Raw genomic sequence first — 72,089 nt, 5'->3', positions numbered from 1 at the left:
TTGTCCTGAATTTTTACACTCACGGTCCTGAATTTGCACCCATGCCAGTTTGTCACCCTAAATCTGGTGCATGTGCGGGACTACTGGCATAGCTGCCCAGGTTTCAGATTGCCAGTAGAACCTGAGATGCCAGGTCACCTAGGGTAGCCTGGCCTAGGGGTAAGACATGCAATTTCTAGAGGCACAGTGTGAAGGTTGCAGACCACCCAAGAGTAAATCTATGCAATAGCACACAAAAACAACACTACACCAAAGTATAGGAAAATAAGTACTGCTTTATAAAAATAATATATCTTGGCTCTTTTGTTTTCAGAATACACCACTTAGTACATTTCAGGTTGTCTTGAAATTAGCAAGTACTTTCTTTAAACTGCGAAGCAATTTATCAGCCAGTTTCAACAATACAGTACAATTGTCATTAAATCAGTAATAACACTCTCAGGTTTGTTAACTTGAATCAATAATCAATATCGATAGTATATTTCCTCAGACTCCAGTATTAATTAGATTATACTCCAGTGAGGTGCTCTAGACTTTACTTCCTCACACCACTACTCATTAACAGGGTGCACATTCAATGAGAGGTTTCAGTTAACCCAGATGTCAACAAATGTCTCAGCCGCCTTAATTAGAGGCTTATACCTCTTTTAATTGACCAGAACTCTCAGCACCACTTTGGCACGTGCTCCTTCTCTCAGGCCCTATTACAATAGCTTTCTTTTCCCTGAGCCAGCACTTACTAGGGGTGGCTTCCTCAATTACAGGTGAGGAAGACAGTCAGGGTGTTGGATCTGTTTACCCCGGCTCTAGCGCCCCTCCTCTCTCTCACAGACAGTTCTCTCAGGGACCCTTCTTTATGGAAATGACTGGAGGAGATTAGGCCCTACCGGCTCACTCTCCCCCCCTGCCCCACACACTCCTTACTGCACCAGGGAGGCGTTACTCCCCAAGTCTCCACGTGACAGGCTCAATCAGGCGGCTCCACCGCAGTCCAGGCTGGCAAATACCGAAGGGGACCTCTCCCTCACAATCGGCTTTCTGTCCTCGAGGCTAGCGCAGGAAGGTTCGAGGACGGGATCTCTTTCACCCGGCACCCGCTGTCAAAGCCTTAAGACTCGCGTCCACTCTTCCTGGGGTCAGCGCTGAGGGGACGGACTGGCGCAGATGAGCGCCACTGCCTTTTCCTCCGTCGATCCGGCTCCGCCTCACAAAGCCCGGCGGCTCCACTGGGCATGCGCGGGAAGCGAGTGTCTCACCGTCTGAGACCGCGCTGTTTGAACGGCGCTGCTCTCCTTCTCCGCCCACTTGGAAGTCGACAGGGGTTTCTCCTGGCCCACTCCTCACCTCAGGGCTTAACTGCAGATCTCCAAATCAGCGCCGCTCGCTCAGACTCAGAAGCAGAACAGCTCGTTGTCCCGCTGTCTCCGCTCCCCCAGCCCTCAGTGTCACAGGTAGGAGGAGGGACACGGGGGGTTATGGCACCAGGGAGGGCGCGATTCCAGCAGTCGGGCAGCCCTTGAATTACGAGCTGAACAAGGGGGGGGGGGGGGCACCAGGATAGGCCCCTTTCCGTGGGAGATTCCTACTGCAACAGTCTCTCTGGAATCTTTATTCTGGGCAGAGGACTGCACACCGCAGCACTGCAGTCTCCTTCTCCTGAAGGCTTCCCCTGTATAATTTAGACAAGGGGCAAGCTAGGTGCCCAGGGTCTCCAGTAACCCTCAGCAGCGGGGCCAGGACAAGTAACCAAAAGGGGAGTAGTGGGGTGGATCAATAAGGCAGCTTCCCAGTCCAGGAGGTCAACCCTAAGTCTAACCTCTTCCCACCCTTAGCTACAGCCTGTCCTCCAGCTGACTTCCACAGGTAGACAAAATGGCTGCCCCGCATTCCGCCTTTTATAGGCTGCCCCTCAGTGGTCCAGGATGGACCAGAAGGTTCTGGAATGCCCTATGCTGGTCTATGGGTAAGTTCTGGACTTGGCAGTTAGGGCAGTTGGTAGCCACCATTTTGTGGCTCCAACTTTCTCTGTCAGAACAGGCCTCTGGGCCTGAGGTAAAAGGTTATGGGGGGAAAAAGAACACCTATCCCCTTGACCAACACCTGTAAAAAATAGTAGACACAAAAATTATCAAGGGTATGAGGGGCAAAAAGGGGACAAAATAAATAATAATGAGGAGGGACTACGCAAAAAAATCCAGACAGGTCTAACACGCGTCCCCCCCAGCTGAAAGTGGGGAGAACTACCCAACCCCTTGGGAGTCCTCATCACTAAGGCGGAAATACCTGGAGAGACCGTCTGCATTGGCGTGGTCCACTCCAGGCCGATGTACCACCTCAACAGCTTGGGATTTTCCCCCTTCATTTGCATCAGCCAACGAAGGGGGCGGTGGTCAGTCTGAACCAGGAAGTGTGAGCCAAAGAGGTATGGCCGCAGCTTCTTCAGAGCCCATACCACCGCAAAAGCTTCCCTCTCAATTGCACTCCACTTCTGTTCCCGGGGAAGCAGTCTCCTAGATAAGAAGACTACAGGCTGATCCAGGCCCTCTTCATTTAGTTGCGATAACACTGCCCCAATGCCATGTTCTGATGCATCTGTTTGGACAATGAACTCCTTGGAGAAATCGGGAGCCTTCAGGACCGGTGCTACACACATGGCCTGCTTCAACTTTTCAAAGGCTTGCTGACAAGCCTTTGTCCAAACTACCCGTCGAGGTTGTTTCCTGGAGGTGAGCTCTGTGAGGGGCGCTACAATAGTGCCATACCCCTTCACAAAGCGACGGTAGTAACCTGTGAGGCCCAGGAAAGCTCGGACCTCAGTCTGTGTCTTGGGGGGTTCCCAGGCTATGATTGCCTCAATCTTTGCCTGCAGGGGCTGCACTGACCCCCTACCCACCAAGTGTCCAAGGTACACAACCGACCCCTGCCCAATCTGGCATTTGCTGGCCTTGATTGTCAATCCAGCCTTTTTCAGTGCCTGGAGAACTGCTTGCAAATGTTGCAAATGGTCTTCCCAACTGCTACTGAAGACAGCAATGTCATCCAGGTAGGCAGCAGAGAAACTCTCCATTCCAGAGAGGACCTGGTTCACCAGCCGCTGAAATGTGGCAGGGGCGTTCTTGAGCCCAAAGGGCATCACACAGAACTGGAAGTGTCCCTCAGGCGTGGAGAAGGCTGACCTTTCCTTTGCTCCATCTGTCAAGGAGATCTGCCAGTACCCTGAAGTGAGGTCAAAGGTACTTAGGTATTGGGCAGCTCCTAGCCGGTCAATTAACTCATCCGCCCTAGGGATTGGATGAGCATCAGTCTTTGTAACTGAGTTCAGTCCTCGGTAATCCACACAGAACCTCAGTTCTGGTGTGGTGCCCGGTGGGGCGGCTTTTGGGACTAGCACCACCGGACTGGACCAAGGGCTGTTGGAAGGTTCTATCACTCCTAGCTCCAGCATCTTGACAACCTCACCATGGATGCTAGCCTTCACCTTGTCCGACAGCCTGTAGGTCTTGGACTTCACTGGGGGGCTGTCTCCTGTGTCCACATCATGGGTACACAGGTGGGTTCTTCCCGGGACAAGGGAGAACAGCGAAGAGTACTGCTCCAATACCTGGCGGCAATCCTCTCGTTGCTCAGGAGTTAGGGATGGGGAGAGAATCACTCCCTCCACCGACCCATCCTTCTCTTGGGATGAAAAGAGATCTGGGAGAGGCTCGCTTTCTGCTTCCTCAGCACCATCAGTCACCAACATCAGGATGACCTCTGGCCTCTCATGGTGGGGTTTGAGGCGATTGGCGTGCAGCACCCGTAGGGGCTGTCGCGGGGTCTTAAGATCCACCAAGTAAGTGGCCTTACCCTTCTTCTCCAACACCTCAAATGGGCCTGTCCAACGATCTTGAAGGGCACTTAGCTCTCCAGGTTCCATCACCCATACTTTCTGGCCAGGCTCCAACTGCACCGGGTGAGCATTTTGGTCGTACCATTCCTTCATGACTGCCTGACTGGCCTCCAAGTTGTCAGAAGCCTGCTTCCACAACTTGGCCATCTGGCTTCTGAAGGCCAGCATGTAGCTCACCACGTCCTGAGGAGGTTTTCTGGGAGACTTCTCCCATCCATCCTTCACCAGGCTGAGAGGCCCACGCACAGGGTGCCCATACAACAATTCAAAAGGGCTGAAGCCCACTCCCTTCTGCGGCACCTCTCTGTAAGAGAACAGCAAGCAAGGCAGGAGGACGTCCCACTTCCTCCGTAAGCTCTCCGGCAGACTTCTTATCATGCCCTTCAGGGTCTTATTAAACCTCTCAACCAGTCCATTGGACTGGGGGTGATAAGGAGTGGTGAACCGGTAGGTCACTCCACACTCCTTCCACATTGTCCGCATGTAAGCTGACAGGAAGTTGGTCCCCCTATCAGACACAACCTCCTTGGGGAATCCTACACGGGTAAAGATTCCCATCAGGGCCCTAGCCACCACAGGTGCAGTAACAGTCCTCAGAGGGATGGCCTCTGGGTACCGTGTGGCATGATCCACTAGAACCAGGATAAACCTGTGACCAGCTGTTGTTGGTGGATCCAATGGCCCTACAATGTCGATGCCCACCCTTTCAAAGGGGGTGCTAACGACTGGAAGTGGTTCCAGAGGAGCCTTTAGCTTCACCCCTGTTTTCCCACTGGCCTGGCAGGATACACATGTCCTACAGTATGTGTTGGACGCCACTGTCATCTTAGGCCAGTAGAAGTGGAGGACAAGCCGTGCAAAGGTCTTGTCCTGGCCTAAGTGTCCTGCCAGTGGTATCGCATGAGCCAATTCCAGCAGAAAGGCTCGGTATTGCTGCGGGACCACCAAGGCCCTTGATGAGCCAGGTAGAGGTACCTTAGGTTCACTGTAGAGGGGGCCATCCTCCCAGTAAATATGGTGGTGTCCCGTAGCATCACCTGCTGCCTGGGCTTCAGCCTGACGCCTCAGTCCCTCAAGGGTAGGGCACTCCCTCTGCCCCTTACAGAATTCCTCTCTGGTAGGACCTCCCTCCACATGACATTCAGCAGGGATGGGTAAATCCTCCAGAGAGTCTACTCCCCCCCCCCATGGACTCCTGGCCTACCACCACAGGTGGCCGATCTGTCACATGGGGCGTGGAAGCCGAAGCAGGCTGTCCCTGTCTCCGATTCTGTCCCTTTTTGGCAGCGGGTTGGGCCATTGTTCCAGGCTCCAACCCAGGCGAACTCCCTCTCCGGGCAGTCGCAGACCGTGTGCTTACACAGGCCCAGTCAGGTGTACCCAGCATCGCAGAATGCGTCCGGTATTCCACCTCTCTCCAAGTGTTGTGCTCCATGTCATTCCCCAACAGACAATCAACTGGCACGGCAGGGCTTACGGCAACTCGAAGTGAACCTGCAACCCCTTCCCACTCAAAGGGAACCTCAGCCACTGGATAGTGGCCCATTCTGCCGTCAGCCATCGCGGCGGGGTGGAGTACATTAGGAACAACCTGCTCTGGAGACACCAGTTGACTTCTCACCATAGTCATACTGGCTCCTGTATCTCTCAGAGCCTCCCCTCTTTGTCCATTGATGGTAACCCATTGCCCATACTTTGTAGTATTTGGGGGCACCTGGATCTTTGGAACCATCTCCCGCTCTCCCAGGGACACTAAGGTGACACCCGCCCACTCACCCCCCGTATCTAAGGGCAACTCCTCCCCGAGCGCTACACTAGCTACTCCCGGTGACTTTCCTCCGGTGGGAGGGGGTGGTCTCTTTGGGCATCTGACATCTCCCTTATAATGTCCAACACCACCACATTCAAAACAGTGGAGAACCCTTGGCTGCTGGCTTTGGCCAGGATTAGGGTTTCTGGGCGGGTTTGCCCTAGGGGTGAAACCTGCTCCCTTACCTTGGAAATTATTTTGGGGACCTTTGGAGAACTCCTTCTTCTTATCTCCTCCCTCCTTCTTCTGGGGGGCGCCCTGTCCGGCTTTTTGAGAATCCCCTCCAGTCCCCTTTGAGGACACCCGGGTACTTGCCCAAGTGTCCGCCTCCTCTGCAAGCTTCCGGGGATCGGTCAGCTTGCTGTCCACCAGGTGTTGGCGCAACTCGGGAAAACATTTCTCGAGGAGGTGTTCTTTCAAAAATAGATTGTACAGCCCCTCATAATCTTTCACCTCGCTGTCCTTAACCCAACCCTCCAAAGCTTTCTTGGCGTAGTCTAAAAAGTCTACCCAATTCTGGGTACTCAGTTTGTGACTTCCCCTGAATTTCTGTCTGTACCTTTCAGGGGTAAGTCCAAACTTTTTCACCAGTGCCACCTTCATTGCAGGGTAGTGGGTTTGCTCATCCTGCTCCAGAGCCAACAAGGTGTCTCTGCCAGCAGGGGGCATGTATTTATACAGCCCACCTCCCCAGTGAGTTTCTAAGATCCCGTGAGCCCTTAAAGAAACTTCATAGGCGGCCAACCATTTGGCAATGTCATCACCTGGGGTGTAGCTAGCAATGACATCTTTGGGTAAATAGGGTCTGGATTCCCTGGTATTCACTTTATTTTCGCTGCCACCATTATCTGGATTGGGAGGCCTTTGTATTAAGGCTTGTAGGTCCATCTCTTTGATGGTTCGCTCATGGGCTAACCTCCTTTCCTCCCTTTCCATATCCATCCTAGCTAATTCCAACTTCATTCTCCTCTCCTCCCTCCTATCTTCTAGCTCGGCTTCAGTTAAACCCCTGTCTGAGACGCTGCTGCTTGCCCTCGAAGGTATTCTGGGACCTGTCAGCAGATTCCCACTCCCAACTTGGTTCAACATTGCAGTCTCAAGGACAGTGTCCCCGTCACCCTCTTCAGTTTCTGGTTCCTTCCTTAAATGAGCTTCCACCCATGCCCTTATGCTTGTCAGCAACTCGCCTTTCTTGGCACCTTTATTAAAGAATACCCCTTGTTGCTGACACCAATCTCTAAGTTGGGCCACAGTATTGGCTTCTAGCTCTTTAAAATTCAATTCCATCTTTTACTATAGAATAAAATTACTACACAGGAGAAAACCAAGAAGTGACCTGAGGTTAACCTCCACCCACCACCAGAAATAAATTTAGAAAAAACAAAATTCAAATTAGGAGGGCCGCAAGGAGAAAACTCCTGGTGTAGGTCAGTGTATTGCGTTGAATTACTAATGAGTAGCTGCAACCAAGTCAGGATCCCACCGCTAGGCACCAAATGTTAGAACCTGAGATGCCAGGTCACCTAGGGTAGCCTGGCCTAGGGGTAAGACATGCAATTTCTAGAGGCACAATGTGAAGGTTGCAGACCACCCAAGAGTAAATCCACGCAATAGCACACAAAAACAACACTACACCAAAGTATAGGAAAATAAGTACTGCTTTATAAAAATAATATATCTTGGCTCTTTTGTTTTCAGAATACACCACTTAGTACATTTCAGGTTGTCTTGAAATTAGCAAGTACTTTCTTTAAACTGCGAAGCAATTTATCAGCCAGTTTCAACAATACAGTACAATTGTCATTAAATCAGTAATAACACTCTCAGGTTTGTTAACTTGAATCAATAATCAATATCGATAGTATATTTCCTCAGACTCCAGTATTAATTAGATTATACTCCAGTGAGGTGCTCTAGACTTTACTTCCTCACACCACTACTCATTAACAGGGTGCACATTCAATGAGAGGTATCAGTTAACCCAGATGTCAACAAATGTCTCAGCCGCCTTAATTAGGGGCTTATACCTCTTTTAATTGACCAGAACTCTCAGCACCACTTTGGCACGTGCTCCTTCTCTCAGGCCCTATTACAATAGCTTTCTTTTCCCTGAGCCAGCACTTACTAGGGGTAGCTTCCTCAATTACAGGTGAGGAAGACAGTCAGGGTGTTGGATCTGTTTACCCCGGCTCTAGCGCCCCTCCTCTCTCTCACAGACAGTTCTCTCAGGGACCCTTCTTTATGGAAATGACTGGAGGAGATTAGGCCCTACCGGCTCACTCTCCCCCCCTGCCCCACACACTCCTTACTGCACCAGGGAGGCGTTACTCCCCAAGTCTCCACGTGACAGGCTCAATCAGGCGGCTCCACCGCAGTCCAGGCTGGCAAATACCGAAGGGGACCTCTCCCTCACAATCGGCTTTCTGTCCTCGAGGCTAGCGCAGGAAGGTTCGAGGACGGGATCTCTTTCACCCGGCACCCGCTGTCAAAGCCTTAAGACTCACGTCCACTCTTCCTGGGGTCAGCGCTGAGGGGACGGACTGGCGCAGATGAGCGCCACTGCCTTTTCCTCCGTCGATCCGGCTCCGCCTCACAAAGCCCGGCGGCTCCACTGGGCATGCGCGGGAAGCGAGTGTCTCACCGTCTGAGACCGCGCTGTTTGAACGGCGCTGCTCTCCTTCTCCGCCCACTTGGAAGTCGACAGGGGTTTCTCCTGGCCCACTCCTCACCTCAGGGCTTAACTGCAGATCTCCAAATCAGCGCCGCTCGCTCAGACTCAGAAGCAGAACAGCTCGTTGTCCCGCTGTCTCCGCTCCCCCAGCCCTCAGTGTCACAGGTAGGAGGAGGGACACGGGGGGTTATGGCACCAGGGAGGGCACGATTCCAGCAGTCGGGCAGCCCTTGAATTACGAGCTGAACAAGGGGGGGGGCACCAGGATAGGCCCCTTTCCGTGGGAGATTCCTACTGCAACAGTCTCTCTGGAATCTTTATTCTGGGCAGAGGACTGCACACCGCAGCACTGCAGTCTCCTTCTCCTGAAGGCTTCCCCTGTATAATTTAGACAAGGGGCAAGCTAGGCGCCCAGGGTCTCCAGTAACCCTCAGCAGCGGGGCCAGGACAAGTAACCAAAAGGGGAGTAGTGGGGTGGATCAATAAGGCAGCTTCCCAGTCCAGGAGGTCAACCCTAAGTCTAACCTCTTCCCACCCTTAGCTACAGCCTGTCCTCCAGCTGACTTCCACAGGTAGACAAAATGGCTGCCCCGCATTCCGCCTTTTATAGGCTGCCCCTCAGTGGTCCAGGATGGACCAGAAGGTTCTGGAATGCCCTATGCTGGTCTATGGGTAAGTTCTGGACTTGGCAGTTAGGGCAGTTGGTAGCCACCATTTTGTGGCTCCAACTTTCTCTGTCAGAACAGGCCTCTGGGCCTGAGGTAAAAGGGGGGGAAAAAGAACACCTATCCCCTTGACCAACACCTGTAAAAAATAGTAGACACAAAAATTATCAAGGGTATGAGGGGCAAAAATGGGACAAAATAAATAATAATGAGGAGGGACTACGCAAAAAAATCCAGACAGGTCTAACAGCTGCCCAGGTTTCAGATTGCCATGTGCAACATTTTAATAATTTCAGTGTAATTATGAGTGACATTTCAATGACTATGAGTGACACATTCTCGTGAGCAAAATCAAGCAATGAAGACGAGGGAAACATAAATATCAGAAATTACAAGCATTTCAGCAATGATAAACTCTAAGAAGATCTTAAAACAGCTGCAAAGCACCAGAAATGGAAGGGCACCAACCTGCACTTGTGTGTGTAGGAGGTCAGGAGGTCTAACAAGGGCGTCGGTCTTCCTGTAATTAAACTCAGCAGCGCTGGGCAGCAGCAGCAATCCCCGGGTGCCCCGCCGCAGGCAGGAAATGGAAATAATTAAAAACATCTTTCCAGAGCCTGTGCCGATGGGACCCTCCTCCCGCAGTATCATGAGAGTCAGTCCACGTGGAACCCCACCTGTGAGAGCTCTGGCACCAGCCGCTTTATTCGGGAACCGGCACAGAAGTAGCTAGAAAGTTCAGAGCTGTCAGAGCTATTACAGCACCAGGCTCTGCAGACTTACCTGACACTGCTGGCTGTGCTTAAAGTAATTTAATTCACTGATACAAGTGTTGTCACCGCACACTAGCGCTACTTAGGGCCACTAACACAGATCTTCTCAGCTGCCTAAATATCATAAATTAAGAGTGAGCAATCAGCTGACTCGGGCGCCGCAGCAGACAGCACAGGCATTGGCAAGCTTCAGGAGAGTGAGGCGCACTGGTACTTACAGCCATCCATGACGCTGTAATAATTTCAAAGACAGTAGACTTCACTACCTCTTCTGCTCAATCCTAATAAAATAGGGCTTTGGGGGGGCGGCCGACCAGCGGGACGAGTTCGCCCCCCTCCCTGAGGTAGGGTGGCTGCTGGACCTAGTTTACGAGTTGGGCTGGCTGGGCTGTCTTTGGGCTGGTTGGGCTGGGGTCTGGGCTGGTTTTGGGCTATGTGGCTATATAACCGGCCATTTCGTGTCACAAAGCAATATTTTGGTGGTCGTGACACGACAGCCGGTGTGGGAGGTTCTTTGGGGATTCTTTTTGTGGTTTAACTGAGCTTCTTCCCTGTAGCTTGGCTTTCGTGTGTGGCGGTTTTGCGGTCTAGCGGAGGTGTCCTTGGTAGCAGCAGCTCGGTTGGGCAGTGGAAGAACTGTGGGCAGCAGTGAGAGTGGGCATACCTTGAATGACCTGTGGCAATGGCGCACCTCGATGACCCTCGCGTCCTGGAGGCCATCCGTTTGCTTGAAGATGCGGGTCGCATTGACATCTTGCGACCAGACATTAATGTGCGGCTGCCGCAACGTGCTGCTTGCCTGTGAGCCGTCGCGGGCGCTGAAGCTCGTCCTAGTGGAGGCTGGGGGCGCGGCCACAGGTCCCACGCGGCCCCGCCGAGGAAGCGCCTGCGTAAAGAGAAGCGGAGCGTGGCCAAGAGGCCGAGTTTAACATTGAAGGCAGGGGGCGACGCAGCCAAAGCCAATGTGGGGAGCAAGGCCGAAGGTGACGGTTGCGGAGGGGGCGGGGGCGGGGCAGGCAGCGCAGCCCGAGATGGCAGAAGGGGCACAGGGGTGATGGAGAAAGTGGGGGGGCGGGGGAAAGAGGGGGCCGAGCAAGAAATCAGCTGTTGAGCACAGAGGCAAGGGGCTGGGCAGCGGAGACGCGCCCTCCCCGGGGAACAAAGGGGGTTTCTCTCCTGTCCTCATTCACAGTGACGGAGAGGGGGAGGGGCCAGAGGGAGGACAAGGGACAGTGGGGGGGGGGGGCTAGGGGGAGATGGCAGGGTTACTGGGGTGCAGCTGAGGGCACCGAGGGAGGGGGTGGGGCCGCGGGGCCCGGAGCCGGAGGGGCTGGCCAGGGTTGGTGGGGTGAGTGAGGACGGGCACCGGGTGGGAGAGGGCTCGGGGGGCCAGGAGTTTCCGCATTGGGAGTCCATGCCAAGTTTAGATGCGACGGGGAGGAGAGTACAGTGTGGTGGGGGACTGGGGGTGGGGGCTGACTGGCAGGTAACTGGAGGTCGACACAGTCACAAAGGGGGGCCACTCATCGGGGGCAGGGGGCGTTTGGGGGGATTGCGGGGGGACGCTGTGGGGTGCGGCAGAGTGGGGGATGGTTTTAACCCCGGCATGTTGGACTCTACTTTTTTCTTTTGACAGGATTGCTTGTCGAGGGTCTCAGGAGAGCAGCATGCGGCTCCACTCCAAGGAGGGGATGGGCCGGCTCTGCCTCATGCGGGCGGTCGCACTCCCACGAGGGACGCAACGGTAGCGTCATACGAGAGGCAGGGCGGCAGGTCCCCGCCAGCCCCACCCCGAAGGGTTGATGCAGCCTTCAGGGGACGGGGCTGAGGTCCGTCAGTCCAAATCGGGACCCAGGGGAGTGGCGCACAGGACAAAGGAGGGAGAGTGGGGATCTGGGGGAGCTGCTTCGCACATGTAGGGAACGGGCGGGGCTGAGCAGGCTGGAGCCCCTAGAGGTCAGCCTAGGGCATGAACGCATGGGGACAACCAGGCTGGAGTCCGTGGAGGGCAGCCTGTCCCAGTTAGATTACGAGGAGGAGAGTGAAGAGGACAGGGAGATATTGGAGACAAGGTGGGGGTAGAGCGGGATGGGGGGAGCAGAGTAATGTGTGTCATAGTTTCTTTCAGGGTGAGCACCGAAGACCCAAGGCGGACAGAGTGACGGCCCCTCCTGCTCAACTGGTTAGGCGGCGGCGGGATCCGGTGCGGACGCCGACCTTGACGCCAGGTAAGGCTCGGCATGGAGTAGGGTGCAAGGCGGCTGGAGCCCCACTAGTCAGGGTGTCGGTGGGCTCGGATGCTAGAGGGGGGAGGAGGGGGGTGCATTTGAGTAAAGGAACGTACGTGAAGGACACGGAGTTTTGCCGGCAGACGTGGGTTCAGACGGGAGCAGGGACCCGGGTGACGCAGGACTCCAAATAATTCCCCCGATCGGAAATCTGGATGATGAAACACAAAGCAATAAGCCATAAAAACAACACAAGAATCACAGATCCCTAAGAGAGCAGCCACCTTGGAAAGAACATCACATTTGCCTTTAACCTTCAGAAAGTTATGAGAAAGAGTCCTTTTGAAATACCAGTAAGAAGACAGAGACACAAAAAAGTACTTAATTCTCTTGTTATAATCTAATAAGTGATTGATGCATCCTCTCTGTTCATGCCCTTGCCTTGCTGCTCAGTCTACGTGATGTCATCAGAATGTTGAGAGTGTTTGAGTGGAAGAAGTAATCAGTTGGTGTGAGGGGCTGAGCAGTGATGTAGCTGCTCCTGGTGGGGCATTACATGAGGCCTAGCATGAGACCTAATATGGATCCTACTTGAAGAATAAAGCTGTGATCCTGAACTACATTACCTGGACTACGGATCTTTATTTCAACTTTAACACTGGCGACGATTTTTAAGAACCTGCGTGCTATGTTCTATGGAGAATGGACTTTGGACTAAAGAAACCTCATGTAAATATGGATTTGAATGGACATTGGACTTTTGAAACTAAAGAAACTACAATCTGTGGAACTAAAGAAATCTAAGGACTCTAAGGTATGAACATTTCTTTATGGTTGAAGTAAACTGGCACTTCCATCCAAGCCCCACCAGTGACCTTGTCATCGGTCGCCCTGAATTCACGTTGCCAGTTCCTTTTCTGTTTTGGCATGAATAACTAGACTAGCTGAAGTTCCTGTCATTCCTCACTGCTGCGATGAGCGCCAACTACCATCCGCCATGTTCTCCTGTTGCTGTTTTAATGGATAAGAGCTGCTATTTCTTCTTGGTTCCTTGTTACTGTAGATTTAACAGCAATTTATTGTTCTTTTGGAAAAACCATCAAACATCTCTAGAGACCCATTTTATTGTATGCAGGCGAAGATCGAAACCGCTGGTGATGTCTTTGAGCCTGTAGCCCTTGTGGGAGTGGAGGTGTCCGGGGATGATGTGTTTAAAGTCTTGGAGCACAGTCATTTTATTGTTTATTTTTAGGTTTTTCACTCGGCGCAGTTTAACTGTCCATCCTCTTTAAAAAAAAGCAGTGCGCGAACCCGGTAACGCGCTCGAGGCTTACCTGCTTTGATTGTCACAAGGAGCAGCTCTGTGGCCATTCTGACGTGATTGTATTCACGCAGTTGTGCCTGCTTGAGGACGCTTTCCTGCCTTGACGTGCCCTGAGCCACCCAGGACGCTGTCAATTACGTGCTGCCATGTTGTTTTTCTTTGAAGTGATCCTGTACCTCAGACGAGTTGGAAATTCATTCTTTGGACTCAGTTTGAGCAATTTGCACAATTAGAGGGGGCAGACGTCTGTATGTTTTAAAGTATTGTTTTTTCTCCCCTGTTGGTCTGCCCTTCATCAGTTTTCAAGGGGCCCCTTTTCTCCATTGGTTGTTATTCCCAGCCCTGTGCTGTGGGGTGTGCTTTGGTTTGTCTTGGAACCCCTGGTTGTTTATGTAGTCCTTTTTGGTGTCCATCTGTCTTGCTGATAGTAAGTTTGCGTGCATCTATGGAGTGAGTGTGATTGAAAGTTTGGGTGTCTTTTCGGTGTGGTTTGGTTGTACTATAGAAATTTCCTTTTCCTCCCTGACTAGACCCATACTTCCTCTCTCCCGAACATGGAGAGTATCAAGACCTTCGGTTTCTCTGACAAAGATTTTGCGTGGATGATTGGCGCCACTGAAGGGACAGGTAATCAATTTATCTTATCAAAGGGTATCGAAGGAGAATGGAACAAGTTCCTCAATCTGAAGAAGAAGTCACTCCGTACTGAAGCACATGCCAAGTTTATGCTGGACTATCTGAAGGCAGGAACTATTCCTATTGGTCTGAGAGTAAGGAATATTCCTGGACTTTTTGTAGAACTTCGTAATTTTTTAGAGAAATGGGCCCTTATCTCAAATAGATGTTCGAGGGACTACATGATGCTTATCATCGATACAGCACGTGAAGTCCTAGCTGTTTTAGCGAAGGAGATTGAGGAACTTGAAGAAAAGTTAAAGAAGGACAATTCGGTAGATATAGGAAAAAAGAAACTGGAGGAGATACGCTTGGAAATCGATTCCTTTGCTGAATATCTGCGGAAACGTAAAATGGAGAAATTCTGTAAGGATGTCAGGTTGTTTTCACAGGGGAGAGCTTACCCTTATCTGACTCCCCAATTCTATGCGAACTCTGAGAGTGCTGGTCGTAACCAGGGACCCCAACGGGGGGGCAACAGAAGAGTTAACACCTTTTCTGACACCACTGACTCAGATGGGGAGAGTAATTCAAATTATGATCCCAACTATAATTCGAATTACCAGCAGCGTCAGGATTCTTTCGATAGGCCTACCGGACAGGATAATTTTTTATCGTATCATAGGGGCAATTTCAGACCAAGGAATCGGACTCCTCAAATGAGGCAGTTCCATCAGGGTCAGGCCCGTCCTCAGAGGTACATCCAAACAAGGAACACTCAATATTGGAGAAGTTGAACACGATACCAGTGTTCAACTTTTCGGATGTTACCATTCCACATGAATCCTTGGCACTTTTATCTCATGGCCTCTCGTTTGTTCCATCTATAAAATTTGATTGGTTTGAATTGATGAAAGATCTTCACTCTTTCTTTAGGAAAATCCGTCTAAATAAATTTTTCCTTACCCGTCCTACTCTCAGTGAGTCTGAGAATGTTTCTGCCGTGAAACCTCCCTCCAACTTTACTCCGAGTCTTGATCTCCTTGGACCGGAGGTAGGAATCTTTGGGAAGGCGGTCATTAAGAAAATGGACAAAATGACTAAATTTATTCCTAAGCCGACGTATAATCTTCCTCATAAAGAAAGTGTGGCTTTGAAAGAACTGCGCAACAACCCTGACCTCACGATTAAACCGTGCGATAAGGGTGGGGGGGTGTTTGTGTTTAACACCTCCACTTATGTTGAAAAAATGACTGCTCTTCTCTCCTCTGACAGACATTATCAACGAATAGTGAGATGCCCCGAGGAGACATTAAAACGTTGAATCCTTGCTCAGGTTAACTCTGCCGTGGATGAAGGTTTCATTTGTACGAAAGAAGCTGAAAATCTCACGCCTACCTTCACTAGAATGCCCATCATTTATGGCCTACCAAAGGTCCATAAGGATAGTGTGGACCCCCCGATGCGGCCCATTGTTTCTACAATCGGGGCGGCTACTGAGCCACTATCCAAATATATTGACAGGTTTTTAAAGCCACTGGTGGGCCAACTGAGATCATTCATAAAAGATACCGGTCATTTTATATCCAAGGTAGAGAAGATGCCCTTCAATTATCGAATGGAACTGCTTGTCACGATGGACCTGGAATCGCTTCATAGAAACATCTCCCAGGAGGGTGCGATCCGGAGGAGATTCTGATGAACCAAACTGACCTCCCTAATGCTCCAGTGATTCTCAAATTTCTCAGGATTGTACTGGGGGAAAATTAGTTTGAGTTCAAAAAGGAATACTTCCGGGGGGCGTGGCTAGCAGCCAACCATGGCGGCCGCATAGAGTGAGAGCTCCCGAGGGCACTGCAGCCTTCCAACATATCCGTTACATTTATCCGCTACCGAGCACGCCTGAAGCGGCGGCGTTCGAGTCCGGGACCCAAGCGGTGTCACCGGTCCAGTTTTCAGGGCAATCGATGCACCGGAGCCTGAGCTACGTCGTGTGGCGAGTTGGGGCCTACACTCGGTGAAGAGGCACCGGCCTTGCGTGCCATCCGGACCCCGGCGGAAGTGCAACGGAGCCGGCTGCGGGAAGTGAGCGCACCCCGGTACCTGCCGGAAAACTCCGAACAAGCCCGAAACTCCTGGCAGACCCCGGCGGAAGTGCAGCGGAGCCGGCCAAGGGAAGTGCACGTACCCCGGTACCTGCCGGATTGCCCCGAGCAGGCCTGAGACTCCTGGCGGCATCCTCCGGTGGCACACGGGCTGCTACGAACTGAGCAGCACAGAGGTCAGTGTCACCCCAGCCTGGGCCGCGCAAACCGGGGACAACATCCTACACCCCCCCTCCCCCCCACCCCACACGAGAGCTTCACTGGTGGCGCAACACGGCAGGGGGCAATATCAGCCACCGCGCGGGAGTGGGGGAACAACAGACCCGGACACCGCACCAGAACTAAAGACAATAAGTCGGGGCCCCAGGGGGACGACGCCCCGCCGAACGTATACGCGGGAACCCCCCAGGACCGCACCATACTGGACGCCGCCAGCAGCGCTGGTGCAGTGGCAGTGACCCAGCGCGCTGCGGCCTGTCCATTATACGAGAGAGGGCAGCAGCCCGGGCCCAACACCTATAATAGCGGCTGTAATAGGGAGAGACGAAGCACTACGGTCAAACGAGGGGGGATCACAGACACCGCTCCATCGCTGTGGGAAAATACCGGGGGCAACGGCACGAAAAGCACCGGCAGCTCATTGACTCCCACGCTAACGGCCAGTGGAACCTGCACGAACAGCGGGGGGACACTCTAGCCACCTCCCCCCCCGACCTACTACTATCTGGCTGATTCCTGCTACCGGAGACTTCAGTCGACGCGCAGGTCACGACTGCCTGGGATATATCTTTGACCCTCACGGACCCAAACACTATGGCGGGAAAAGGCCTCAGGAGCGGATCAACGCAAGCCAAACTGGATAAATTCGCCTATGGTCACCAGGGACATCAGCAAACCACGGGGCGACCCTCCACAGGACATGCTCAGGAAGCAGAAAAGGCGACGAAAATAACGTTAGAAGACATCATGAAAACACTCTCAGAAGTGAAAACTCCAGTGGGCGCCATCTCCTCCGAAGTATCCCTGCTGCGAGCGGACTTTCACAAAATGGCGGAGAGGGTGTCGCAGGTGGAAGTGGTCACAAAATCACTTGTGGAAGACACCTCGGAGCTCCAGTTGGCCATGGAGAAGATGCAAAAAGTCACCAAGCTCCTGCACGACAAGCTGGACGACCAGGAAGGGCGCTCGCGCCGCAACAACGTACGTATCCTTGGGCTTCCAGAAACGGAGGGGAAGGGGGCCATGGACCTCTACATAGAAGACCTCATCAAGAACAAACTCCAGCCCAAAGGCCTATCTCACTTCTTCTCAGTGGAGAGAGCGCACAGAGTCCCGGGGGGCCCGCCCAAGACGGGGGCGGCTCCGAGACCGGTGCTTGCCCGGCTCTTCAACTTCAGAGACAGGGATGCAATTTTACAGGCGGCAAGGAATTCACCACCAGTACAGATTCAAAATGCAACCTTAGCGTTCTTCCCAGACTATACGGCAGAGGTGGCCAGGCGACGCAAGTCCTTCACGGAGGTTAAAAAAGCATTACGCGACAGGGACCTGCCATACTCCATGATGTTCCCTGCGAAACTGCGGATAGTGGCCGAGGGAAAGACCTGGTTTTTTGACACGCCGGAGGTGGCTCAAGAATGGCTGGAGGGCTGGAGACCAGCGGGGCAGCGGCACCGCTCACGGCGGGACCGACCGCGACACCGTACTGAACAGACATCACCCAGTCAGTCCTCCCAGCTACCACGCCAGGGAGGCGAGACAGAGGCAGAATCGGACCTTGAGAGAGACCCGCTAGACTCTGGACAATAGGCTCCGGTGTAACACTTAAATGTATTGTTTTTGAGAATGTGTGGGCCGCGGGACCGTGGCTCGGACGTGGCTGAGTAGGGTGGGCGCAGGCGGTGCCCAGAGGGGACTCACCAACCCTACAAGCAAGTAAGATGAATAGGGGAGGGTTAAAGCACTCTGCACAGTTGGGGATGCGGGCGGGAGTTTGTCCGTGGAGCAGGGTAGCAGGGAGGGGGGAGGGGATTGAAGTTTATATGTTGGAATGCTTAATCTTGTTTGTAGTCATCGTTCACCTTCTGCATTGTACTATCACCCTGACATCTGCATATCTCCTACACAGCACGACGCAAGTCGACGCATGGGTTAAGCCACAGCACACGTGGTGTGCAAGACTCCCTCATCAGCCTAATGGCCAGGCCACTTAGTCACACGCCCGCCGCGGGCTCCTCCGAGGCCGGGAGGGTTCCCCCACTGCGCATACTGACATGGAATGTCCGGGGCCTGGGTGACAAAATCAAGAGAGGCTTGGTACTCCAGGCCATAAAGCGACAGAACCCAGATGTGGTCCTCCTACAGGAAACTCACCTCACGGGATCCACCTGCAAGGCCCTAGACAGACGTGGATACACAATGGCAGTACACGCTGACTTCACTACTGGCTCCAGGGGAACAGGCATACTGGTGAAAAGATCTTCCCCCTTTATGATGTCCCGCCAAGTGGCGGATGACCAGGGTCGTTTTGCTGCGATCCATGGGCAGTGGGAGGGCAGGAACCTCAACGTGATCTCAGTATATATTCCCCCAGCCCTACACTCGGTGGCCCTACCAGCACTGGGCAAATTCCTTCTTGATCTCCCCGATGGCGACACGATTGTTGGGGGGGGCTTCAACGCAGTCATGGATCCACTCAGGGACACCTATCCCTCCAGAACCCGACCGCGAGGCACTGCACCACTGTCAGACTTTGCGGAAGCTCTAGGCCTTGTAGACCTCGGACGACACTTGCATGCTGCGACCACCCAATACACTTACTACTCGGCGGTACATAATAGCTTATCTCGCATAGACTACTTTATGACACTGGGGCTGGGACTAGATATGGTAGAAAAGGTGGACACACTGCCCAGGGGGATCTCGGATCACTCTCCGATAGTCCTATCGCTGACCACCGGAGGGAAACGAAATGCACGACTCTACCCAATCTACCCCAATTTCTTAAAAATCCCCAAGATTCGAAAGAAACTCAAACTGGTGACGTCAATGTATTTTGCTGAAAACACAGGCACAGTGGAGTCGCCCTCCACCTTATGGGAGGCGTACAAAACTGTCCTCAGGGGGGCGGCCATTGCAGCGATTACGGGACACAAACGGGACTCACGGAAGGAACTCACAGACCTAGAACTTGCACTTGACACGGCCAATCACGTCCATATGGCGGACCCCTCCCCGGCCGCGACACACACCCTCATGCTCCGGCAGCACCAATACCTAGCCCACCTCAAATCGACTGAGAAGGGTTACATCGCAAACACTAAACATAGAATTTACGATGTGGGCGACAAAGCGGGTCGTATGCTAGCATGGCTAGATAAGAAGGGGAAGGGAGCGAGAGGTATTCCTAGGCTCATCACAGAGGGTGGGCGGACGCTGGTACACCCGGAAGAAATAGTTGGCGAATTAGCACGACACTATCAGGCAATTTACACACCGGAACGGAGAGTCACACGACAAATGGCGGAGGCGACACTCGCGGACATCACCATCCCCAGCATTGCGCAAGAGGATAGTGACACCCTAGAGCTAGACCCGACGGGGGAGGAAATCCAGCTGGCGATCCAGGCGTTACAGTCGGGTAAAGCACTAGGCCCTAATGGGATACCGGTAGAATGGTACAAGTCCGCGGCTACAGACCTCAGTGCCCCATTACTGGCCATGTATTTGGAGAGTAGGGACAGACTAGAGCTGCCGCTGGATCAACGCACGGCCACGGTTGTAGTTATACCCAAGCCCGGAAAACCACCGACGGCGTGCACCTCATACCGCCCGATATCGTTGCTGAACAGCGAGGCCAAAATACTGGCTAAACTTCTGGCTACCCGCTTGCTGCCCCATCTCAATACCCTAATTCACCCAGACCAGTCGGGCTTTATGCCCCACCGGAGCACTGCGATGAACCTCAGAAGAGTTCACGGAGTGTTGGCCCGCGCGCACCTCCTTACGGAACAGGCGGTAATCCTCTCTCTCGACGCCAAAATGGCGTTCGACCTAGTAGAGTGGGAATACCTCTTTGTGGTACTGGAACGCATGGGGTTCGGGCCGAAATACATATCATGGATACGGCTGCTTTACACGAAGCCCGTGGCACAAGTGGTGGCCAATGGCCACACGTCACCGAGATTCCCACTGGGCAGGGGGACCAGACAGGGCTGCCCCCTGTCCCCCCTGCTCTTCGCGCTGGTGCTTGAGCCCCTGGCCATCCAGATCAGATCTACGCCCCTGTTCGCCGGCATCAAATGGGAGGAGGGATGGGAGGACAAAGTCTCGCTATACGCGGACGATATGCTCGTCTACATGACCGCACCCGAGACCGGCATCCCAGCCCTACTAGACCTATGTGACACGCATGGGCGCACATCGGGATACACTCTCAACTGGTCGAAATCCACCATATACACATTGAAAGGCCCGGCGCCGAGACTGCAGGGGAACTGTTCTATGCTTGCGACGTCGGCCTCTTTCAAATACTTGGGTATTGTCGTCGCGAGCGGGGAGGCAGAATTTTTTGTGAACAACTTAAAACCTCCCATGGATCGCCTGCGAGCAGATGTTAAGCACTGGGCGGCCCTCCCCCTGACCCTGCTGGGCAGGGCAGCATTGTACAAAATGATGGCCCTCCCACGCCTCCTCTACGTCCTGGAGAATACTCCACACCTGGTACCGCAGCGTTACTTCCAACAGATTGTTGCGCTGGTCACGGTCCTGCTTTGGAACACAGGCCCGGCACGCATAGCGTATGACAAGCTGGTAAAGAGCTGGTACGAGGGGGGTATAGCGCTCCTCAACATTCAGCTATATTACTGGGCGGCCCAACTCAAGATTATAAACTATTGGATACACGCCCCGAAAAGCGACCCGGCCTATCGGGCGGATTGGGAACAACTGGGGACGGACTGTATGCTGTCCGTGCTCTACAACAAATCACAACTGAAGGCCCTTATTGGTCCGACCAAACACACTGTGGCGCTGTGGCACGTGGCACAGGCCCGGCTGGGGTGGGCAGGCCGACTCACTAAAATGACGCCCTTGTGGGACACAAAAGCGCTGGGGAACCTGAGAGGCTGTAAGGGGTTTGAGCGGTGGGACGCAATAGGCATCTCTACAGTGGTGAGGTTCTTTGAAATCTGAACCTGTGTTTAAAATATCATTATTCTGCTTTGATTTTGATATCAGAGAAACGAAAATGGCAAGTTTTATATGTGTGTGTATTTTCATCACGATACAATGATGAATGCAGAAGTTATTGACAAATTCATTCTGAGCCCACAGGTTCTATGTTGTGAACAGCAGCCATCTTAGGTGTTGCCCTTTACATAGGCATATACATGAGCCAATGATTCTGGTAGAGCAAGTATTAAAGGACACGTACCCCTTAGCTTGAGTTCTCCCTGACTCCCATTTGACCTGAACAGGCTGAATCTGCCTACGTGATGTTGGCCTCACCAAACCAGTCCATGCCCTCTAGTCAATCTATATTAAAGATCTGAGCAACTTGTTGTGTACATTGGCCTGAGCAAGATTAGAAGGCCGAATACAGTAGCCATGCCTGTTTATGACCCACAAGCATACCTTATCCTACATTTCTATCTTCCACACCTGGCTCTGTTTCTCTGCTTCTGGGCTTTTACAATGGGGAGGTGACTGTTTATATGATGGGGAGGAAACCAGTTCTATTGTGAGCTTCTCCGGCCTGCACAGGAAAATATGTGAAGTTTGACATATGTTCATGATGGAAGATGGGTTGGTCAGTTTGGGCAAGTAGAATGGAATTCATAATTATAGCCTGCTTTGTTATGGTACCATGGGAGCGACCTACAATGATGTGTTTCACAGCAAGAATGTGAGCCTAGGGCCAAACTTTTTGTATAAAAAGCCTGCCTGAGAAAGCTCAGGCAGGCTCCCTCTTTCAATTGTAAAACTACGGTTGGACGACGAAGCCTCATAATTAATTATAATAAAGATGTCTTTTAATTTTACAGATTGCCTGTCAATTCCTTTGCTGCTTTATTATGCAAACTTCTGGATAGATCCCTGGTGGGGAGAGTGAGTCATTTTCTACTTTTCCTCAAATGGCGCATCCAACTGTGGGCCTTATAATGGAGTGGTTATCTTCAGTAGTGTTTTGTCAAAGGATGGAAAAACTGCTGGGGAAGACAAGACAGAATTCTACCAAAAAGAGGTACTCTGGGCACAGGGTTTTCTGGGGGATTATCTGTCTCTGTGGCCCAGTATGTTTTTTTTTATTTTTCTGACTTAAAACTCTCCTGAAGTTGCCACTCCTGACTAAGGAACCCATTCTTTTTTTGCTGTAAGTATTTTTTAACAGACTGTTAGTGCAGTGGGGAATTGACAGTTATAATTTGGACAAATATTTGTGTATATGCAAATTGCAATTTGTATAGGCAGTTAATGAAGAGATATTTTCTCCATCTGCTTTAATTGAAGAATAAGTGGGTCGCTCCCACTCCTTTTTGGTTCTGAGTCCTTAGTTATTTATTGGTCGCGGAAATGTGACGCAGTCCTTGGTTATTTATTGGTCGCAGAAATGTGACGCAGTCCTTCGTAAGATTATCACTGGTTATTCTGGTTACGATAATCATTCGGTTCAGTTCGGGTATCGGTACATTTGGTTCGTTCGGTAGGCCTTTGGTTGCTGTGGTTCAGATTATCGCAGGTTGCTGTAGTTGGATAATCTTCCTCAGTATTGGTTCCTTAGTATTATTTGAACACTGCAGTATTCAAAAACCGTGGGTCACGTACATTTGCGTGTATATCGTTGGAGATAGCCCCATGAAGTCTGAAACCCGACTAGTGAGCGCAGATGCCTGGTCGCGGTATTTTGTTTTGTATTAGTATTGACTAGGTTGCAACAAAGGATTCCCGGTTGGAGGATTTGCGTCTGATACCTCCGGTTGGAACTCCAATTTATGAGCTCTCTCTAAAGGTCTGTGAGGCTGTCCCTTTTGCAGCCTTCTGGAAATCTGTTGAAGAATTTAACAAAAAAAAATGAAAAAAAATAGGAACAAAAACGTTTTTGTTGTAAATATGGTTTACAACTAATATTGGCAGGTTATTTTTTAGCACAGTCTGTAGGCTGTTCCTTGTTTCTGTCCTAAGTGTTGACCTATGGGTTAAAATGTGTGTTTAAATGTCTATGTTGTTTGTGGGTTTTGTTGTAAATTGCGACGGCGCTATTTACAAGAAATGGTTAGAGCACGCTGTTTTGTGTGTCCTGAGTGTTTGACTCCCCTTCTGTTTTGTGTCTGGAATGAGCTCAATGTATGTATGTGTATGGGTCACGTTCAATAGATGTAAATAAGGCTCCAAAGAAAAAAAATGAAAAAACGAAATTGCCTGTTCTTTAGATGCACGGAGTTAGATGTTCACAGCCAAGTCTTTTCAGCTGCAGTATATCTAATAAGAATGTTCATTCAGCCAGCACCTCTTTAGTTAAACACGGGTGGTGGAATTCTGCAAACAGTCCTTTTTAAATAAATATGGCGCAGTAATCTCACGCATTCTCAGTTAGGCAGCTGCGCCTAGGTTTGTGTGTTAATATGTATCTAAATAATAAACTAGGGATGTAGTGAGCGTTTTACATGTAGAACAGTCACAAATAGCAATAATTAGGCTTCATTAGGAGAAAAAATTTATTAATTATGAAAAATAATAATTAAAAACAAGTGCTACAAAAATCGTTTTTTAATATTTGTGAAGCTTAACACTCATACTATGACCCCCTAGCATTAAAATGTTTGATTTAAGTTATGTTGTACCACGAAAATGACCAAACACTTCTGTGCGCAATTTCCCTTACCCTAGGCGCAAACAAGCTCATTTCTATAAGGTATAAATAATTATTTTCAAATGTATGACTCCTAAATTTGGTATTAGACATTCTAGTAATACCCATTATGCAAAAAAAAATTGTAGGATATTTATTTCTTAGTATCCAGAATGCAAAAGTCGATTTTCAGACAAATAGACTGTTTAAATGGTTTCAGGGCCCCTTTTTAAAGTGTCTCTTTAGTAAAATGCATACATTTAGGTCATAATATATGTTTGCAGGTTGTGCCTTCTTATGATTCAGTGAGTCAATGTGTCATAGAAATTGTTTTAAATATAGTGAAATATTGCAGGTTATGTGGAAGTGGTTAAACCTACTGGCTTTGTCAGCTTCAGTTACCAAGAGCAGGGGACTGGCAGAACCTGTATAACGTGTTCCAGCAGTAGCGGCCGAGATGTTATCTTGTAAGGCTGTCTTGTTGACATTTGTGACCTTTTAATTAGGGCCTCGCCTGCGGAATGCAGCATGACACGGTTAAACATGCATCTGATGCTAACTTCAGCTGCCTCTTTGTATTTAAATCCCTGCCCCTGCCACGGTCCTGACCTGAGGTCACTTGAATAGCCTGACTTGCTCCGATAAATTTAATTCCTGCTCATGTTCATAATTTAAAAGTGTCTTCTTAATGCGTTACAAATTTGACATTAGCTGGGATGGGGTTTCTGTTTTTGAACTAAAATGAGCAGAGGATGCAGGGCACATGTACAGCAAATGATGATTGCATTTTAGCCAAAGAATAAATAATAGCTCCAGCATGTTCCCACAAAACGCTTGTTGTTCGGTAAATTATGTCATCAACACATTTATCTCAAATTAGAAATACGGCAGGGCTGACACAGCATTTCATCCCGCTAATAATAATAAAAGGAACACTATTTAATTTGTAAAACTGCAGCCTCATTTGTCAGTACCCTGAAGGATTGTAGAGCCCACACGTGGTTTGCATAGCTCCCAGTTGCTTTCCAAATGCTGCACACAAGCGCTTTATATGAGATGTAGTTGATTGTATATGATTTAAATCTGTAACCTTCATTCATTGCAGGCTGGCTTGTTCTCATTTGCCGCATTCACATTACATCTGCGTTAAAAGCGCACATCTGAGATAATAAACAAATAGGAAAGGTATTCCTCATGCAAAATTGTAGCACCTGCACTTCATGTCTTACAAATTAAGCACTGTGTAAAATGAGGGAATATGATTTAAAAAGGGCAAATGCAAAAGTGATTTCTTTAAAAAAAATATCAAACATTCTGCTAAATGATCTGTAGAACTGGTATATGTGTGTCTCCATGCTAGGAACTAATGATTTTTTTTTAGTTAAGTTTATTTGACAAAAAGAAAAACGAAGTGTTACATTGAGTTTTAGATAGGCAATAAGTAGAAGCCCTTCCCCAAAATTCTGCAACTTAAAGGCCTTAGGCCTGAGTGAGAATGGGCGTTTTTGCAAGGTGCATGGACAAAAAGTTACAGGTAAATAATGAAAAGTTTTTGTATGTCACATTGTGTCATGTTTTATAAAAAGGGTTATAATTGATGTTGTATTATGAGAAATGTGTGTGTTGTGTATCTTTTCTGCTTCTTCCTACAGATAATTCATGGATTAATTCACAAGACACGTGAGTTGGCTGGTTGAAGAGAAATGTTTTTTTTTGCGTAATTTCTTTAAGAAAAAAATGTGTGTTTATGTTTCATTTATACATTTGGTCCACTGAAACGCGTTATTTGACACAGCGACATAATATTTTTACAGCAGAGTATCAATTACCTGATGCCCTGCTGTCAAAAGTAGGGTATAGGATTTTAGACTTGACAATTGAGATTGGGCTGCAGGTTTATAGTATACAGTACATGTGCCATGGTATTATGCATGACCGTTTATTCATATATGCTGTTTGTTTGTCTGGGCTGTTTTTTTTCCTTGTGCTTGATATACAGCAAGTATATCTTATGGCTTGAGATGGCTTGATATGTGTATTTTTTTATCCCCTGTGCTGTGAAGGAACACATATGACGATATGTGTTATTTCACAATAAATTGGATGAATATTGTATTAAGATAAATTTCACAGATATGGACCTCATACTGTGAGCGAGTAAGGCAGCAGTTTTTCCAGTGCATGCCTAAATTTGGCTGTAATGATATTTAAGAAAACTAAAATGATATACTGGATCAAAGTGTGCCATCCGTTGTTAGTCACTTAACTGCCCTTTTTCCTTAAGGACAGGCAGCTCTGCATTTATGTATCCTTGATTGGGCCTAAGGATGGAATTATAGATCCGTGACTAAAGGTGGCCTAATTTCGATATCGCATTTTTTGATTGCATTTTTTTGATTAGCCTATGGATTCATTTTTTTCTTTCCCTGAAGAGACAACTGAACATTAGTTGGAATTACCGTGTAGGGTATAGATTGTCAGCGGTAGAGTTAAATTTCTGTAACATTGGTCTTTCATGTATCCCCGTGCTCTTGGTGCTGCGTCACACGCCTTAGGCCACCCAAGCAAACTCTTGTCCTTCCTATAGATTTTTCTTTTTGCTTCTTACCTGACCAATGTTGCATCATGTTTAGTTATTGAAGATTTTAGTTGTGTTCTACGTCCATTTTTCCTTCTCCATCTTCCTTTCACCAGTCAGCCCATTTATTATTATGGGTGTATTGTTCATGTTCACACTTCTAGACTGCAGTGATGTATTAGGAACCCCCCTTATGCTACATACTATTCCCTTTTGTGTGACCAGACTGGTTCTCAAGAATTTTCTTTAGGCCTACTTCAAATGCCTTTTCAGACTGACTGTCAGGATAGTGATAGCCTGGTTAATTGACCCAATACAAGTTTTCCATCTCAATAGGAGATATCTCAAGTTTACATTCTTTTTAGTACGACATATTTTTAATGTCTATTTTTAATTTTTCAGTTCTCTTCTGTTTCTGCTGTTTCAATTTTTTTAATTAGATGTGTTCTAATCATGCAAATACCAGGACTTTCTAGTGTTTGTTCTTTGTCTTCACATTTGATCATTAGCCTTTGTGTTGCATAGTGCACTTAATGCACATTTTTAAGGGACTTTTCTTCATGTCCTTGATAATCTGAATCATGTTATTTTTCTATTCGAGATATTCTAGATAAGGAATTTAGGAACACCTAGGCTTAGTCATTGAGGGAACACATGTATTTACCCCATTAGACAATGCCACTGTGTGAGGAAATTCATTTGGATAGAATTCCTGTGTAGCTATAGATGACAGAGAATAATGAAAAGAACATAAATGAAGATTCTAAAGATACTGTTTTGCCCTTTTGCCTTTGCTCTTGTATTTTATGCCAATGGCACATTGTCACTCCCTTGCAGAATTACAGGCCACATGCTTACCAGTCCCCTTGTTAAAACACATGAACTGCTTCTTGTGCTTGATTTGAAGGAAACTAACAATTGTGTTACACTTCCTATATCACTAGGTTCTGCGGGAATCTTCCAGAGTCAAAAAGGAAGAATGTTACCCTGCAGACCGGTGATCAAGAAAAAGTCTGGTCCCCATCAGTAAACATGGCAGACGACTACAGACTTCTTGGCCTTGCAATTCCTGACAGCAATCAGCAGCGTGAACAGCAATCAGCAGCGTGAACAGCAATCAGCAGCGTGGGCAGCGGTCATCAGCATGGACAGCGATCATCAGCGTGCCTTCAGTGGTACCTCCTAAGCAAGCCATTTGTTTCATCAGGAAGCGTTAAGGAGCTAATTTTCTGTTTTGCCTCAGAAGTTCAGTGCAAAGATGCGGAGGATCCCTGCTTCTGATGGCAGAACTGTCATCTACTTTGTTCAACTTGTTCAAACTGTCATGTGCTTGAACCTCTGACAGCGCGCGGTCCCCTGACCCCCCTTGGCCTGAGTTTTTGGCCTTTCCCCACACACACCTCTTTTTCTTTGCTCCAGCGGAAAGGCAGTGCACCTGAGACTATGAGTTTGGAAAAAGGCACTACATTCTGGTGCCCGTGAGAGAGCAGCTTGAGCGTCCTCTGACACTAAATAATGAGTGTTGGAGTCTGAAAGTGCTGCTAATCTTGCTGGCTTGTTTTTCAGTAGTGCTTGGATCTGCATGAAATGCTTTGTGCCCTTGATCAATGAAGGGCGCATCATCTGTAGTATCTGCCACGAAGAAGGGACACTGGTGCACTGCCTTGAGACATTGAGACTTTGTAATTGAGCTATGAGTGTTTGCCAAGAGGGCACTCCAACGGATACTGAGTCATGAAGAGCCTGAATGGAGAGGCCCAACGCGAAGAAGACACTGGAAGCGGATTTGATGGACAATAGAAGCCTGCCAGTAGAGGCTTTGACGGACTCTGGGTATTTTCTGTGAGCTTGTCTAGAATTGGAGTTTGGAAAACTAATTTTTGCAGCTTTGCTAGCATTATTTTAAAGTACTATTCCCTTGAGTTGAAGCAGAATAACGTCCATTTTCTGTGAAAGAGTACCCCCTTTTCACCTCAGAGCATTAATGAGAGTCACCACTGTTTCACTTGAACATATGATGAATTACAGAAATGCATAAGAATACCTAAAATGTACTAGATAATTTTAGGATTTACGTTTGCTTAGGGTTGTGGAAAATTATGATTCATTTGTAATAGCGGTCACTGCTTTGTTTATATGTTCCTAATGACGTGTTTTCTAGTGTGTTTTAAACATGGCGTTGTCTTTTATGGGTAGGATTGTTTTTTTTTTTTTCTCTGCCCAATTCACATCTGCACCCACCTCCCACACCTATGTCTTTCTTCTACTTCTTTGCATCTTTCCAGATGTTTCCCGAACACGGATAGTTAGGAGATCAGAGTTTACTGATAATTCCTTTTGTATCGTTTTCATCAACACCAGTTAGTAGTTGGACATCACTTATTGTTGGGTGTGTGGTCTTGTACCACATACTACAGATAGAGGCACTCCCTATTTTTGTCCTGCCATATATGGCCTTTGTTCTACTGCGTGTGTAGGGAGACCTGTCCCGAGAGAGACGCTAGGTAATAGGATTATGCTTCAGTAACATCTTGAGGATTTTTATAAAATATAGATCTGGACCCAGACTAGCGTGAGTATAGGTTATTGCCTATGTAAGGGCAAAAGGGGCGTCTGAGGTTCTTTGAAATCTGAACCTGTGTTTAAAATATCATTATTCTGCTTTGATTTTGATATCAGAGAAACGAAAATGGCAAGTTTTATATGTGTGTGTATTTTCATCACGATACAATGATGAATGCAGAAGTTATTGACAAATTCATTCTGAGCCCACAGGTTCTATGTTGTGAACAGCAGCCATCTTAGGTGTTGCCCTTTACATAGGCATATACATGAGCCAATGATTCTGGTAGAGCAAGTATTAAAGGACACGTACCCCTTAGCTTGAGTTCTCCCTGACTCCCATTTGACCTGAACAGGCTGAATCTGCCTACGTGATGTTGGCCTCACCAAACCAGTCCATGCCCTCTAGTCAATCTATATTAAAGATCTGAGCAACTTGTTGTGTACATTGGCCTGAGCAAGATTAGAAGGCCGAATACAGTAGCCATGCCTGTTTATGACCCACAAGCATACCTTATCCTACATTTCTATCTTCCACACCTGGCTCTGTTTCTCTGCTTCTGGGCTTTTACAATGGGGAGGTGACTGTTTATATGATGGGGAGGAAACCAGTTCTATTGTGAGCTTCTCCGGCCTGCACAGGAAAATATGTGAAGTTTGACATATGTTCATGATGGAAGATGGGTTGGTCAGTTTGGGCAAGTAGAATGGAATTCATAATTATAGCCTGCTTTGTTATGGTACCATGGGAGCGACCTACAATGATGTGTTTCACAGCAAGAATGTGAGCCTAGGGCCAAACTTTTTGTATAAAAAGCCTGCCTGAGAAAGCTCAGGCAGGCTCCCTCTTTCAATTGTAAAACTACGGTTGGACGACGAAGCCTTATAATTAATTATAATAAAGATGTCTTTTAATTTTACAGATTGCCTGTCAATTCCTTTGCTGCTTTATTATGCAAACTTCTGGATAGATCCCTGGTGGGGAGAGTGAGTCATTTTCTACTTTTCCTCAGTGGGAGACCTCTGGGACGCCGACTCAGTAATACCATTTCCACAACTGCAGCAGCAATACAACCTCGGACCCACAGAAACGTTTCGGTATGTCCAGATTAGGCATGCTTTACTACAGACTATCCCTACCGGCACCACACTACCGGACTCTTCCCCTTTGGAAGATAGATTGCTAACAGATTTCATGCTCCAAAGCGCCACCTCCCTTACATACAAAAAGCTGATCAACAATCTCAAAGACCCGACGCTAAAGCTTAAAGAAAAGTGGGAGGGGGACCTGGGTGAGGCAGACGAATTTGAGTGGAATGAGGCCCTGGCCTCCCCGAAGGAGGTGGGTATCTCTAGTAGGTTCAGATTGGTCCAACTTAAAATCCTACACCGCATCTATTATACCAGGACACTGCTACACAGAATACAGAGAGCGATCCACCCCTTCTGTTTGCGAGGCTGCGGGGAGGAGGGGACACTGTTCCACACGTTATGGGAATGCCCACACATACGCGAATTCTGGAGGCAGGTACTCCGATCCATCTCCCAGGCCCTTAAACTTTCCATTCTACCTGAACCACGTAAATGCCTTCTAAACATCTGGGACCCTAACGATCTGGGTAGATATGAGCTGATTTGGGCATCCCTGGCGATGACAGTGGCTAAGCGGGATATAGCACAGAAATGGGGGGCGGCAGACGTACCCACCGCCAGTAAATGGGCTAAAAACATGGACATCCTAATGGTGACGGAGAGAGCGGTTTACGTGCTTCGAGCAGCGCCCCGGAAATGGAACAAAGTCTGGGTGGCTTGGAACGTGTACAGAGGGGATATTTGTGATCCATTACCGGAAGGGGAAGAATCAGACTCAGAGGGGGAGGAGGAGTAAATGAACGGTTGTGGGGCGATTGCATCGGGATCATGTCAATGTTACATGGGTGGCAATAATCTGGCTTTCTATTGCAGTATGACTAGGGGCACAGGCAACTATGAGCTGTGGGAGACACGTATGGGTTACGATGACACATGTTTGGGGGGGTTAGTTGGGAAGTTTGTTATTATGGTTCTAAATGAACAGAAATTTAGCCATCACTGATATTGGAGGGAGGGGGTACCATGGAACTGCACTTTACGTACCGTATTCTACAGTTGATGTGTATCTGAGACACGTAAAGCAGCAGACCACCTTGTCCTAAGTTACGAGATTGTAGTTCGCTGATTACTGCAATGCTAAAATGTACGAACTGTAACGATTACCGAATGGATGTATGCCACTGATTAACCGCTATTCCTTCCTGACAACAATAAAGTGTTTTAAAAAAAAAAAAAAAAAGGAATACTTCCATCAGGTACAGGGAGTCGGTATGGGTGCCTCGTGTGCCCCTAGCGTGGCTTGCCTTTACCTGGGCAAATTCGAGGACACCATGATATAAGCCTAAATGCACGGATTGATAAATAAGCCTAAATGCACGGATTGATTATGAATAATGAAGATAACGCAGCAAATCAGCGAAAATAGTCAAAAATAAAGAGCTAAAAAAATATCAGTGAAATCAGAGACAGTGGACAGATCCAGGAAGAAACAGCCAAAGGCAATTCAGTGAATACAAGTCTGAACTCTACTCTTCCACACCACAAGAAGAAAAAATGCCCTCTACAGAATTAAGGCAACAACACTGACAAACCACCTCCTGTATAATCAAGCGTCCAACACCTGTTTTGATCATGAGGTCGGTATAAAAGTTGGAGGAAGGTCTGGCGTCTATTTGGGATCCATAGCTTGGAACAAACTCCCTCTTGAGCTTTGCGCTGCTAGTAACATGACAATGTTTAAAAAAAGATTGAAAACCTGGCTATTTGTCCATGTTTGAAACAAACAGATTTACTTTCTCTTCAGACCTGTTCTCGGCACAGGGACACTCTTCGGAGTAGCTGTACACATTACAAGTTGCATTACAGTGCTCTCGGTGTATTGTTAACTCTTTCTAGCCAAACCACAGGAACCAGGGAGGAGCACTATGAAGTAGAACCAAATAACTGAAGGCTAAAGGAAACAGGGGTTCTGCTCTCTAAAGCATTGACCAGAAGGAAGACAACTCTTTACCCACAAGCACGCCAAGCCATTATCCAATGTAAGGATGCAATCACCCAGAAAGTTGGCTTACTTTTATTATGAATGTGATAGGTATTTAGTGAGTCTTATATTTTATTGTTAAATCAGAAATCAAGCATCCAAAATACCACACACATACAGGGAATGTGAGAATAACTCAAGTGGTTTATCAACCATGTTAGCCCTTCAGGAAACACGGTCATGTGATGTAGACAAATATCTATCCATCCCAAAGACACTAAGCAAGAAAAAAGAATCATACACATGCAGCAAGAGCTTTAGAAGAAATGCCCTCTACAGAATTAAGGCAACAACACTGACAAACCACCTCCTGTATAATCAAGCGTCCAACACCTGTTTTGATCATGAGGTCGGTATAAAAGTTGGAGGAAGGTCTGGCGTCTATTTGGGATCCATAGCTTGGAACAAACTCCCTCTTGAGGTTTGCGCTGCTAGTAACATGACAATGTTTAAAAAAAGATTGAAAACCTGGCTATTTGTCCATGTTTGAAACATACAGATTTACTTTCTCTTCAGACCTGTTCTCTGCCCACGGACACTCTTCGGAGTAGCTGTACACATTACAAGTTGCATTACAGTGCTCTCGGTGTATTGTTAACTCTTTCTAGCCAAACCACAGGAACCAGGGAGGAGCACAATGAAGTGGAACCAAAGAACTGAAGTCTAAAGGAAACAGGGATTCTGCTCTCTAAAGCACCGACCAGAAGGAAGACAACTCTTTACCCACAAGCACGCCAAGCCATTATCCAATGTAAGGACGCAATCACCCAGAAAGGTGCCTTACTTTTATTATGAATGTGATAGGTATTTAGTGAGTCTTGTATTTTATTGTTAAATCAGAAATCAAGCATCCAAAATACCACACACATACAGGGAATGTGAGAATAACTCAAGTGGTTTATCAACCATGTTAGCCCTTCAGGAAACACGGTCATGTGATGTAGACAAATATCGATCCATCCCAAAGACACTAAGCAAGAAAAAAGAATCATACACATGCAGAAAGAGCTTTAGTTTGTCATCACTATTAAAGCACCATCAGCAAACACACACAGGAGAAAAATCGTGCAATTGCACTGAATGTGTGATTCACCTTTTCTCTGTTCTTACCTACTGGACTGGACCTCTGCTGCTGGCATGGCTATCTGGCGCTAGTGAAACCTTGAGCGCCTTATCCTTTTAAAGTGCTACCTCTTGCCGGACCCGCTTCGCAGGTCCCGCTTCGCGGCGCTTGCTTCCTGTGGGCGCTGGGGAGTGAGATACTTTGGAGATTGCTGTGGGCGTTAGTTGGAGCAGGACTGCGAGCATGTCGGTGCACGGACTCCGGTTCCCAGGAGTCCTTGCTGCTGAGCTGACCCGAGTCACCTGGGCCGCTCTCCCTGTTTGCCACGCCCCCCTCAAGACTCTTAAAATCACCGGACATCCAACCTTCGTGGGATTCACCTTTTCTCTGTTCTTACCTACTGGACTGGACCTCTGCTGCTGACGTGGCTATCTGGCGCTAGTGAAACCTTGAGCGCCTTATCCTTTTGAAGCGCTACCTCTTGCCGGACCCGCTTCGCGGGTGCCGCTTCGCGGCGCTTGCTTCCTGTGGGCGCTGGGGAGTGAGATACTTTGGAGATTGCTGTGGGCGTTGTTTGGAGCAGGGCTGCGAGCGTGTCGGTGCTCGGTCTCCGGTTCCCAGGAGTCCTTGCTGCTGAGCTGACCCGAGTCACCTGGGCCGCTCTCCCTGTTTGCCACGCCCCCCTCAAGACTCTTAAAATCACCGGACATCCAACCTTCGTGGGATTCACCTTTTCTCTGTTCTTACCTACTGGACTGTACCTCTGCTGCTGGCGTGGCTATCTGGCGCTAGTGAAACCTTGAGCGCCTTATCCTTTTGAAAATGGGGAGCTGAATCCCACGCTCCTTCAAGAGGGACCAGGGCCAGGGCTTTGAGATTTGGTTTTAAACAACATTCTTTGGACTATCAATCATGCTCTCTCCTCTTTTCTTGGGAGTGTCCCCTTTTTGGGGTTGTGCGTTTGTTCTGTAAACAGAGTGGCAACCCTGCTATGCAAGTCCTTTTACCCCCCTCACAGGAGTTAGGTGGGAGTTTAGTTGCAGTTTAGGATGTTCTTGGGAAGTTGGGCCTTGCCGAAAGCTAAATATTTGTGCACTTTACCCCACATGCTTTAGTCCTATATGGCCTGGGGTCGGATGTATCTTATCTTCTTTGAGAGTTATTTTAGGGCAGTCCAATACCATGGCAGAGCAACAGCCTGGAGTACTATGAGTCTCAGTTCACATCCACCTAGCCCTGCAGAGCAGGGGAACAGGTGACAAGTATTGTCCATATATATGCCAGCAGCCTCACTAGTGAGCATGAGACATACAGAAGGGGGCATGCAGTGAGTGGCATGGGTGACAGAGGCCTCAAAGGGCGGGGTCACTGTGGAATTGTCGAATTACTTGTGGGTGTGTGCCATAATGACGCAGGACTCCAAATAATTCCCTCGATCGGAAATCTGGATGATGAAACACAAAGCAATAAGCCATAAAAACAACACAAGAATCACAGATCCCTAAGAGAGCAGCCACCTTGGAAAGAACATCACATTTACCTTTAACCTTCAGAAAGTTATGAGAAAGAGTCCTTTTGAAATACCAGTAAGGAGACAGAGACACAAAAAAGTACTTAATTCTCTTGTTATAATCTAATAAGTGATTGATGCATCCTCTCTGTTCATGCCCTTGCCTTGCTGCTCAGTCTACGTAATGTCATCAGAATGTTGAGAGTGTTTGAGTGGAAGAAGTAATCAGTTGGTGTGAGGGGCTGAGCAGTGATGTAGCTGCTCCTGGTGGGGCATTACATGAGGCCTAGCATGAGACCTAATATGGATCCTACTTGAAGAATAAAGCTGTGATCCTGAACTACATTACCTGGACTACGGATCTTTATTTTAACTTTAACACTGGCGACGATTTTTAAGAACCTGCGTGCTATGTTCTATGGAGAATGGACTTTGGACTAAAGAAACCTCATGTACATATGGATTTGAATGGACATTGGACTTTTGAAACTAAAGAAACTACAATCTGTGGAACTAAAGAAATCTAAGGACTCTAAGGTATGAACATTTCTTTATGGTTGAAGTAAACTGGCACTTCCATCCAAGCCCCACCAGTGACCTTGTCATCGGTCGCCCTGAATTCACGTTGCCAGTTCCTTTTCTGTTTTGGCATGAATAACTAGACTAGCTGAAGTTCCTGTCATTCCTCACTGCTGCGATGAGCGCCAACTACCATCCTGCCATGTTCTCCTGTTGCTGTTTTAATGGATAAGAGCTGCTATTTCTTCTTGGTTCCTTGTTACTGTAGATTTAACAGCAATTTATTGTTCTTTTGGAAAAACCATCAAACATCTCTAGAGACCCATTTTATTGTATGCAGGCAAAGATCGAAACCGCTGGTGATGTCTTTGAGCCTGTAGCCCTTGTGGGAGTGGAGGTGTCCGGGGATGATGTGTTTAAAGTCTTGGAGCACAGTCATTTTATTGTTTATTTTTAGGTTTTTCACTTGGCGCAGTTTAACTGTCACATCCTCTTAAAAAAAAAGCAGTGCGCGAACCCGGTAACGCGCTCGAGGCTTACCTGCTTTGATTGTCACAAGGAGCAGCTCTGTGGCCATTCTGACGTGATTGTGTTCACGCAGTTGTGCCTGCTTGAGGACGCTTTCCTGCCTTGACGTGCCCTGAGCCACCCGGGACGCCGTCAATTACGTGCTGCCATGTTGTTTTTCTTTGAAGTGATCCGGTACCTCAGACGAGTTGGAAATTCATTCTTTGGATTCAGTTTGAGCAATTTGCACAATTAGAGGGGGCAGACGTCTGTATGTTTTGAAGTATTGTTTTTTCTCCCCTGTTGGTCTGCCCTTCATCAGTTTTCAAGGGGCCCCTTTTCTCCATTGGTTGTTATTCCCAGCCCTGTGCTGTGGGGTGTGCTTTGGTTTGTCTTGGAACCCCTGGTTGTTTATGTAGTCCTTTTTGGTGTCTATCTGTCTTGCTGATAGTAAGTTTGAGTGCATCTATGGAGTGAGTGTGATTGAAAGTTTGGGTGTCTTTTCGGTGTGGTTTGGTTGTACTATAGAAATTTCCTTTTCCTCCCTGACTAGACCCATACTTCCTCTCTCCCGAACATGGAGAGTATCAAGACCTTCGGTTTCTCTGACGAAGATTTTGCGTGGATGATTGGCGCCACTGAAGGGACAGGTAATCAATTTATCTTATCAAAGGGTATCGAAGGAGAATGGAACAAGTTCCTCAATCTGAAGAAGAAGTCACTCCGTACTGAAGCACATGCCAAGTTTATGCTGGACTATCTGAAGGCAGGAACTATTCCTATTGGTCTGAGAGTAAGGAATATTCCTGGACTTTTTGTAGAACTTCGTAATTTTTTAGAGGAATGGGTCCTTTTCTCAAATAGATGTTCGAGGGACTACATGATGCTTATCATCGATACAGCACGTGAAGTCCTAGCTGTTTTAGCGAAGGAGATTGAGGAACTTGAAGAAAAGTTAAAGAAGGACAATTCGGTAGATCTAGGAAAAAAGAAACTGGAGGAGATACGCTTGGAAATCGATTCCTTTGCTGAATATCTCCGGAAACGTAAAATGGAGAAATTCAGTAAGGATGTCAGATTGTTTTCACAGGGGAGAGCTTACCCTTATCTGACTCCCCAATTCTATGCAAACTCTGAGAGTGCTGGTCGTAACCAGGGACCCCAACGGGGGGGCAACAGAAGAGTTAACACCTTTTCTGACACCACTGACTCAGAGGGGGAGAGTAATTCAAATTATGATCCCAACTATAATTCGAATTACCAGCAGCGTCAGGATTCTTTCGATAGGCCTACCGGACAGGATTATTTTTTATCGTATCGTAGGGGCAATTTCAGACCAAGGAATCGGATTCCTCAAATGAGGCAGTTCCATCAGGGTCAGGCCCGTCCTCAGAGGTACATCCAAACAAGGAACACTCAATATTGGAGAAGTTGAACACGATACCAGTGTTCAACTTATCGGATGTTACCATTCCACATGAATCCTTGGCACTTTTATCTCACGGCCTCTCGTTTGTTCCATCTATAAAATTTGATTGGTTTGAATTGATGAAAGATCTTCACTCTTTCTTTAGGAAAATCCGTCTAAATAAATCTTTCCTTACCCGTCCTACTCTCAGTGAGTCTGAGAATGTTTCTGCCGTGAAACCTCCCTCCAACTTTACTCTGAGTCTTGATCTCCTTGGACCGGAGGTAGGAATCTTTGAGAAGGCGGTCATTAAGAAAATGGACAAAATGACTACATTTATTTCTAAGCCGACGTATAATCTTCCTCATGAAGAAAGTGTGGCTTTGAAAGAACTGCGCAACAACCCTGACCTCACGATTAAACCGTGCGATAAGGGTGGGGGGGTGTTTGTGTTTAACACCTCCACTTATGTTGAAAAAATGACCGCTCTTCTCTCCTCTGACAGACATTATCAACGAATAGTGAGATGCCCCGAGGAGACATTAAAACGTTGAATCCTTGCTCAGGTTAACTCTGCCGTGGATGAAGGTTTCATTTGTACGAAAGAAGCTGAAAATCTCACGCCTACCTTCACTAGAATGCCCATCATTTATGGCCTACTAAAGGTCCATAAGGATAGTGTGGACCCCCCGATGCGGCCCATTGTTTCTACAATCGGGGCGGCTACTGAGCCACTATCCAAATATATTGACAGGTTTTTAAAGCCACTGGTGGGCCAACTGAGATCATTCATAAAAGATACCGGTCATTTTATATCCAAGGTAGAGAAGATGCCCTTCAATTATCGAATGGAACTGCTTGTCACGATTGACCTGGAATCGCTTTATAGAAACATCCCCCAGGAGGGTGCGATCCGGAGGAGATTCTGATGAACCAAACTGACCTCCCTAATGCTCCAGTGATTCTCAACTTTCTCAGGATTGTACTGGGGGAAAATTACTTTGAGTTCAATAAGGAATACTTCCATCAGGTACAGGGAGTCAGTATGGGTGCCTCGTGTGCCCCTAGCGTGGCTTGCCTTTACCTGGGCAAATTCGAGGACACCATGATATAAGCCTAAATGCACGGATCGATAAATAAGCCTAAATGCACGGATTGATTATGAATAATGAAGATAACGCAGCAAATCAGAGAAAATAGTCAAAAATAAAGAGCTCAAAAAATATCAGTGAAATCAGAGACAGTGGACAGATCCAGGAAGAAACAGCCAAAGGCAATTCAGTGAATACAAGTCTGAACTCTACTCTTCCACACCACAAGAAGAAGAAATGCCCTCTACAGAATTAAGGCAACAACACTGACAAACCACCTACTGTATAATGAAGCGTCCATCACCTGTTTTGATCATGAGGTCGGTATAAAATTTGGAGGAAGGTCTGGCGTCTATTTGGGATCCATAGCTTGGAACAAACTCCCTCTTGAGCTTTGCGCTGCTAGTAACATGACAATGTTTAAAAACAGATTGAAAACCTGGCTATTTGTCCATGTTTGAAACAAACAGATTAACTTTCTCTTCAGACCTGTTCTCGGCCCAGGGACACTCTTCGGGGTAGCTGTACACATTACAAGTTGCATTACAGTGCTCTCGGTATATTGTTAACTCTTTCTAGCCAAACCACAGGAACCAGGGAGGAGCACAATGAAGTGGAACCAAATAACTGAAGGCTAAAGGAAACAGGGTTTCTGCTCTCTAAAGCACCGACCAGAAGGAAGACAACTCTATACCCACAAGCACGCCAAGCCATTATCCAATGTAAGGACTCAATCACCCAGAAAGGTGCCTTACTTTTATTATGAATGTGATAGGTATTTAGTGAGTCTTGTATTTTATTGTTAAATCAGAAATCAAGCATCCAAAATACCACACACATACAGGGAATGTGAGAATAACTCAAGTGGTTTATCAACCATGTTAGCCCTTCAGGAAACACGGTCATGTGATGTAGAGACAAATATCTATCCATCCCAAAGACACTAAGCAAGAAAAAAGAATCATACACATGCAGCAAGAGCTTTAGTTTGTCATCACTAATAAAGCACCATCAGCAAAGACACACAGGAGAAAAATTGTGCAATTGCACTGAATGTGTGATTCACCATTTCTCTGTTCTTACCTACTGGACTGGACCTCTGCTGCTGGCGTGGCTATCTGGCGCTAGTGAAACCTTGAGCGCCTTATCCTTTTAAAGCGCTACCTCTTGCCGGACCCGCTTCGCAGGTCCCGCTTCGCGGCGCTTGCTTCCTGTGGGCGCTGGGGAGTGAGATACTTTGGAGATTGCTGTGGGCGTTGGTTGGAGCAGGGCTGCGAGCGTGTCGGTGCTCGGACTCCGGTTCCCAGGAGTCCTTGCTGCTGAGCTGACCCGAGTCACCTGGGCCGCTCTCCCTGTTTGCCACGCCCCCCTCAAGACTCTTAAAATCACCGGACATCCAACCTTCGTGGGACACACCTTTTCTCTGTTCTTACCTACTGGACTGGACCTCTGCTGCTGGCGTGGCTATCTGGCGCTAGTGAAACCTTGAGCGCCTTATCCTTTTGAAGCGCTACCTCTTGCCGGACCTGCTTCGCGGCGCTTGCTTCCTGTGGGCGCTGGGGAGTGAGATACTTTGGAGATTGCTGTGGGCGTTGGTTGGAGCAGGGCTGCGAGCGTGTCGGTGCTCGGACTCCTGTCCCCAGGAGTCCTTGCTGCTGAGCTGACCCGAGTCACCTGGGCCGCTCTCCCTGTTTGCCACGCCCCCCTCAAGACTCTTAAAATCACCGGACATCCAACCTTCGTGGGATTCACCTTTTCTCTGTTCTTACCTACTAGACTGGACCTCTGCTGCTGGCGGGGCTCTCTGGCGCTAGTGAAACCTTGATCGCGTTATCCTTTTGAAGCGCTACCTCTTGCCGGACCCGCTTCGAGGCGCTTGCTTCCTGTGGGCGCTGGGGAGTGAGATACTTTGGAGATTGCTGTGGGCGTTGGTTGGAGCAGGGCTGCGAGCGTGTCGGTGCTCGGACTGCGGTTCCCAGGAGTCCTTGCTGCTGAGCTGACCCGAGTCACCTGGGCCGCTCTCCCTGTTTGCCACGCCCCCCTCAAGACTCTTAAAATCACCGGACATCCAACCTTCGTGGGATTCACCTTTTCTCTGTTCTTACCTACTGGACTGTACCTCTGCTGCTGGCATGGCTATCTGGCGCTAGTGAAACCTTGAGCGCCTTATCCTTTTGAAGCGCTACCTCTTGCCGGACCCGCTTCGCAGGTCCCGCTTTGCGGCGCTTGCTTCCTGTGGGCGCTGGGGAGTGAGATACTTTGGAGATTGCTGTGGGCGTTGGTTGGAGCAGGGCTGCGAGCGTGTCGGTGCTCGGATTCCGGTTCCCAGGAGTCCTTGCTGCTGAGCTGACCCGAGTCACCTGGGCCGCTCTCCCTGTTTGCCACGCCCCCCTCAAGACTCTTAAAATCACCGGACATCCAACCTTCGTGGGATTCACCTTTTCTCTGTTCTTACCTACTGGACTGGACCTCTGCTGCTGGCGTGGCTATCTGGCGCTAGTGAAACCTTGAACGCCTTAGCCTTTTGAAGCGCTACCTCTTGCCGGACCCGCTTCGCGGCGCTTGCTTCCTGTGGGCGCTGGGGAGTGAGATACTTTGGAGATTGCTGTGGCCGTTGGTTGGAGCAGGGCTGCGAGCATGTCGGTGCTCGGACTCCGGTTCCCAGGAGTCCTTGCTGCTGAGCTGACCCGAGTCACCTGGGCCGCTCTCCCTGTTTGCCACGCCCCCCTCAAGACTCTTAAAATCACCGGACATCCAACCTTCGGGGGATTCACCTTTTCTCTGTTCTTACCTACTGGACTGGACCTCTGCTGCTGGCGTGGCTCTCTGGCGCTAGTGAAACCTTGGCCCAACCTTACTGGTCTGCTTTGGTGTATAGGAGTAAAACGTCTACTTGCTTACTCCGTACAAATTTCTTGTATATTACCATTAGTATCAAACTGTAATGAATGTTTAAAAATGAAAAAAACTTTATGGTTTTGTACTACTTTCTAAATAATTATACTTTTTTGAATTTTTGTCTAATTGATGCAGACCCAGTTTTGTATATTTCTCTTTTTGCACTAATAATATGTGGTATGTTAGAGTTAGTCTGCATGTGCTGAATGGGTTGTGAATGTGACATGATTGAAGTTCTGAATGTTTGATGTGTTCAACTGAATACAACCTGATGTGTCCTTTTTCCGTTTGATTGTCCTTCATGTTTTCTTCTCTAATGTAAAGATAAATTTTATGATAATTTGTTGATTTTCTATAAAATAAAATTGCGACTAAACAGCAGTACCTTTTCTGGAATTAATTTTCTGTCTATGGAGGACTAGCCTTAGCCCTAAGTAAACATTATCAGCACTGGCCCTTCTCTTTGTTTATTGGCTCTCCCTGTTTGCCACGCCCCCCTCTATTACTCCCCTATAAACTGCGTACGTCATCTCCGCTGCGCGGGAGCGCGCGGGAACGTCCCGGGAGAAGCCCGGGACAAGGGCGGGACCGTCTGTGGCCGTCAGGGGCCGAAGGAGGCCGGGCTGGGCCTAGTCCCTTTGACTTTTGCCGTATTATAATTTGCTATTTTAGAAACTGTTTGCTATTGTCTTAAGAGTGGTATTGAATTGTTTTGTGTTTCTCACTGTGTTTTTATAAATCCAAATAATTATGACGACAAAAAAACTCCGCTCTGGTCGAGTACTAGTGGGGAGGTCAGGCTCTAAGACAAAATCAAATCCTTTGCGGAATAAAATTAATTCCTCTATGCAACTGAAAGGGCAATGTCAGTTATTCAGCTTATGGGAAAGGGGGAAGGATAAAGTTGTGTTGGATGCCTTAAACTCTGATACTCTAGAGCAGGGGTCTTCAAACTGTGGGTCACGACCCCCAGGGGGGCCGTGGAGTGGTGTGAAGGGGGTCGCGCATTCACAGTCACACTTCTCCGCTGGCCTCCAGGGCTTCAGCCCCCCTCTTCCCCCGTCCTGTGTCTCAGCCAGGGCTGCTGCAGTGAAACTCGAGCTGCTGCGGGCTCGGCTGGGCAGTGTCTAGAGTCTTATCTCCGGCACGCTGGAGTTTTTCACAGGTCTTTAAAGACCATTAGCATATTTACATGCCTTTGTAAACTGGTTACAGAGGCTTAATGTTTTTTATGGTTCCAGTACTCCCTGGGCCCCCACTCTGCCTATTCCTTACATTTGTATTTTTACACTTACTGCTGTAGTGTGAGAATACATTTAATGAAAAGGAATATAAAGTTGGGTTGCCAAAAGAAAAATGTCTGCTCTTGACAATAAATAGAGTTATAAATAAAAAAGTATGTATTCATTAGTTATGTGACTTTTCTGTCTTTGTTCTCTTTAATTTTCAGTCATGGATCATTGAGGCAGACCTAGAACACAATTAAAAGTGACACAATTAAAAGTGCTTTCTATTTATATTTGCTGTTCTGTATTCACAGATAAGTGCTAAAAATACAGCTTTAGGTGACTGCTTATTTCTGGGCAATCAAAATAATGAGCTGGTAACCCTAATCATAAGACTGGAAGTTTGTTGCAGGATCAGCACATTATTCATTTCCTCCACCCTCAATCCCTGATTAATGCCATTATAGCAATAGTTTAACTTATATCTGAAACCCTACACTTCAAGTCTCTGGGAATGCATCCTGCTTTCAGACAACTCGCTTCTCATTCTCGCCTTCACTTTCATGCTCACCCTGCACTCGCAGCGATCACAATGCACTCACACTGATCACCATGCACTCATAGCGATCACAATGCACTCACACTGATCGCCATGCACTCACACTGATCACCATGCACTCACACTGATCACCATGCACTCACACTGATCACCCGCTCACCGTGCACTCACACTGATCACCATGCACTCACACCAATCACCATGCACTCCCACCAATCACCCGCTCACCCTGCACTCACAGTGATCACAATGCACTCACAACATTCACCCGCTTACCCTGCATTCACAGCGATCACAATGCACTCACACTGATCACAATGCACTCACACTGATCACAATGCACTCACACTGATCACCATGCACTCACACTGATCACCATGCACTCACACTGATCACCATGCACTCACACCATTCACCCGCTCACCCTGCACTCACAGTGATCACAATGCACTCACATTGATCACAATGCACTCACAACAGTCACCCGCACACCCTGCATTCACAGTGATCACAATGCCCTCACACTGATCACAATGCACTCACACTGATCACCATGCACTCACAACATTCACCCGCTCACCCTGCACTCACAGTGATCACAATGCACTCACACTGATCACCATGCACTCACAGTGATCACCATGCACTCACACTGATCACCATGCACTCACCCTGATCACCATGCACTCACACTAATCACCATGCACTCACACTGATCACCATGCACTCACACTGATCACCATGCACTCACAACATTCACCCACTCACCCTGCACTCACAGTGATCACAATGCACTCACACTGATCACAATGCACTCACACTGATCACCATGCACTCACACTGATCACCATGCACTCACAACATTCACCCGCTCACCCTGCACTCACAGTGATCATAATGCACTCACAGTGATCACAATGTACTCCCAGTGATCACCATTCACCCGCTCACCCTGCTCTCACAGTGATTACTATGCACTAAAAATGTGCTTGCATTGCTCACTCTGTACCTCACCCTGCAGTCACACGAGTACACTTCTCATCCTGCACTCATGTGACACTTCACTCACCTGTTCCCCCCTCGCTGCTCAATCTGTAACTCACTCAAACATGGCCATCACTAACCATACACTAATTCGTCCCACTCTGCACTTACAGCCGAACCCAAATTCATATGGTCACCTCACTCAACCTGTAGTCACTCCTTTTACCCTACTCTCACACTGTTGCATTGCTCTCCGTGCAGTCACATGGGCACTCTTGTCACCCACACAGTGCAGAAGGTTAAAGTCCCTGGTACACATAAGATGTACCATTCACATCACAGAACTGAGTGTGAGTAAACTATGAGTATTTTGTCAGACCGGTGCTATAGAGAGATGAGGTGTTTTGTTGGTGAGTGGTAGTGAGGGAATTCATGGAGAAGGTGGAAAGACTGTTGCATCGTGTGCGACCAGTACTAGGGCCAGCCCTGGCTGGGAGTGTTAAACCCCCCTGTAGTTTGGGTCTAGTGCATCCCCTGCTTCTGCCTATTATTATTATTTACATTTGTAGTGCACTACTGTTACCAAAAGGTGTCCTGGGGCTAATAACCATCTGCCTGCAATGTGAGAGAGGGATCCGGGGTTGGGAGAGAAGAGAAGAGAGGGATAGAAGGAAGGGGTGAGAGGCAAGGGGCATGGGTAAACTGCTTAACTCTGCACAAGACCACCAGGGTTTGAAGGGACCCTTGCTGCTCCCGGCCATGGCCAGGTGAGCTTCTAATGTGGCAGCGCATATTCCTGCGGAGTGGGAGGCCCTTCACAAAGATTGACTAGACATCTTTCTGATGTTAATTGCTGTATTTTGGTTATAAACTGGTACTGATGGGGTGAAATCTTTCCTCAGTGTTACTGTGTTTAAAAAATTTCAAAATAATAAAGCAATGCTATCCCAAAATACGCAGCATCACAGAACATTATTTAAATTTTCTACTCACACAATTTAGTCAAGCCTGTCGCATAATTTGGTCCTCACCTGCCTCATAATTCCAGTAGCCCTGCCTAGAGGTTTAGACATTTTTGTCAGGAGGGGGTCCTTATGCCTGTACATGCTGACAGGGGGGTCTCGGCATCCAAAAGTTTGAAGACCTCTGCTCTAGAGGGTAAAGTGTCTGACGCAGTTTTTTCCCATGTTAAGGATAAGATCAACCTGATAGAAGTTCCCGTCTCGTTCCATCTTGGGAACTATTCCTCCGAGACAGTGGAGGGCCTCCCTCTCGTTCAGTTAGATTCACAGAGGCAAATGGAACCTCCCCCTGTGGTCCCCGGTTGTTTTACCTTAAATACCTCAAATGTCATCTTAAATTCGGCGGATTCTATATTGCCTAAACCACTTCATCCAACCACGATCTCTCCTGACTTATCCTCTACCCCGGTAATTCCAGAGGGAGACTTCACTTTACCCGATATTGATTTAGTGTCCCAAAAGAAGCATTCGGAAGCCATTCTTTCCAACCCTATGGTTAACATAAATTCTAATAAAGTCCTTTTAACCTTCAACCTTCACCCTCATAACAGTACCCCCTCAAATAAATCTGATTTTTCTCTTGCCCAGCTAAACCTCACCTCGTGCTCGGACACTAATTTGAATAATATTCCTGTGAGCCCTCCGAGTGTTGATGATAATCTAATCTCCAAAGCTTTGTTTTCTTTGGAGTTTTTGTTGTCATCAATATTACGTTTATTGGAAACATTTGTTGGAGGGTCTGATTGTGTACTGGACACGGTAACCCAAATCCTAAGAGTGCTTTTACACAACCACGGTGGGTCCGTTTCCGGGTGTCATTTTGAGCCTGACAAATTATTGGTACATTCGAGTGAAGCTAAGAGGCCATCTAATGAAATAGAGACTTTAGATCCAGCCCAAATAGATCAACATTCCATTCCCGAAGGTCGGATTATAAATATGCTTCCGACCATTCCAGTAGTCCCTAGCGCTGATAATGTAGCTTCTGCTGGTGGCAATTGTATTGCTATCCTTGATGAAGAGATAGTACCCTTTGCTGCAGCTATTGATACGCAAAATTTAGAAGTACCTTCCGTATTTCCTATATTTACTACACTTTTAAAAAAAGATGAAGAGGCTCGCACTGATGTTCTCCCAATTAATGGTGAAAAGTTAGTGGTTATTAAGCATAAAAAGAATAGATTAAAAAAAAGGAAACCTGCCCAAAGTTTTTCTAAAAAAAGGCAGAGGAAACTTATCTTTGAAAATAATTTGGAGGCCTCGTTGGAAAAATCCTGCCTAAATGAGCTGTATCTTAATCTAGCCGATGACATAATTGTTCCACCCACAGAGGATCAACCGATTATTACTACTGACTCCGTGGGATCTACGAATCAACTTCGACCCATTGAACTGCTATTACCAGTAAAAGTTAATTCGTCTACTCTTAACCCTTTGGCTAGGCCATTTCAGGATCCGCCTTTAATTGCACCCTCCGCTTGCGTGCCTATTCGGGAGAAAGAAAATGTAGATACTGGTTTTTTTAGATTTTAATCCTCTTTTTGATACTGACCTTATCTTAAACAGATCGGCTCTTCTTAAATGCTTCTGTGAGATTGAAAGCTTAAAACTAATTCAAACTTCAGATTTGGATTTGGTACTTTTGCTGAATTCCTCTCTAGGGAAAACTGCAAGGGTCAAATTCCATTCTAAATTAGTTCTGAACCATATCTTACATTGGGCAGAGGAATTGCAAATTAGAGGGATAGATGTATCACCACACTTTATGCAAGAACGGAGTAGCAAATTATTTTCTAATCAACCAACAATCTATGGTGTGAATCCGAATTCCTCTGACTGGTCCTCTGCTAAAACCGAGGATTTAAAAATAAGGGTATCTAAAAATGAACGTCAAGTTCTTTATAAAAATCCCTCTCCTCCCAAACAAGTTTTGACAGATGATAACTCTAAATGGAGTTGGTTGCCTGGCGTTCTTTCTAGTAAATCTCCCCCTTTTCTCAAACCGCATCCAAGTTTTTAACAATGATTTGAAAATAATCTCTTGGAATATTGCCGGTTTTAAGAATAGCCAGGAAAAATTGTCATTCTTACTTTCCTTAGAAGCCGACATAATTTGTCTTCAGGAAACCTGGGTGGATGGAAAATTAATGTTGGAAAAAGATTATTTGGTTTTTGATGGCAGCGCAGCCCCCTCTAGGAGAGGTCACGCGAAGGGTGGAATAGCGTGCTTACTTTATAATAAAATCAATTGGAATCTCTCCTACTACCTAGAGCCTAATAAATTGTTTCAGGTATTAACTTTGAAAAATCTGTTCAAAGAATGTCCAAATAAATTGCTCATCTTAATAAATATCTACATTCCCCCCGACACTCGATTTAATGAGGGTTTAAAGTTGCTTTTTCCCTTTTTATCTAAACTTATGGATGTTTCTCCCGCCCCATATATATTGTTACTAGGGGACCTCAACTGTAAGATCCCCAATTGTGGCCTTGATCTATTTAGAAATAAGCTTAGGGAAGAATCTCTTCATATTCCCCAAGCTTTGTTCCCAATGAATATCAAATCCAATAAAAGAGGTAAACTAATCTTGGACGGTCTTTCTAAGGTGGTTTGTCTAATAATAAACGGTAGACTTCCCTCTGATACCCCTGCAGCTTTCACACATAAATCAAAAAATGGAGATTCAATCATTGATTATGTAGTGGCAGATTGTTCTTTTTTTCCTTTCATGAAGGAAGTTTTGGTTGTTAACTCGGATTTAAGTGACCACAAAGTATTGATCGTTACAGCTGCTCTCAGGCTTCCCCCGTCTGATTCCTGGAATTTAGATACTGATCTGGTGAACTTTAATGCCAGTTCAGGGAGATGTTATTGGAATTTCCGGGCTTTTGATGGCTTGTTGAGTACTTTAATCTCTAACATTGAGAATCTGTCCCAATGGGATGGGAGGGAATTTCAAGGTTTTGCAGATTTCTTAAAATTGGTAACCTCAATATCAAGGAAAGTCCCTTCCATTCATAAATCAACAGTACTCCCCGAATCACTTCGGAAATTAAATATTGAAATAAATAAACTGATAAGGGGTTGTTAGACCTGTCTGCTTCTGAGAGTCCCCTCACCATTATGATTTCTTTTGTTCCCCTGCACCTCCCAAAATTTGACGCTTTTCTTTGTCTGCCAGTACTTTTTAGGTCTCGCCTGTCGATGCGCATGCGCATCGAGCTTGCGAGCCTATTGCGGCTTAAACAACTTTTAACTAAGCAGCAAGGAATCGTGGCGATTCCTTGCAGTGCCCGTGACTTTTAAGCTCAATGCGCATGTGCATTCAGCTTAAAAGCGCGTGCACATGCCCCCAGCCGCCTGCCTTGCCTACTCTCCCAGCTGGTGCCGCTCCACCCCCTGCGGCATCAAAGGCTTTCACGGCCGGCCGGCCATGCTTTCAGTTTCACGACCGGCCGGCCGTGTGAAATGCATTTCAAAGCCCGCTCTCCCTGCTCCGCCCCCTGCTCCGGCCGAGACGCATTTCTCCTCCCTCCTCCCCCCTCCTGGGTCAGGTTACCCTGCTTTCTCTTTTGCTTTTTTTTCACCCGGTGACATTGTTGCCTTTAGCCCTTCCCTCACCTCCTCAAGCCGTTCACGTTGTAAATTCCATGCTCCCCTCTCGCTGTCCATGTTGTCCACCTTCTGACTCCTGGGCAGCGTGATAAGGAAGGCAACATGATGGCGCACACTCCCTGCTGCTTTACCGTGAAGCGTGTCCATGTATGCGAGTATGCTTCATAGCCTTTTAACTTAGCCTGTTAAATCTATTATCCGCACTCCATACATTCCATTCCTGCTATCTTTGTTTACCACGCTCCATCTGCACACGCTTTACCATGAAGCACGTCAGGGTATGTGAGTATGCTTCATAGCGCTTTAACTTGGCCATGTTAAATCTATTACCCGTACTCCTTACGTTCCGTTGCCGATTTTGTAGTTGTTTCTATCCCCTGGGGTAAATAGCTAACTCACAGGGTTTAAGAGCGCATCAAACAGCTTGCTATTTTAAAACACGCTTCTTTCCTACGTATGCAAGCTATATCTAAGGATTCTGACTTGCATATAAACCGGACGAGGCAGGGCGAGTGCAAACGTTTACAACACTTCAACAACGGATTATAATAATGAATGGGCCATCATAGCAAGTTAAGTCTTAAATATACTTATTTATAAACTAGGGGTGATGCTTTGGACAGGTAATGTAATAGGCAGCTGGCTGGAGCATAACATAACATTAGCCCGTTGTGGAAAACTGATGACTACATATAGACCTCGATAAGACCCTTTCGCGTTTAAAATAGTTTACCATTTGAGTTTGAGATGCTAATTATTTGCCTAAGATTATACTCGTCCTATCAAAACATAAAGCACTAGTCCGCAATTTATAACACGTATATTGTGCAACACTTCAATGACATTTTTAAAGTAACTATGCTGATTTTCCTGGCTATTGCACATTTTTCCCTCACCCACCCTCAACCCCTCATCCCCACTCACCCTCAACCCCTCACCCTCACTCACCCTCAACCCCTCACCCTCACTCACCCTCAACCCCTCACCCTCACTCAACCCCTCACCCTCACTCACCCTCAACACCTCACCCTCAACACCTCACTCACCCTCACCCTCACTCACCCTCACCCTCACTCACCCACCCTCACTCACCCTCACTCACCCTCAACCACTCACCCTCACTCACCCTCAACACCTCACCCTCACTCACCCTCACCCTCAACCCCTCACCCTCACTCACCCTCAACCCCTCACCCTCAACCCCTCACCCTCAACACCTCACCCTCGAACACTCCCCCTCAACCTCTCACCCTCACTCACCCACACTCACCCACACTCACCCACACTCACCCTCAACCCCTCACCCTCACTCACCCTCAACCCCTCACCCTCACTCACCCTCACTCTCACTCACCCTCACTCACCCTCAATGCCTCACCCTCACTCACCCTCAACACCTCACCCTCACTCACCCTCACCCTCACTCACCCTCAACACCTCACCCTCACTCACCCTCAACACCTCACCCTCACTCACCCTCAACCCCTCAACCCCTCACCCACTCACTCACCCTCACTCACCCTCACTCACCCTCACTCACACTCACTCACCCCCTCACCCTCACTCACCCTCAACCCCTCACTCACCCTCACCCTCACTCACCCTCACCCTCACTCAGCGCAACAACAGCATCTTCACTAAATATATTTAATAAACTTTAAGCTATTGGCAATATAAAATCAAATCCATTTTATTTACGTATTATTTATTAATTGTTTTTTAAAGCCATTGATTTTTTTTATATCAATACATATAAGTCACATATAAGTCCCGTTAATACAAAAAATGTTGCTTTACAAATGCTAGAGGTGTCACATTTACAAAAATTATAACTATTGACTTTGTAAATAAGAAAGCTATTAATTTAGCTATTTAGAAAAAACAACACATAAATAAAAAACAAAAAAATAACACCTATAGCTCAAACTTTCCTACTGCGAGACCTATTGCATTTCCAATGCTTGTTATGTGTTGTTTCATGGGGTTAGATGTTCCTTGAAGCCCAGTTGCTCACCAGGGTTGTAGCACCTATTTACAAGACATGGTGAAACCGGTGGCATTACAAACTGGGGTTGTCAACCCAAGATATGGCCCTAAAATGGTGGACACCCTTTTCCCTCACATGAGTGACTCCCATTGGAGCCTTCATGAACTTTGACCTTTGGAGGTTTTGGCGCCCTTTGTTTAGCGCGCTTTTCTGACAGGAATTTCTTATTTTCTCTCAGGTACACAAAATGGCTGCTCTAGAACCACAGTACGGTGGCTCAGAATGGCCTAAATACACCTCCAAAGGGCCATGTCATTGTCACAGCCAGGGAAGGTTCTGGAACCTTCTGGCTCGTGCCAGCACCCCAGGGCACTGGCTATATAAGGCTCAGTCCCTGGCGGCCATTTTAGATCCATTCTAGATTCCAGACTTGACACCAGATCGACACCTGCCCTGTTGACCCCTGAGGCGGCTGGTAGCGCGGGCAGTAGAGTGGCAAAGGTCATTGGCATTGACCCTGACTGGCGTTCCAGTTATCCGCATCTGTGGCGACCTTGCGCCTACAGCGCCTGCCCAGCGAGTGCCTCATTACCCCCACAAGTCGCGTAGCGAGAGCAAGTTCGCCGCGACCGCGATCGTCGACTGTGCCCCCTTTGCGACAGGCGCCTCTAGAGGGGAGCTTGGACGTCTCCGAGCCCCACCAGCGTAGAGCGCTTCCTGCACAGACTGAAGGTGAGGTGGTGCGCTGGGGCGGGGAGCGCCAGCCTTTGTTGGGCGGGACCAGCGTCCCTGCCACTCCCCAGTGACCCAGAAGTTGTAGCCGTGGGCGGGAACCACCCTGAATGCCGAAGTCAGAGGGAGGTCCGGAGAGCCCCATCGCTGGTGTGAGGAGTGCTGTGCCCTGACTGAATCGCCTTTCGATCACAGCAACGTGAGGTGGGCCCGTTTCTTCCAGTAATGTGCAGCGTTGTAAAGGAACTGTGAACCAGCATTGTTTTCCATTAAGCGCGGAAGGTGCGTGACCTCGCCGGCAGCCTATTCGTCAGTCTAAAGACTTTGAACTGGTGCCGCCTGAGTGCAAGCGATAACAAAGCCCGTAAGCGCGTAGAGACTCCACCGACAAGCAGAGATCCTATCCCGGTGACAGCCATGTGCAAATGAGATGTTCACTGTGTTTCCTTGCCTTTTTAGATACACGCGCGTACTCCTCGAATGAGTCCCAAAACGTATTCTGTGCCCAGAGAAGCCTGTATGCATTGTTAATGAAACCAACACAAACTGTAAGAGTTATCCTTCCCAATTTAAACGTAATGCAAATGTATTAGTTCCTGAAATATTTAATTGGTGGCAGCGATACCAGAATGAACATGTGTTTATTTATTTGAATGAACCAGTAGTTATTCTGCTAAACGAAAGTGATAAATATTTTATTAATTGGTGATATTGATTGCTGATAATATTTATTCTATTTATTGATGCTATTTATTCCTGATATTTATTTTATTTATTGATGCTATTTATTCGTGATACAATTTATGGAACTACTCGTTATGGAATTGAAGTCCTGAAATGTATGACTAAAAGAAATGTATATGTGCTATCCCAGTCATCCCTATTTACAGAGAATTTTTACATAAAGGAATCGTATTTTTCTACAGCAGTGGTGTGGTGTCCTTCTTTTTGGTGTGACTGTACAAGGGGTTATTATTGGGTCAAAGCCGGCTTAACACTACAGCCTTCACTTGCCTTGTCACTTGTGCCAAGCTAACCCCTTTGTGCTGGGCTTGCCCATCGCAGGCCCAACAGGGGTCAATACTTATCATTTAATCAGGAAAGGCATCACACTCTAACTTTGTTAAAAAGAAAGAGATCAAGGTTGAAGGCTAGATTGAAAAGAGATAAGGAAGACTCCCTATGGATCAAACTCCGGGAGTCCTCTTTTAAGGGTCAAGCCAGATTATTTTGGTCCTTAATTGGCAAAGGGTGTGGCACTAGATCCTGTCCCACGCCAATTGCCATTGATGAGCAGATTTGCGTTTATTATATTGAGCACCTATACAGCAGCAATGTCCTGCAACAGGATAATGTCATTAATTTTGTGTCCATCATCCCATTTGACCATCCGTCTGAAAAAGATATTGAATTAGCCATTAAGGGTATGCGCTCTTCTGGCGCTATGGGCCCGGATGAGGTCCCCATTTCTGTCCTGAAACAACAGAGTAAATTATGGAGTAAAATTCTTCATCCAGTGTTTAGGTTTTGCTTTTTTAGTGGTTCTGTCCCCTCATCTTGGAAAGGGAGCATCTTGGTCCCGTTATTTAAAAAAGGGGACAGAGCCCTTCCTCAAAATTATCGACAAATCGCTTTACTAGATGCCATTGGCAAGGTCTTTGCAAAATGTCTCCTTAAGTTAATTAATGATTGGGTGTCTAGGGCCAAAATTTTGCCTTTTGAACAAACAGGTTTTAGACAAAAGCACGGCACCTTAGATAATTTGACCGCACTCCAGGTTATAATGGAGAAATATGTTAAAGTTCGTGGAGGGCGAGTTTACGGAGCCTTTATTGACTTCTCCACAGCTTTTGACAAAGTGGATAGAACATTACTGTGGGGAAAGTTATTTGACTTAGGGATGCCTCCCTTTCTTATTAGATTAGTGCACGCCCTGCACTCGGATACTTGGTGCAGAGTGTTGCTGGGTGGGGAAAGAGGACTATCTAGAATTATTCCCAGAGCAAAACGGGTTAAAGCAGGGTTGCCTATTGGCTCCTCCGCTGTTTTCCCTTTATATAGCTGACTTACCCCAGGTTCTCTCTGCAAGCACAGGTATTGCTTCGATCCTGGGGGGCTCCCCAATTGTGTGCTTGATGTATGCTGATGACATTTTGATCCTTGACCTAACGCCTAAAGGGCTGAATAATCGTCTGCATGCCTTACATAAGTTTGCAGAAAAGCATTATCTATTGATAAATATCGCTAAAAGTAAAGTGATGTGTATGTCTGGTAGAAAGAAACCTAAATTTGTGAATTTTTCTTGGACAGTGGGAGGCCAAAAATTGGAAATCGTGAAATCTTATACCTTTCTTGGCAAAATTGTTATGAGCAATCCAAGTGAAAAAGCTCATATAGCTAATAACATCCGGAAAGCTATTGTTCAGGGTAAGAGCTTGATATCCTTATACAAGGCCACAGGCAGAAGGCATTTCTCGATACTGCTGGACGTATATCGAGCAAAAATCCCAGCCTCCTTACTCTGTGGAATAGAGTTAACTGATATAAAAAGTTGGAGTTTTTTGAACTGCACTTAAGGAAAAATTTTACGTAGCCTTTTATCTGTCAACACAGCTAGCTCAACAGCTGCTCTTAGACAGGAATTCGCCTTACGTAGTAGCTGGGTCCAAGGTCTCGCGGGGAATGTGCGCTGGGTTTTTTGCCTAGCAATGAGTGAGCCAGGCACATTAAGACATTTAATAAAAAATGAGTTGCTGGGACACCTCAATGATTATTCTTTAATTATAACAAATTTTAGATATGCAGTGAGTCAATTACAATTAGATAAGGCTGTTTTATTTTCCTTATTGCCATATCAGTTAAAAGCCCTTTTGAAATCTACTTCTTGGGAACTAGGGTTTAGACTGGATAGAGAGCTCCGTACTTTGAAAAAGGGTATTACTCCAGCCATTGACTCTTGTTTGGTGAGGAAAGCTCAACCTTATGTTCATTGGAATATTCCTCATGGTGTCAGGCGTCTTATGTTTTTAGTAAGACAGGACTTACTTCCCTTGAAATTGCTCTTATCCAGATGGTATGGCTCATCAGCCGCCTGTGACCTATGTCACATGAAAGTTCAAGACTTGCTGCATGGTATTTTTGTTTGCCCAGCTCTAATGTCGTTTAGGCGTAAATGGCTAAGACCCATCTGTCTGCAATTAAATATCTTGTCTGCCTCTGACTTTACTTTTGCCATGAATAATCCCCCTGATGAAATGTTTTGCTTCAAATTGTACAATTTTTTAAAAATGTTTTTTGAATCTGTATTAGGTGGTAATTTAGAGATTTTGTTTTACTCTGTATATCTGATTATTTTCATGTTTTACAATGTATTTTTCTATTTTTCATGATTTGTTTGAATGTATATCATGTCTTTTTATGTGGACCTCATGAGAGTTCCGTAATCATAAATTAATAAATTGAAATTGAAATTGGAATTGTGTGAAGAACTATAATCAGTTAGTAATCCTAAAAGATCATCAGCGAACACACACATGGGAAAAACCATACCATTGCACTGAATGTGTGAAGAGCTTTAGTCAATCATCAATCCTACATAGACATCAGCGAACACACACAGGGGAAAAGCCATACCAATGCGCTAAATGTGTAAATAGCTTCAGTCAATTATCAAATCTCCAAATACATCAGAAAACACATACAGGAGAAAACCATACGATTGCAGTGAATGTGTGAAGAGCTTCCGTCGATTATAACACCTCCATACACATCAGAGAACACACACGGGGGAAAAACCATACCATTGCAGTGAATGTGTGAAGAGCTTCAGCCGGTTATCACTCATCCAAACACATCAGCGAACACACACAGGGGAAAAATCATACCATTGCTGTGAATGTGTGAAGAGCTTCAGTCGGTTAACAGACCTCCGAAGACATCAGCGAACACACACAGGGGAAAAACCATACCATTGTGGTGAATGTGTGAGGAGCTTCAGTCGGCTATCACTCCTCCAAACACATCAGCAAACACACACAGGGGAAAAACCATACCACTGCAGTGAATGTGTGAAGAGGTTCAGTCGGTTAACAGACTTCCGAAGACATCAGCGAACACATACAGGGGAAAACCCATACCATTGTGGTGAATGTGTGAAGAGCTTCAGTCGGTTAGCAGACCTCCAAACACATCAGCGAACACACACAGGGGAAAACCCATTCCTTTGCAATGTTTGTATAGAGAGCTTCAGTCAATTATCACACCTCCGCAGACATCAGAGAATACACACAGGGGAAAACCCATACCATTGTAGTGAACGTGTGAAGAGCTTCAATCGGTTAGCAGACCTCCAAACACATCAGCAAACACACACAGGGGAAAAACCATACCGTTGCGGTGAATGCGTGAAAAGCTTCAGTCGGTTAGCAGTCCTCCAAAGACATCAGCGAACACACACGGGGGAAAAACCATTCCATTGCAGTGAATGTGTGAAAAGCTTCAGTCGGTTATCAAATCTCCAAACACATCAGCGAACACACACAGGGGAAAACCCATACCATTGTAGTGAATGTGTGAAGAGCTTCAGTCAGTTAGCAGACCTCCGAAGAGATCAGCAAACACACACAGGGGAAAAGCCATACCATTGCAATGAATGTGTGAAGAGCTTCAGTCAATTCTCACACTTCTACAGACGTCAGAGAATGCACATGGGGGAAAAACCATGCCATTGCAGTGAATGTGTGAAAAGCTTCAGTCAGTTTTCACACCTCCAAACACATCAGCGAACACACACAGGGGAAAAAACATACCATTGTAGTGAATGTGTGAAGAGCTTCAGTCAGTTAGCAGACCTCCGAAGACATCAGCGAACACACACGGGGGAAAAACCATTCCATTGCAGTGAATGTGTGAAAAGCTTCAGTCAGTTTTCACACCTCCAAACACATCAGCGAACACACACAGGGGAGAAACCATACCATTGCGTTGAATGTGTGAAGAGCTTCAGTCGGTTAGGAGACCTCCAGAGACATCAGCGAATACACACTGGGGAAAAACCATACAATTGCAGTGAATGTGGAAGTAGATTTAGTGATTCCGCAAATCTCATGGTTCATAAACGAACACACACAGGGGAAAAACATTTAAGTGCAATGAATGTGGGAAGAGCTTTAGTCAAGTATCAAATCTCCGAAGACATCAGCAAAAAAATCACAAGGGAAAAAACATACAAGAACAGTGAATATGGAAGTAGTTTTAGGCTATTATCAAACCTACAAAGCCATCAGCAAACACACACAGGGGAAAAACCATTTAAGAGCAATGATTGTGTAAGTAGATTTAGTGCTTCCTCAAATCTCATGATTCATCAGCGAACACACACAGGGGAAAAACCATTCAAGTGCAGTGAATGTGTAAAGAGCTTTAGTCGATTATCAAACCTACAAAGACATCAGCGAACACATAATGGGGGAAAACATATTTTTGCAGTGACTGTGGCAGGAGTTTTATAGAGTCCTCAGCATTACAGATTCATCAGCTAACTCACACAGGGAAAAAGCCATTTAAGTGCAGTGAATGCATTAAGAGCTTTAGGCAAATCTCATACCTACAAAGACATCAGAGAACACATAGAGGGGAAAAGGGGGCGTGGCTTGGACGCCGATGGTGAAGGTCGCCTAAATGCTCGGCTCCGTGATCGAGCCTTGAATTATCCTGCAGAACTGCCTCTGATCACCCCAGAGCATCCTATCAGCTGGGGGAAGGGACTCCCCCACCAAGAACCCGCCGATCAAAGCCTAATTACCCCCATGGCTCTAGAGGAGACCGATGCCAAGTTGCCCAGGGTGCTCTGGTGAGCGAAAACAACATAGCGGCTGCTGATCCACACTGCGCCCACTGCCGGCCGGAGATCGCGGAGGGCGCTGCGGTGCCCAGGTCGCCTGCCTGCTACCGCTGAGGAGCTGTGACCTGGGGGGGTAAACCGGGAGACCTGTGAAACACGCCGCGGCTAACCGCCGGGATTCCTAGCCGACGACCTTACTGCCGACGGCACATTGAACCTGTGACGAGCTTCCGCCCCGCGGCCAGTGCGACAGGCTTGTCGCCGCGGGGACCCGCTTGCAACACCGGCGAGAAACACACGGAGCGGAGAGGGCTGAGGCAGCGGCGTAGGAGCTCCCGACTCTAGGGGAGTGTCCCGCCCATTTCCCGGCCCGGCGGGATGACGGTGGGTGCCTTCTGCCCTTCCCCCCTCCCCCCCCTGCCTGTAGCTGGACTGTTCGGCGACCTGCATAGGGGGAGCGGGTCCACGCTCGGCGCTCCGGCCGCGGTGATCTGTGCGAGGGCCCTGCACAATGGGCCGCTGGTGACGGCGTCCCGAGTTCCCCAGATGTCATGCGGCTCCGGCGCCGATTGCAGCAGTACTATATGTGGAAGGGCCTATTTGAGTGCCAGAGACCACGCAATGCGAGGATGGGCATCCGGTTGAGAGGAGGTTGCGGCCGAATGCTGTGAATTGTGCCGATCCTCGAGCCGCTGGACCTGGCACCATCCCTGGAATGCCTATGAACTTGGAAGAGGTGGCACTACCGCTGAAGGGGTGTGAATATCCCAGCTGATGATCTGTGGGGGCTAGGAGAGACCCTGGCTGAGATAGACCGAGGGGTCCTTGGGGCTGGCGCTGGATAGACTGTTATACTACGAGGGGACCCTTGATCATCTATTTCCTCTCGCTGAAACCTCTCTGACCTGGATGGTCTAGAGCGCTGTTGACCGTGGCCGACACCGCCTTGGACCTCTATAGTTGACGACGAGGCACCTGTGACCAGCTCCCCGGATCTCTGAGACTGTACTTTTGTGCCTGATTTGCGCACGCACAGGTGATATCCCTAGCGACCACTGGGGCGAACGCCAATCGAGATAGGCTCTAGCGAGGTCCTCCAGACCCTGGGCGGCTTCCCCTCGCCAGTCAACGATGAATTAGGACGACACTCCCAACATGGGAAAACCTAAAGGGATCAAAGGTGCCGCGCAATCCACGTTGGACGCAGAAATGCGGGACAAGGGAGATCACCCAGATCTCGATCAGCCACGTGACCCTCACCTACAACTCCAGCTGGACAAGATCTTGGCGGCGATAACAGACACTCGTGCAGCGCTTCAACAAGATATAGCGCAGGTGGCCACGGGACTTGGTTTTCTCCGAGCAGATCACGGCAAGTTGTCTGATAGGGTCAAAGAGGTGGTAGATACGGTCCACACACTGGCGCCGGCGCAAAAGGCCCTCCCAACCAGTATGACTGATGTGCTGGACCGCATCGACGCACTGGAGAAACGAGCTGAGGAAGCTGAAGGGCGCAATCGCCGGATTAACATCCGAATCGTAGACCTGCCGGAGAAAGTGGAGGGAGGGGACATGGTTCGATATCTTGAAGACTGGCTCCAGACAACGGTGGCGCCGGAAGGTCTGTCCACCTTTTATACGCTGGAGCGAGCGCATAGAGTCCCGTCCAGGCCGCTGCAGTAGGGCCGTCCTCCAAGTCCAGTGGTTGCACGGCTGTTACACTACCGAGACAGAGACCTGCTACTTCATAAAGTTCGGCTGAACGGCCCCTTTCAGGTGGAAAACAGCAAAGTCAACATCTTCCCGGATTATACTTATGAGACGCAGCGCAGACGGACCTCCTTCCTAGCAGTCAAGAGAGAACTGAGAAGTGAGGGCATCCAGTTCTCCTTGTTATTCCCAGCTCGACTCCGAATAATTGTTGATGATACCACCAATTTCTTTGACACGCCAGAAGACGTCTGCACCTGGCTGGAACCGTACAGAACTGGCAAGGACGGCTTTGGCCCGCGACCTGGAACTATATCAGAGGGATTACCGCGACGGAAATCCAGGCGGACCCGTAATCAACGTAGAGGGCTAGGGCGACCTTCCATATCGGAGGCGGCGGCAGGGCGGCAGGGAGTCCTGGAGGTGATATCTAACATTTCGGGATCACAAGGTGCCCCATCGCTAGAGGAGGCGGAATCCGGCAAGGGTGATGATCGTTCAGACACTGAGCGCTCAGAAACTGACAGTGTGCCACTACCTGCGATCACCCCAGTGACAGCTGAAGGAATACTTGATGAACAATGAGAAACCCTGGTGAGCTGCTGAGGTTCGGGCACGAACTGTGGTGTACTGTTTGCTGCGTATTGAGGGAGGGAGCTACTCATTTACGGAGGGGAAACGGGTGAAGGCTTTTGTTGTACATAACTGCCCAGGGCTCAATCGCTCATAAGGAGCCCGAGTGGGGGCGGCTTCCTGCTGGTACCCAACCCCCCTCATTGCCCTTAAGGCTTACCCACGGTGACTACCGCTGGGTTAATCGACAGTTTCTTTTGGGAGTGTTTGGATGGGAGCTAGATTGCGATCTTTAGGTCCTGTTCTGGGGAGGGAGAAAGTTTGGGGGAATTCTATAACGTTGGGGGGAGGGTATACCATTGGTGCTGACAACTCACCATACTTGGAACATCTGAATACTGGGTGGGGAGGTGGGTGAAGGAAGCTATGGGACAATGGTTGACTTACCTAATTTGAGATGTATCACCTGGAATGTAAGGGGACTCCACACTACAACGAGACGCCACAATATACATGCCTATCTAGTGCGAAGGGGAGTTCAGATTGCATTATTGCAAGAAACACATTTAACAAAGACAGAGGGGATAGCCTTCCAGCGCAGATGGAGGGGCCAAGTGTACAACACCACATATTCAGCGTTTGCCAGGGGCTTTCTAATTTGGATCAGAGCTGGGGTCCCATTTCAGATTACCAGACAGGTTGTAGACCCTGAGGGGAGGTTTGTTGCCATAGGGGGAAAGCTGGTAGGCAGGGACATTAACTTCTGTAGCGTCTATGCACCCAATGTGGACCAGCTGGCCTTTATTACGAAACTATCAGGGTCCCTTGCTCATTTCCTAGTAGGGCCACTGTTAATGGGAGGTGACTTTAATTCGGTACTAGATGTGCACCTCGACAGATCGCATCCTCCATTGGTGGATTCCCCAGTGCACCGTACTGCTAAGGGAAGACTGGACTGGCAGTCAAGGTGGGGCCTATCCGATATATGGCACGCTCAACACCCGCAGACTCGAGATTATTCCCTTTTCTCTGGAATGCATGAGCTCCAGTTGAGGTTTGATGCGATGCTATGCTCTCCAACTCTAATACCAATGATTGTGAGAACGGAATATCTGTCGAGGACAATCTCGGATCATAATCCTCTGTTGCTCCCTAACGCCTCCTGTGTTCCCACCTGGAGGTTACGCCCGGAAACGTTGGAAGACCCACTGTTCCAGGAGGCACTGGATGAGAGAATAACTCAATACTTCGAGGATAATGCTGGCACAACGAAGGCGAGAGCAACGGAATGGGATGCCTTTAAGGTGGTCATTAGAGGGTTTTGCATAGGTAAGAAGACAGGAGTACGGAAAGTACACTTAGATGACCTCGATAGAGCAGACAAGAAACTCAGAGAAATGGAGCTCTTGCTACCTGGCCATCCTGAACAACAGGAGCAGATTAGTGCGGCGAAAGAAGCAGTCGCGGTTGAAACAGAACGGCTGCGCAGCTTCGACTACAAGGCATATACAGCCAGGTCCCATGCAGAGGGCGACAAATCAGGAGCCTTACTGGCCTGGCTCTCCGACCCCACGACGAGGAACTCCCCCATAGTATCCATATGCACGGCAGAGGGTGACGCAGTATACACCCAGCCTGAGATCCTACGTAGCTTCGCAAACTATTATGAAACCCTGTATCAAAGCAAATTATTGGCCGGCACTCCGGCCATAGATAATTTTCTTGAGGGGCTCCCCTTCCCAGTGTTAGACCCTGAACAAGCAAAGGACTTGGGCAAAGACATCGAGCTAGGGGAAATCCGGTGTGCAATAAAGCAGATGGCACATAATAAAACCCCAGGTCTGGATGGATTGCCCATTGAGTTCTACGCAAAGTACATGGATCTACTAGCTCCACGGCTGCTAGAGGTCTATAGAGAGGTGAAACAATTAGGTCATTTACCGCACTCCATGCGAGAAGCGTTGGTAGTCCCCCTACTTAAACCGGGAAGAGAGAGTAGCGATACAACATCATACAGGCCACTATCGATGTTGACTACTGATTACTAAATTTTAAGCAGCATTTTAGCGTCCCGTCTCTTAGAGCACATGACCACACTGATCCATGAAGACCAGGCAGGCTTCATACCTAAGCGCAACACTACCATGAACATACGCCGATTGATACGGCTCCTAGAAGATGATCACTTGGAGGCCCACCACCCAATGATATTATCGGTAGACTTAGAAAAGGCATTCGACAGCCTAGAGTGGGAATACCTTTACAAAGTGCTTAGGCGTTTCAGAGTGGGAGAGGATTACCTGAAATGGACCGCTGTGCTATATACCTCGGCGATGGCTAGAGTAAAAACGGGCGCACTAATATCGCCACAATACCCAGTAAAAAGAGGCACGAGACAGGGATGTTCACTGTCCCAGCTGCTATTTGCATTGGCAGTAGAACCCCTCGCATTGTCAATCCGCACGGGAGTCCACTATAGGGGACTGCGGAGCAAAACTGGACAGCAGTATATATCGCTGTACACCGACGACCTTTTGCTCTTTCTCGAAGATGCCGACGGAGCCCTAGTAGGAGCCGCCAATCTTTTAACCAACTTTGCCGACATTTCCGGCCTCTAAGGAAACTGGTCCAAGACATGTTTATTCCCAGTACACAAGGGGGAGACCCAGCCCTCCACGACCAGAACGATCAGATGGGAGCCCAGCTGCCTGAAATATCTAGGGGTTTACATCTACCACACCCCTGCCGACGTATTGGAGGGAATTATTACCCACGGTATCAGAACGTTGAAGGCCAGCATGTCCTTTTGGGCTACTCTCTCACTATCAGTGGCAGGTCGGAGAGCGCTACTCAAAATGGTGGTGCTCCCACGGCTCTTATATTACTTCAGAACGCTACCCATTTGGATCCCTCCTGCTACCTTCCGGCTCCTGAAATCCATGATAGTGTCCTTCCTTTGGGGGACGGGTCGACACAGAGTTGCCTTAACAACGCTAATGAGACCTAAGTCGGAAGGGGGCTTAGCTGTTCCCGACTTTGAAGTATACTATTTAGCAGCTCAATTGCAGATCTACACCCAGGAAATCGCGCGCGAGTTTAGAGGGCCGGAGGATAAACAGGGCCTGGGAATACCTCGACATGTGCTTTCTTTTATAGCGCTACAGCAGAAATTAGTCAATTCGAGACCTCACACAAGAGGAAAAAACTATTAGATTATGCTGGAACCGGACACAGCGTAGGGCGGGCGTGTTGCACCCATACGCCCCCGAAATCCCGCTAGGAATGCTGACTGCATTGCCACATGGCGGAGATTGGTCGCAGTTGCAGAGATGGGAGGAGGCGGGGATCCAAGTCCTGGGGGACCTTTACGAAGACGGAACGCTATTACTGTTTCCGATACTCTTAGACCGCTATGAACTACCTAGAGGGGACTTCCTACTGCATTCAGCACTCACACGAGCAATACAAGCACATTGGAGAGAAGGGCTCACAGAACCGAGAACAACGATGGCTTGTCAATATACTATGATGGCAGCGGGAACGTTTAAAGCGGTCTCGTGCCTTTACTCCAGAATGACCAATGAAGGATTGCCTCCTCTGGTGAAGTTGAAAGGAAAATGGGAAGCTGATATAGGAAGAGAGATCCCTGAGACAGTATGGATGCAACTGATGAGAAGGGCTTGGAAAAGCACACTCAATGCGCGAATTCAACTAGTGCATTTCTATATCCTCCACCGAGCATACCTGACCCCGGGGAAGATCAAAAGATACTTTGCTGTAGATTCCGCAGGATGTCCCAGGTGTAGGGCAGTTGGTGTAGAATTAGAACACATGCTATGGACATGCCCTATTTTAACTCCTTACTGGAAGACGGTGGGAGACACTCTTAACGAGATAACAGAGCGAGGCTTAGTGTTTGACATGGCCGTTGGTGTTCTACATTGGTTCCCTCACACCCCTAAAAATAAGATTACAAGCAAATTCATAGATATGGGGCTCATCCTTGCGAAACGTGAAATTACTGGAAGGCAGTGAGGGTCCCACGGGCACTAGGTGGCGAAACGAGTTTCTTAAATGGGCTGGTGGTGAAAGCATGTTGAGGTTTCAATCGGCACGACGACAACAGAATGACAAGGCTTTAGAAATGGCGCAAGCATGGGATGCACTGGTACAAGCACTGCATGACTATGACACACGACACGAATCGGAGAACTAACACCATGATTGGAGCATACCCCTTTAACACGACAGATACATAGCATGAACCACTGCCTGACGACTCCTGTACTTACTAACCTCCATGACTGTAACATATTCCGTGCACCGATGGTGGGAATTGGGGAGGGGGGTTACTTTTAGCATTTATTGAGTAATTGGGCAGGACAGGCTAGGAAAACACTCTTTATTGAGATTTCCTATATTTGATCCTGCTCATACCTAGATTCAATATCTAAGATTATAAAGTAATGGGCTACTTTAAGGAAACTTGAATAACATAAGAAATGTAATCAATGATGTATGTTGTGCGGAACAAAACCCAATAAAATTTGTTTAAAAAAAAAATAGAGGGGAAAAACCATATAAGTGCAGCAAATATGGGAAGAGCTTTTGTGAATCAGCAAACCTAAAAAGCATCATAGAGCATACACAGGGGAAAAGCCATTCAAGTGCAGCTAATGCGTGAAGAGCTTTAGTCAATTATCAGACCTACAAAGACATCAGCGAACACAAACGGGATAAAAACCATACCATTGCAATGAATGTGGCAGTAGTTTTACTGACTCCTCAGCATTAAGGAATCATCAGCTTTGATGTGTCCCTGCGTGTACACCACCCCTGCTGGGAGATCCAATGCTGCAAAATCATCTAGGCTGAAACATACCATGATGGCGACTATGACAGCCCCGGGGAGAAAAGCTGAGACCTAGCTACTTTTGTATGATGCCCGGTGGAGCTACCTCGCTAACTATGGGGGAGATTGACTTTGGGCTCCCTCCTTTGACTATCACCTACCCAGCCAGACTTCGGGCTAACGCTCCCGTGACTCTCCTGACCTTATCTTCTCCCTCTCCCTTCCCCCAACCCTCCCCACTCTCCGCTCCTACTCTTTCCAGCTTCTGTCCTCTGCCCTCACATGCCCTTGCCCTTTGTCCCCACCCTGTTTTTCTGTGAACCTCTTCCCTCGCCACTTGAGACCGAACTATTTTGTCTGATGCCCGATGGAGCTACAGGGGAGATGGGCCGTGGATTCCCTCCTTGGTCGTCACCTACCCAGTCGGTCTTTAGACAGACTTCCTTTCGTCTCTATGGTTGTCTCTGTCCTTATCCTCACTTTCTCTCCTCCCCTACCCCCCACTACTTTCTCTCTCCTTTCTCTCCTCCCCAAATGTATTGCTGATTGTTTGATATAATGTTTACTTGGTGATCTTTTTCTGGTATATTGTTGAACCACCTTGTTGCACTTCCTTTCGTCTCTCCTGTCCTCTCCTCCCGCATCCTCCCTCTATTTATGTCTCTCCTTCCCTCCTCTCCCAATGTATTGAGGCTGAACTATTTTGTCTGATGCCCGATGGAGCTACTTGGTTTATCTATAGTGAAGATGGGCCGTGGATTACCTCCGCGGTCGTCACCTTCCCAGTCGGTCTTTAGACAGACTTCTTTTCATCTCTCCTTATTGTCTCTTCCCTTATCCTCCCTTTCTCACCTCCCCTGCCCCATCCTCTACTTTTCTCTCTCCTTTCTCTCCTCTCCTAATTGTTTTGCCTATTTGTTTGGATGTATTGTGTAATTTTTGAACTTTCTCTGTTACATTGTTGATTCTCATGTAAAGCGCTCTGATACCTTCGGGTCTAGCCAGCAATGAGCTGGCCCCTTTCTTTGAGAACGTGCGAGCCTGGTCGCGCTTTATTGACGATATTTTCTTAAAATGGAGCGGCGACCAGGAATCTCTCAATGAGTTTGTCCTGTGGGCAAACTCAGCTGACCCAAATCTTAAGTTTACTGCAAATGCCAGCAATTTGAAGGTTGAATTCTTGGACGTTTGGGTTAAGCATGCAGATGGTAAACTGTTGGTGTCCTTATACACCAAGCCCACGGCCAAGAATACCCTGTTGGAATACGGGAGTTTCCATCCCCGGTGCCAAAGGGATTCAATCCCATTTGGCCAGTTCCTCCGACTCAGGAGCAACTGCACGGAAACAAGGGATTTTTTTAGGCAATCCGATATTCTCCAGACTAAATTGGCCCTACGGGGGTATTCCCCGCATTTGATCAGAGATTCTTTTAAACGGGATAGGTATTTCAACAGAGAGAGTATGTTTCAGGAACACAATTCTGTGATTCGGGATCGATTGGTGTGCCTCACCAAACATTCCACTGTTAACAACAAGCTCAGACAAGTGATTAACTCTCTTTGGTACTTCCACAACATTGGAGAACAGGGAAACCAGATACCTAAACCGATCTTCGCTTTTTGCAGGAGCAAGAACTTGCATAATCATCTTGTGCATGGCACAGTAGCGGTACCAGGAAGACTGAAACAGACCGGAGTCCTGGGCCTCCCTCCCATTGAGGGCCACCATAGGTGTGGAACCTGTCAAGCTTGTTCACATGCCTTGGTGGGCAGCACATTGAGTGTTGGTAATCGGACTATCAACCTCAATGGGATGAGCAACTGCCGTTCGTCCAATGTTGTGTACGTCATCCTCTACCCATGTGGGTTGCCATATGTGGGCGAAACTGGGCGTGAGTGCCAGTTGAGGATTGACGAACATAAATCGAACATTCGTAATCAGAAAAGTGGGGCTCCACTTGTTCCTCATTGAACTGTCACCAACCACTCTGAATCGGACTTGAAATGGTCCATTCTTGAGAAAGTGCGCAATATACCTGGTAAGGACAGCACAGTACTGAGAAAAAAAGAGGGACGTTTTCTGGATATATTTCCTAAACTCTGTGAATATGGGTTTAAATGAGCACTGCCCATGGGAGAATGTGATTCTGTAAACTTCGTCACAGGAGATCGTTTTGTATCCCCCTTTATCCTTTCTGCCACCCTAGTGTGTCAATTCCGTGTATTGGCACGGCGGATTTTCATTGGATGCCCGTTTCTCTCTTTGAGTTGATGTGCCTAATATCTCCGATATTTTCACCCATTAGAGACTTTTCTAAAGGCAATGAGGTTGTGGGGGGCAGTTTGGGAGCTTAATATATTTACTGATTTAAGCTTTGCTGAAGGGGTGATATCTTGCTCCTGTAAATTGGTCTATTTACCTCTTTTAGGGATGATAGCCCCAATGAGCTGCTATCTGTCAAGCCGTAAAGAATTCTTGAACCCTTGTGAGTGGTCGGGATTCAAGCAGGTAACTGGTACCGCTTTCATTCGTCCTGGATGCTTTGTAAAGATGTACTTTTTCCTGAACTTCTATCTTGTTCTTAAGATGTCGGGTGTGTTTGTTGTATAGCATCGCCGAAGCTGGGGTGCCGATAACTTTGGCTCCGCCTTTAGGGTCTAAACCTTATTGAGGTCGTCGAGCGTGATTAGTTATTTTCCTCCATTTCTTCAACAGAGATTGGAACCTGGAGACGGACGACCGCAGAATATTATATTTATTCGAGCGCGATCATTGTATCGCAGGTGTGGGCCTTACATCCGCTTCGCTAATTTCTTCAAGGGATCCCTCACGCCTAGCCCACTTGGTAAGTTGGTGCAGGACTGTATACACGAATTGATTGTCGGCCACATCTCTAAGCAGGAATACCTTAGTTCATCTGCTAGGCCTGGCCTTATGGCTACATATTTGGTTTCTCTGCAGACTGGTTCCTCTCTTCAGGGTGCCGGTAAATGTGACCTTGGATTCTTCCTCTAGAACTTTGTGAACAGCAATTATAGAACCAGAGAGGTGTTCTTACAATGTGGGGCCTGCTTTTCTCTTAAGTAAGTATCTATTCAATCCAACCCTCCGTTTAAACTGTGGGGGGGGTTGAAGGTTATAGCCCCAGATGGAAGTTGCTATTTCTTTGTCATTCATTAGTAGGCCGTTAAAATGAGGGTAATGCGTTAATAGTAGGTTTCCTAGATGGGTCTGGTATCTTGTTTTTCCTTTCCTCTCTCCTCTGAGAATGAGAATTGAGTGTGAAAAAGTATGGATATGGTGTAATGCATTGTGTTTATGTTAATGGGGGATTTCTAGGTGCTTTTTGCTTGTTGCTTATGACTATTATCCAGAAAATGCATGCAGTCTTTGAGCTCACTGTTGCACTGCCACATGAAGATTTTAAGTGCTCTATGAAATATTTTGAAAATGAAGTGCTATATCTATAGAGATACAAAGAGACGTGTATACATTAATTTGGATATGTTGAAACATGTACGTAGCACTTAAAAATGTATTTTTGCTTATTTCAGATTATATGCAGTTTTGTTCTGTTCCTGCCCCCTTCCCTACCTCGTTTGCCCTGATGAAGGTGTTGCCTTAACCCTGGCACAGCACCGAAACGCGCGTTGGCGTTGTTTGTCCTGCACTTATGTTATCTGGTTTCCCTTTCTGTTTTGGGAAAACGCTGCAGGACAGATGAAGTGTGCTACATCTGAATCTCTGAGAGTGATGAGTGGAGAATCTGTGATGGATATATGAGTATGATTGTTAATAGGTTGTGAGAGTGTGTAGAAATTGGTTATGAGTGCAGAATGAATGAAGGAATGATGGGTTGTGTGGGGCTATTTGTGCTATGATCTTGGTGTATCTAATCATCTGTTTTATTCTGAAATGATATATTTATGTCGAATTAAATGAATACAAATCTTTTATATCTTTCTACGAAGTTGCAAAATGAATTTTGTGTCTGGCCCGAGTTTCAGTGAGCTCATTTCTGCTTAAATTCATTCTTTGGACTCAGTTTGAGCCATTTGAACAATTAGAGGGGGTAGACGTCTGTATGTTTTGAAGTACTCAGAGGAGTTGGAGTCTTGCCGCGCCGGGTGAATTATTCTGTCTGCATCCTTTTTACATGCTTTTGGTTAAAGCGGAGGGTATCAAGAATGAATACCTTTGTAGAGGTACTGTTGAGTGTTCTCTTTATTATCCGGTTCCTGTTGTGGCTTTCCGAAGTAAGTTTTTACGTGACTCTCTGGGGTGGAATTTATTCGGTGAGTTATTGTGCTTATCTGATGTCTTTCTTTGCAACACAGTTTGTGGCACAGACAGAGCCTGCCATCTCTTTTGCTTATCTGCGGTGACACGCACATTTAATGTACTTTTTACAATTTAACTCCGCATTCATTTTTCGTAAACCTGTGACTGGATCGTCATCACAACTTTGTCATCGCTTGTGCCTACACTTTTCGGTGACAGGCACACCTATCCTGCTTCACTTTGGTTTGGTGTTCCAAGCAAATGGAAAAGAAATTGTCATTTTCTTGTTTATAATCTTCCAGCAAGGTACTGTTTCATTGCGATTTACCTTTATCTACATTTTCTTCAAGCCCAGCATGCTTGCTTTGCACACCACGGTGACTACCTTCTTTGTTTTAGCCTATTATTTTCTTGGGACACTGCGTTTTTCCATAATGTTGCCGTTGTGAGTTCAATTTTGGGTGTGTTTGTATCCAATGTTGTATTTTTTATTGGAACCTGTATTTGTATCGAATGTTTGTGTCATTTACTGGAGACTGATACTTAATTTGTATGTAAGGGGGGAGAGTGGGTAGTGTTTGTATTGCATCTGTATGATTTGAGGGAGATAGAGTATAGTGTTCCTGGTCACAGTGTATACTTTTCTGAATTGGTTGTTACCTCCTATGAGGTGTTGGACTGTGTGTACAGGTGCGCACTAGAGAAGACTCCGTCTATTGAAGCTTCTCTTATTTTTACCCTTTGGTTTTACCCTTTGAATTGGTTTTTACCTCGTATGAGGTGTTGGACTGTGCGTGACGGGTACGCACATGAGAAGTCTACCTTTCGAGAAGCTTCTCTGATTTGCCCCTTTAGTTTTACCCTTTTTAATTGTTTTTTACCTCTTATGAGGTGTTGGACTGTGCATGACGGGTACGCACATGAAAAGTCTACCTTTCGAGTAGCTTCTCTGATTTGCCTCTTTTGTTTTACCCTTTTTAATTGTTTTTTACGTTGTATGAGGTGTAGGACTGTGCGTGACGGGTACGCACATGAGAGTTCTACTTTTCTAGTACTTTCTCTGACTTGACTCTTTGAGTTTACCCTTTGAATTGTTTTTTACCTCGCATGAGTTTCTCTGGATTTATCCTGGTTTTGGAATGATGAGAATGGTCTTTAGCTTCTCTGGATTTACTCTTGTTTTTGGTTGAAGTATTTATATCATCCTGTGGTTAGGGGTGGCAAAATTACCCTTTAGTATTACGTCTTTAAGCTTTGTGTTATTCTTGAAGCTTGTTGACTTTTTGGATGTGTGTATGTCCACCACCACACGTTTTATTTATATTTGTCAAATTACATGTATGTACATTGATCTTGCAATCTTGTATTTTTACGTTTCTGATGAGGGGGGATGTGTTATTATCTAATAAGTGATTGATGCATCCTCTCTGTTCATGCCCTTGTCTTGCTGCTCAGACTATGTGATGTCATCAGAATGTTGAGAGTGTTTGAGTGGAAGAAGTAATCAGTTGGTGTGAGGGGCTGAGCAGTGATGTAGCTGTGCTGGTGGGACATTACATGAGGCCTAGCATGAGACTTAATATGGATCCTACTTGAAGAATAAAGCTGTGATCCTGAACTACATTACCTGGACTACAGATCTTTCTTTTAACTTTAACACCTCTTCATCAAGTAGTCGTCATGGATATGGCGAAACAATGGAGATGATCACAACGGCTTGAGGAAAATCAAGACAGGAAAAGGCGCTGCACAGACACATACAACTCTAATATAGGTGTGGAAAAAGTAAGCAAATTCACATATTTTATACACAAATATCTGGCCAAGAAAAATACGAACATTTGTCTAGCTGGAATTATTTGGTTCATGTAAGTGTTCAACTAACGAGAGTTCAATAAGTGCACAGGCCTCGTATTACGTTAAAGGATTCTAATAAACTCTGTATAAAAATGTTAGCAAAAAACATAGCAACAGTAGTGGTAAAGCTCACCTGAAGCCAAGGTATAAGGCACCTCTTGAAAGTGGATTGATCAAAGATGTGGTGCAACTTCTCAAACCCTAAAGGGCTTTGCGATTTTAACCCAAAAAAAAAGAAATGGCAAAATCCACACTTTTTCCAAAAGCATGCATCATCATCTAAACAAGCCTTGGTAAATGCAATATGTTTCGCCTAGGTGAATATTTAAAAAAAATGTTATAAGCTTTAGCTTGGTGAGCAGGTGTAAAACTGATATGATAAACTAATACTTGAACTGAGGTAAATGAATGCCAGAAGTTATGCGATGTGACATGCAAGAATTATGATGAATAATGCAATTGTTATATATTTGTGTATGAGCAGATTATGCATGAAGAATGTTAGTAGAATTTCCTGTTAGAAGTATTGCAGCGTTCCATTAAATAAAGTGTCACTAGCTCCTTTGGTGTGTAATAACATATATTTTCACACACCATTTCATAGTCTTGTGTTACAACTTAAGTGTTACCATTCCTTTTCCTTAGCAACGTCTTCCCTACTGCTCAGCCAGGATGAGTGCTGGAGTGCTTGGTGATGATTGGAATGCGCCCATCCGCGCCTGGCCCGCGCCCCGTGCCAGAACCCCTGGACCTCACGAGCCCCACAACGCCTGTCTCTGCTACGACTCCAGCGCCCTCCAAGCACTCAACACCGGACGATCACGTCCCTGCTGCGTGTCCGCCCCGAAGTGCACCCAAGGACCCTTCTCCTGCCAGAACTGCAGCTACACCAGCACCCGGTCCACCAACCCACCTACCAAAGAACCCAAGTACCTCAATGCATCCTTCTCAACACCCGCTCCACCCGCAAACACGCCGTTGAACTCTGGGACCTACTCAACACAAACACCCCAGACGTCGCCTTCCTGACGGAGACCTGGCTGAACCCCTCCTCGGCACCCAACATCGCCATAACCATCCCGGAAGGCTACAAGATCACCCGCAAGGACCGCACCAATGGAGTAGGAGGAGGAATTGCCATCATTCACAGGAACACTCTAAAAATCTCGATAAACACTGACAACACCCTCAGCACCTCCGAACGCCTGCACTTCCAGATCCACACCGACCCCAACACCACCCTCAGAGAAACCCTCGTCTACAGACTCCCCAGACCCCGACCACAGGTCAGCGACTCCATCGCCGACTTCGTTAGCACACACGCCCTCGCACCCACGGACTACATCCTCCTCGGGGACCTAAACTTCCACCTCGAGTACAACAACGACCCCAACTCCTCCACCCTGATCAACAACCTTTCCAACCTCGGACTCAGACAACTCGTCACAGCACCCACCCACTCCGCCGGCCACACGCTTGACCCTATCTTCTCAGTAAGCTCCCACGTCTTCTTCAACCACACCACCGAACTCCGGTGGACCGACCACCGTTGCATTCACTTCACATTCAGGAAACCCACCATGCACCACCGCAACTAGCAGATGCCTCGCCGCTGCTGGAGCAAAGTCACCGAAGACCAGCTAACCACC

At 47.4% G+C, this 72,089-nt stretch overlaps 1 pseudogene; it reads left to right on the top strand.

The window, feature by feature from the left end:
* The first annotated feature begins 33,109 nt into the window (after positions 1–33,109).
* LOC144769265 (uncharacterized) lies at positions 33,110–56,992 on the top strand (annotated as a pseudogene).
* The last annotated feature ends 15,097 nt before the right edge of the window (positions 56,993–72,089 follow it).

This window comes from Lissotriton helveticus, chromosome 7 (genome assembly GCF_964261635.1).
Source record: "Lissotriton helveticus chromosome 7, aLisHel1.1, whole genome shotgun sequence".
In the NCBI taxonomy this organism is placed as follows: domain Eukaryota; kingdom Metazoa; phylum Chordata; class Amphibia; order Caudata; family Salamandridae; genus Lissotriton; species Lissotriton helveticus.
Note: the sequence above shows the minus strand (reverse complement) of the source record. Positions and strands in the feature narration are given on the sequence as shown.